Below are 72,089 nucleotides of genomic sequence, written 5' to 3'. Positions count from 1 at the left end.
ATACGCTGAAGCCCTTTCGAGACAACAGTAATGAAGTAGTGACATAAAAGCGACGGTTTTCCCTGTATGTATATACTAAAGAAATGTTTAAATTCAAAGATAATTTTCTCACCATTAATTCATTTCATTACACTAATCCTCTATTTACTCTCTCTTTCACTAGCGATGAGTTTTACATCCTTTGACTTCACCAACTGCTAAGAAGGGTTTTGCTTTTCCCGTGTGAATGTGTGTTTTTCTAGTTACTAGATATTTAATTAACATTTTACATGAATTATCTTATGTAAGTACACTTTTTAAGGACATCTGAATCTTGCCAACATAAGTTCGGCATACCAATTTCCCTTGTAAGTCTTCTTAAAATATTTCTGCAGCATAATTCAACAAGGTATTCGAGGCTCGCTACACCACTGTTGTCTACAATAAATGGAGTACATTTCGCCAGATCTAACGCCTACAACCTTGACTATAGTAAACCTAGATATAGAGAATTAAGCAAGGCGTAGTTCTAAAATACCTAAACGTAACTGGTTTGTAAGCCAGTTATTTGTTATATTGTACTTCGAGAACTCATAATGCTATTTGGCTGGTATTTATCGTGGATACAAACTTTTAAATAGGTATGCTTTCATTAACATATGGATGAACCTGATGAATATCAAGAAGAATAAATAAAATCAGGTTCTTCATTTACTCGGGAATGCGGCATTAAAGCTCTTTCCAAACCAAAATACTAGATACATGTGCTTAGGGAACTTACTAATATAATAATGTGATAGTAACTCACCAAAACTACTGAACCAATTTTATTTAAGTCTCACACATATAGGACCTCACCCTGACAAAGGACATAAGCTACTTTATATTCCGGTACAGACACAAGTATATAGTATACAACGTAGCTGAAACCGCGGAGTAGGACAAACTTAAAATAAACCCAACCTACCAGAAATACTAATAATTTTACTCCTTGATTTTTGAATCTTCTGTATGTAATACTGTCAGTGTATACGCAATACACTAGCCAAAGAGAGACGGCCCCCCAAAATCAAATGGCATCTGTTGGGGAAGGCTGAGTTGGCCCGGGAATTTAGAAAAGTAGTGGTTGATAAGATGATTGAAATGGGAGAAATGAATGAAAAGAATGTGAATGAATGCTGGAGTGGAATGGCGACGTGTATAAGGAAAGCGGCAAGAAGCATTCTAGGAGAATCAAAAGGGAATGGAGTGATAGAGAAGGAAACTTGGTGGTGGGTGGAAGAAGTGCAGAGTGTATTAAAGGAAAAGAAGATGAAATTCAAGGAATGGCAGCGGACGGAAGACAATGATGATAGTGAAAAAGCACGAAAAAAGGCTGAATATGATGAATGTAAGAAGAAAGCAAAGAAGATTGTGGCTGTTTCAAGGGCAAAAGCGCACGAGAGGATGTATGACTCCCTAGATAGCCCAGCTGGTCAAAATGACTTTTACCGATTGGTTAAATCTAGGGAGAAAATGACAAGAGATGTATGCCAGATAAGGTGTGTAAAGAATGGAGACGGAACGGTCCTTTCGAATGATGTGGAGATTAAAGGTAGGTGGAAGGAATATTTTGAAAGACTGATGAATGAAGAAAATGAGTGGAGCGGTGTGCTCCATCATAAAGCGGTGAACGAGGGCCTTGTAAGAAATGTATGTGAGGATGAGGTCAGATTAGCAGTGAATGGAATGAAAAATGGAAAAGCGATAGGGCCAGATGGAATACCAGTGGAAGTGTGGAAATTATTAAAGATGGATGGATGGAAATGGCTGGCTTTATTCTTCAATAAGTTGTTGCAAGAGGAAACTATACCAGACGAGTGGTGCAATAGTTTCCTGGTGCCCATTTTTAAGAACAAGGGTGATGTGTTGAATTGCAACAACTATAGAGGAATAAAGCTAATGTCACATAGTATGAAAGTGTGGGAGAAAGTTATTGAAAGGAGGCTGAGAGAAGAGAGTGATATCGCACGAAATCAATTCGGTTTTATGCCTGGTCGGAGTACAACGGACGCTATATTCTGTATTCGCCAATTGTGCGAAAAGTACAGGGGTGCACACAAAAACTTGCATATGGTGTTCGTTGACCTCGAGAAGGCATATGACCGGGTGCCTCGTGAGGTTTTGTGGTGGGCCCTTGAGGAGAAAGGTATACCAGGGAAGTATGTGCAGTTGATCCGAGCGATGTACGGCAGATGCCGTACAGAAGTCCGGTCCGCAGCGGGCACTACCACCAGCTTCAGTGTAGGTGTTGGCTTACATCAGGGGTCGGCCCTCAGCCCGTATCTCTTCCTGCTTGTAATGGACGCGCTTACGGCAGATATACGGGAGGAGGCACCCTGGTGTATGCTTTTCGCCGATGACATTGTTCTGGTGGGGGAGAGTGGGCCAGAGGTCCAGAGTAGACTGGAGGCATGGCGGCTGAGACTGGAGACAGTGGGTTTAAAGGTGAGCAGGAGTAAAACCGAATACCTTCATTGTGATTTTGGCGGTATTTCGGGACCCATGACCATAACCCTAGCCGGCATGCCCCTACCAGTTTGCTCCGACTTCCGGTACCTTGGTTCACTCGTCCAAAGTGACGGTGAGGTGGACAGGGACGTTACGCATCGGATCAATACTGGATGGATGAAGTGGCGACAGGTAACTAGCGCTATTTGTGACCCGCGGATGCCCCTCAAACTGAAGGGCAAAATTTACAAATCCGTCATTAGACCTGTCGTCCTGTATGGATCGGAGTGTTGGGCATTGAAAAAGACGGACGAGAAGAGAGTGCATGTAACAGAAATGAGAATGCTGAGATGGATGTGTGGTGTTACAAGAATGGATAAAGTGAGGAATGATTACATTAGAGGAAGTCTGAAAGTAGCGCCAGTTACAGAAAAGATGAGAAGTAGAAGATTGTCGTGGTATGGACATGTAATGAGGAGGGATGATACGCATGCAACAAAGTGTGTGCTAAGTATGAATGTAGATGGATGGAGAGGAAGAGGAAGACCTAAGAAAAGATGGATGGATTGCCTGAAAGATGATATGAATAGGAAGGGAGTGAGTGTCAGTATGACGAGTGACAGGGGAAAATGGAAGAAAATGACATATTGCGCCGACCCCAAGTAATATTTGGGAACAGGGCAGGAGAAAGAAGAAGATACGCAATACACTTAAAACTCCTCCTAATCTCTTACGCTATACATTATAGGCATAACGAGGATGGTTCATACACGTACGGATACGAAGCCGCCGACGGATCGTTCAAGATCGAGACCAAGTCGCCTGCTGGAGAGGTCAAGGGCAAATACGGATACAAAGATGATACTGGCAAGGTGAGCCATAGCATACCACTAGATGTTTGTCCGACAGGTAAAAAAGAGAGCATGTAGATTACAAAAATAAATGATTGTTAGAAGTCCCTGTCAAATGTAACAAAGCAATAGAATCAAATACCAAACGTCTGATTTTATGTAGGCACATTGACGGTTGTTAAAAACAGCAGGAAACGAAGCACCAGGTAGGTACTGTTGCCTTCAAAAAACCGTAGGAGGTATAATAAATAAATATGATGAATCAATGTATTATAACTCTATGTATTATTTTAACTCTGGTCGCAGTTATTCTCAAGGAAACACTGGAGTATTATAAGGACTTTTCAGAAAACATTATACATTCCGTCATCACTTTATGCTTATCTAATATATATGTAGTTAGGGCATTTACCGTTAATAGGAATTGCTGTTTTTGTTTTCTTGACTTCTCTTACTACAATATTTATCAATAATTTTCTTAGTAAACATAATATTGACCCCTAAAATTCATACACAATATTTCTAGGTCCGTGTGATAGAGTACGGAGCCAACAAGTATGGTTTCCAGCCAGCAGGTGAGGGCATCACGGTGGCGCCGCCCACGCTGGTGGACGAGACCAGACGGGACGAAGAACAGAGGCCTGGCAAGCAGTCACAGGTAGGACTGGGTTTTGGTCTTAACTTTAGATAAGAATAGTAGAAGCCTAGCTGTTTCCTGGTTTTGCCAGTGTCCAGAGGGAACTATATACTTCTTATTTATATCGGTTTAGTAGTTTTGTCGTGTAAAGTACTTCAGATAAATAAAATTCTGGGTTAAGCTTGCCATTGTATATAAACTGTCTGTATTCTTTTTATATATTTATTGTTAAGTGTGCAATAAAGAATAAATAAAATAAAATTTCCTTTGAATGTTGATGTGGAAATAAGGGTTTTTCTTCAATGCCAGTTAACTTAAAATATTTGGAACATTCCTTGTTTTATGTGCTAATATTTACGAGTAAAAAGTATTCTTTAGAACCTAAAAGTAGGCTGACACACGCTTCAAGCCTGATACCTTAGTCTTATCAGCTTAGAGGTAGTAATGTAAATAAGTCATTCTTGTAGTGTATTTTTCGACATAAAAGATATTTAAAGCTATGTACATACATTACTTATAACCAATTAATACTTACTTCCAGTCACGCCGCAACCAATACCAGCCAGCTCCCGCTCAATCCATAGACTACGACTACAACGACGAGCCCGCCCCACCTCCGCCACCCCGCCCCGCCCCTCGCCCCGCACCCCGTCCCGCCCCACAGCCCCAGTACAGACCCCAGCCGGCCCCACAGCCCCAGTATAGGCCCCAGCCTTCCCCGCAATACCGTGCGCCGGTACAGCATAGTCAACAGCAGTTTGGAGTGCCCGCTCCTACTCAAGCGCCGTACAGGCCTGCTCCTCAAAGTCAGGGGCCTACTCCTCCTAAGGTAAGGATCATGATAGTTAATTCCTTAGAATAGCGCTACTTACTAGAACTTTATTGAATTCAAGTCAAAGATGCTGTAATGAGATCAGCTGTAATATGATTGACACTAAAAAGAAAATGCTAATTGCTGACTGTCCGAAATTACCCCAATAACACATAGAGTTCAGCTTGTAGAATAATGTATAATGACTTTAGAAGATGTCTTTGATCATATCACCTTTTATTACAAAATAATAATAAAAAAACACTAAAATAATAAAAATTTGGAATCCACATTTAATATAACTTAATACCTAATGCAATGTGTTAGTGAATAAGTCGTTGGTGTGTCAATAAATAAATAAATTGAGGTTAGTTTCAAGAAAAATCAATAGATTCTTTATTAAGAAAATTTTCATACCTAAATTAAAGTATCAATAGAAGTGTATAATCAAGTATCATCAGAGGTGTATAATCATGTTTCATCTCCTCCAGCCCGCATTCTTCGCCGGTGCCGCCCCAGTGCCCGCAGAAGACAACTTCTTCAACCCCGAACCGCCCCAGAGGAGACAATACCAAAGCCCGAAGCAGGACTTCAGGCCCGTGCCCCAATTCCAGGACTACAACCAGGATAACTCTGGACCATCTTTCAATAGGCAGCAGGACTTCTCAGGCCCTAGTTTCTCTGCCCCTAGGCCAGCTCAAAAGCATGCTCAACCCTACTCCATGCTCGATGAACTCTTGAAGGAATACGCCCTACCGAAGAATGGAGCTCCAGCCCTACACGACATCGTTTTCGGATCCTACTAGGTTAAGAAATCTCAGTGCCCTCTTGTAAATATGTAGAATATTTTTTTATTAATTAAAAAAAAACGAACGTGTTTTGTTTTTTATCGAACTCGTTTTTGGTAAATAACAGTATTTATGTGTATGGTTGTTTTTTGATATCCTGAATCTTTAGTAATTCCTAACATCTATAAAAACTGCAATCGTAACCAATGACAGAGCATTCCCAATAAAATTTCAATTAACTTACAGAGTGATCTAAAAAGTATGACCCACGTATGGCCGTAACCATGATGACGCACGTCGGAATAGGAAATTTTGTATCGCACACAGTTTAGTTATTTCGGCCGATTTCAGCCACGGCGGCTGCCGGCTGTTCTCATTTTAGGAGATCAGCCAGCTGCGCAGGACATATTATAGTGCACGAGCATTTGCGCAGACACGGGTGCACTCCCTATTCCTTCACTCTCATAGCCCGGTGGGACGGCAATCCGACACGACCGATAAGAGATTAGGCGCAGGAACCGACAATTACGTTCTCTCCGCTGCACGGGCGAATCAATCACCAACTTCCAGACTACGGGCTGCTTTGTGAAAATTTAAGAAAACCCACAAAGCGATTTCGGCCCGACCCGGGAATCGTAACCGAGACCTCGAGCATAGCAGTCGCGCTTGCGACCACTAGACCAACGAGGTAGTCAAACAGCTAGTTTACTAATAGTACAAAACTGAAGAGTCGTTTGAGCCCCCTGAACTACAGGTCCGTTTGGTCCACTTGTATAAAGCAGATTGGGGATTTCAGTTTCTTCAGCTCAGTTTTCCTTCAATGTTTCAATGTACATAATAACCAAAGAAAAGCTTCAAATTCATAAAAATCTAAAAAACTCAATAAGCACAAATCCGTAAGTACACAAACCTTACCTAATTCCTATCGAATAATTACACAACACATTACATTATTAAATATTTCTTTGTTGTCATTTTTTAGCGAACCACATCTGGCACGTGGGATAATCTCCCAGCATTATATACGCATGGGAGTTCGTGTGTATGTGTGGCACGTTTCTCAGAACATTGCGCAACTTAAACACTTGTTATGCATTACTTTAGAATGGTTTGTTTCGTGTTAAGTAGTTTTGATTATTTGTAGTGTGGGTTTAGTGTGTTTTTAATTGTTGTAGGTGTAAATGTTAACTTTATAGAAATTACAAGTTAATTTAACTTTTTATGCCATAAAAACCTTGGTCTATGATTTTGCAGCTAAGTAAGGGGCAATCATTATCGGTATTTTAGAACTTATGTTTTTAGTGACAGTTAGGACTTCAGTAGGTATTATTAGTACTTTTTGGGATAATTTGTGAGCATATTACATATATGATCACTCTCTGTAATATAATGGTACAATAAAGTCTACATTAAAATCCAAGTACACCGCAAACTTTTAGTCGGCCGGTAATTTGATCGGGCTTGTATATTATTACGGAGATAGATGATAGTGCAATGCACACATAGGTAACAACAAACAGATAGGAGAGCTATATTAGACTGACCGAATAAAAATTGGAAATTAAACTACCATTCACTCAAACACACACATTTTTCACTATCACACAACCATTTGGGCCAACAACCGGCCAACAGCTTAGTCTGCAGTGTAAGTAATGCTCTCACTCAAATGACAAGTTTAAACACCATATCAAACTGGTGCTTATGCTCACACAATGATCATGTAAACTCATTAACTAGCTCACTATAACTCACAGTGAAGATAGTGCAAGGGTTCACTCTTACTAGTGATAGTATCGTAGTTAAGTCATACCGAGGAAATGCGTTACTTAATGCCTGTGCGTGTCAATCGTTTGTAGGTGCGATTATTATCTGTTTTACATGGTGGTGGAGATTTATTGGGTGTAAAAATAATGGTTTTCGGAGTCTCTTAAATAATGTTGGTAATTTTTTAGATGAAGTGTTTGTTTATTACTTTCATTTCTGAAATAATTGATAGGAGTGATTAATTTCTTAGCAAATATACCTATATTTTGAGTTTGAGATTAACATAAGCTTTACCTTATCTATATAATAGCGGGGACATGTTTTGTCCCAAGTTACTATTTGCTTTCTTATATTTTTACAGGATGGCGAGTTTTCTCCTGCCATCTAAACTTCGTGTTGACCTTCGTACGATATGAAACACAACCACAGTTAGATACTCTTAATAAAACAAATAAAATAAAAATTGCTCTTGAAATTCAAAACACAATACAAAATGGTTCTTTTGACCCCTGTTTCAAGCAGACACCCAAACCATACACTCGAAGCCATGAGAAAGACCAAACAAAAAGCTTTAATTACTTGCATTAATCTGAGACAAACCGCCTACTGTTGTACTCAAGGCTGTTCCCAAAATATTGCTGTTAGTGTACAAACAATGGATCTAGACACACGGCAGTGTGTCCGCCAAGTTCGAGCAAAAAAAAGCGACACACCGGCCGTGGGTTATATTACACGAACCATTTCGGGCCAAATTCGACCCCCCTATAACTCAAAATCTATTTTATTTACGCATATCAAATTTCTAGTATCTGTTGAGACCCCCTCACTTATCTAAAATACAAAATTTCATTAATATACCTATTGTAGGTCTTGAGATATTGACGTCAGAAAATCGCAATTTTTACTATACACTGATTCACTGATTCACTTATTCACTTATTCACTTATTCACTGACTCACTCATCAAAAACCTAGACCACTTCCAATGGTCGTATTGACTTGAAATTTGGCATGGAGGTAGGTCTTTATGTCAAGGTAAAGGGAAAAATCTGAAAATGGCCAAGTGTGAGTCAGTTTCAAAATAATGAAGGTGATTTATACCCGGTGTAAATTTATACCCCTAAGGAACTAAAACGAACTAAATTTATCTACATTTATATAATATATCTTCGAATGGTCGTACCGATCTGAAATTCGTTACAAAGGTTTGTATTTAGTCAAAGTAAAGTAAAAATCTGAAAACGGCCAAGAGTGAGTCACTTTCGAAAATAACGAATGTGTAACTTTGATCTACTATAAGTATGGAGCGAAAATGAATAAATAATAAGTATTAACTTATTTAAGTTGGTACCTACATGTATACCCATATATAGATTATTGATAAATGCGCCCGACACAAGACAAACCTCTGTGTTTGTCTGTCGCGGGAATCAAACCCGCGACGACATACCTACGGCGTGTATAGGCGTCACAATAGGCCACCAATTATAATGCTGGTAGTTAGAATACTTACTTAGGTAACAACTAAGTAAAGACGTTGTTGTTTTAACTATTTGTAAGTAGGTACATTTTATATGTGTACGGAGATTATTTATTGTATACGTACAAATTACTTAAAAATTATAGTTCGGCCATTCAGAGAATGCGTTCCTGACACGTCGCGATTGAACTGACGACGTAACTTTGCAATGGCGTTGCAGTTACGATAAAAATATTTTTGCCGGTTGTTTACCGTTTTAACAATTGAGGAGCATTAAAACAACATTATTATATCAATAATCAATGAATGTAGTTACGTCGTCAGTTCAATCGCGACGTGTCAGGAACGCATTCTCTGAATGGCCGAACTATAATTGTAAAATAGGATTATAATATCAACATCAAGATCATATTCGTGCTGCTCGATCGAATTCTAATAAGTATAGTGATACGAGTCCTTCCCCGCCTGGGTGCCTACACTCGTCCGCGCGCGCACTCATGCCATCCGTCCGCCGCGCTGCCCCCGCTCCTGCGTCGTAAGCGCGGGAGGCGGGGAGTCGACGAGCCCAAGCGTTCGGCAGCCGCGCGTCATACGCGCGAGCGCCCAGATGCTGTCCGGTTGTGTCTCAAAAACGTACCTATAAGTTTGCGATTTGCGAACCTAATTGCTTGATTTGAGTATCTATTGATGTATGCCTACAATTATACTATTACAATAGCTTGGTCTCGTTAATTTATAAGTTGTTCCAAGCAGAATTACCGTATTTTTTCTCAATAAAAACATTGCTTTCTGTATTTTCATTCATACAATTCTTTCATCACAAGTTAATAAATAAGTAAACAGATTCCTACATACACACACCTTACATTCCAATCTAGTGAGGAAGTAAGTATTAAAATGAATCGTACAGTAGAGTTAAAGATTAGCGAATCAGTAATTTTACACCAAATTATTCCTATGCCTCCCGATGGAAGTTGTCTGTTCCATTCAATTGCCTTTTCACTATATAATTGTACTGACCTGCAACGAGCAAGTACCTTGCGTGAGGAAATCGTCGACTATGTCTGTCGAAATTGGGAAGATTTGGCCGCATATACTTGCAAACATAACGGTGAGCCCTACAATTCTGTAGAGGAATATCGTCATAGCATGCTCCGTCCGACAACTTATGGGGCTGTTTCGGAACTGAAAGCTGCAGGGGATTTATATCCCATAAGGATCGAAGTATACCGTAACGGTGATCTACTTGGGGTATTTGGTGTAGAGGGCCGTCCAATAAAACGCTTTCTCTTCACGGGGGATCTATCTTCAGGACATTACGATGTCTGTAAGCCAGTTATGATTATTTCAACCTCTCCTGAAGTCCAGGATGAGATTACAGATCATTCTGAGAACGCAAACACATCGCGAAGAGGACGTCCACGAAAGCAGAAACAAGGCCGGCCCAAAACATCGGAAAAATCTCGTGCCAAGCAACTGCGTGAATCTAGCCAGCGTTACAGGAAAACACATCCTGAGGTTAACCGTATTGCCGTAAAACGTTATACAGACAAGAATCCTGAGGTTCACCAGAGCGCCGTGAAACGTTATACGGAGAAGAATCCCCAGGTAAATCAGAGGGCCGTAAAACGTTATAGGGACAGGAATCCTGAGGTTCAACAGAGCGCCGTGAAACGTTATACGGAGAAGAATCCCCAGGTAAATCAGAGGGCCGTAAAACGTTATAGGGACAGGAATCCTGAGGTTCAACAGAGCGCCGTGAAACGTTATACGGAGAAGAATCCCCAGGTTAATCAGAGGGCCGTAAAACGTTATAGGGACAGGAATCCTGAGGTTCACCAGAGCGCCATGAAACGTTATACGGAGAAGAATCCCCAGGTTAATCAGAGGGCCGTAAAACGTTATAGGGACAGGAATCCTGAGGTTCACCAGAGCGCCGTGAAACGTTATACGGAGAAGAATCCCCAGGTTAATCAGAGGGCCGTAAAACGTTATAGGGACAGGAATCCTGAGGTTCACCAGAGCGCCGTGAAACGTTATACGGACAAAAATCCCCAGGTTAACCGACTTGCCGTAAAGAAGTACGCAAAGAAAAATCCTGAGGTTATTAAAAAGACTGCCAACATTTATCAGGCCAAAAAAAAGTTTGCATTCACAGGTGAAAATGATATTGTAAATAAATTAACAGATAAAATAAAAGACAGGTTGGAAGCAGAAAAAATTGTTAAGTGGGTTCTTCAGCGCCGTAAGAATATGTTAGACAATTACTTTAGAGTTTTCGAGCGAATTCAAACCAAAATTGTCATAAGCATTGAAAAGTTTAAAAATCTACCCCCCGATGCAAAAACAACTGATAAATTTACCGTTCTTGCTGGGGAATCTAAACATCAAAGCACTCAAGAACCATACTATTATGAGAGTTCATATAAATTATTGAATTCAGATAAAACCATTGTACTGAACGAAAAGGGTCAGGCAATGGTCTTCGATTTACATGAAAATAGTAAAGGAAAACATAAATCTTGGTCTTGTGATCCTAAATTGTGTTTGTTGGATGAAGCAGTTCTGAAGAACCTGGAAGAGATTTTTCTGTATTTAATTTCAAAGTCAGCCCAAGACCAATATAGTTTGATATCTACTGAAAACCGCGAATATGTTTCAAAAATTAAAATACTCAACAATATTAAAGCCCATTTCCCTAAATTAAGAACTTTAACAAGAGACCTCTACCAGCTAGCATTTTACTGTAAAAATATGAACACAATAGACTACAACCTAAATGCTGTCAATGAAGAGAAATTAAAAGAATTAGGAATTCCTTTCGATATTAATAATGCTGCTTGTGAAGTGAACTCCGACGAAATAGAGTTAAAAGAAGATTTAATCTTAGAAAAATATAAAAATGCTTACAGTAACCTTAAGAAAAGATCTGCCGATGTTCCAATACACCACTGTATATGCTGCCACAGGTTGCTTTGTTTACGGGAAATGTCGGCTATTAATAGATTAAGGAACCCAATTCAAACTGAGGTATGGCAAATATTGCAGGTGTTTAATAAAGCTCATCTCATACAGCCTAGTCCTTTCATTTGTCATTTGTGTTTGAGCAAAGTTAGAGCCAATGAATTACCATCGATATCTATACTAAACAATTTATATTACAGTGACATACCAGAGCAACTGCGTACTCTCAATAATTTTGAAAAAATGTTAATTCAACGGGCTAAGGCTTTTCAGGTCATTACAAACTTAATACCAGTGGCAAATAAAAATATACCTAACAGACAAATGATTAAAAAAGTTAAAGGAAGGACATTTCATTTGCCACTGCCTTTAGAAACTACCCTTAATAAATTACCTAATCCCGAAGATCCTTTAAATGTAAATCAAGAACTTTATATACTCGTTAGAAGTTGTCCTACAAAAAACAAAATCATGTGGCAAGACTTAGTCTGTATCAATAATATATATAAAGCTTTGGAGTATCTGAAACTCAATAACATTCACTTTGCAAATATTATACTACCGCAAAAACCTGAGCATTTGTTAGTAAATCTTAACCAAGACCTGAATCACGCCATAGAAGTAACTGAAAATTACAAGTCGTCAGAAAACCAAAGTGCAATCCTCACTCAAGTGACCGAGGAGAAAGAAAGTATTTACGAGGAATATACTATATATCCTCTAAATGAGAAGAAACAGAATAAAACAGCTACAGCTCTTTACCAAATGCTCAAGGTAAATGCAGCTCCACTTGATAGTCGCAACAAGGATATAGATACTTTATGCTTTCCAGACATATATAATGAAGGGAAATTCGGCCAGTTTTACGCACGTGAAAAGAAAATTACAAGTGCAGAATTCATAAAATCTCGTCTGACTTCGAAAGATCCAAGATTTAGACTTAATCAGCAATACCTATTCTACTTATTGAATGATGCAAATCTGAGACAGTTGAACGCGGGTATATATTATAAATTGAATGTTACCAATCGGAATCAAAAAATTACAGCTCAGGATTACTTAGAACAGTTGCAGAAAGACGAACTTGAAGGAGATTTAATGGCAATTTTCAGTCGATTACGGAATACAGAGCAATACTGGAAAAAGCCCAGAAGTGACGTCGTATGTATGACTCGTCATTATGGACCTGCCACGTGGTTCCTAACAATCAGCCCCTCCGAATGGATGTGGACGGACCTCGCGGATTACATTAAGGAAATAAATGGGCCGGATGTGAAAAAAAAGTCTACAAGCGAGTTGGTAGCTATGGATCCTGTGGCATCATCGAGATTCATCGATATTAAGTTTAAATCAATGTTAGATTTTCTCACATCACCCGAAGCGCCTTTGGGTGAAATAGTACACTATTTCTGGCGAAGAGAATACCAAGCAAGGGGCTTACAGCACTTTCATCTTATGCTGTGGTTAAAAAATGCACCAATACTTCAAGAATCATCGGTTGAGGAAGTAGCTAGTTTCATCAGTAAATATGTTACGTGTGCTCTGCCCAACAAAAATGTTTCACCCACACTGCATGAACGAGTTATCAATTACCAAACGCATAAGCATAATTCTTACTGCTTGCGAAAGAAAAAAACCAAATCGGGCTTCATAACTGTATGTAGATTTGGATTCCCACGTCCAGTGACTGAATCGTTAACGATAAAGAATGTGACCGAATCGATTGCTGCAAGAAAAATGTTAAATTTTAACAATAGACTATACAATATACCACGTACGGAGCAGTCGCGATACATCAATGATTACAATCCATCAATTCTCCTTGCCTGGAATGGTAATATGGATTTACAGTACGTCGGTGAAAAAACGGCAGTTTTGAATTATTATATTACAAAATATACCACAAAAGGAGAAAAATCCCACGCCATAGACACTTTCGATAATATAAATTCATCGAAATCTCTCGTCAGCAGGCTTTATAATGTCGGGCTTCGTGCTCTCAACAACAGAGAATGCGGCGCTCTGGAAGCGAGCGATACACTGTTAGGCATATCTTTACATGGAACAGACCCGCAAACCACCATAAGATGGCTGGATGTAAATATAAATCGCAACCGCCGAGTAAAGTCAAAAAAAGAAATTGAGCAGTTAGAATTAGATTCTACTGAATTATTTTTCGAGTCATGGGTAGACAATTACTATCCGCAACGCCCTAATGACTTAGAAAATATGAATTTGTATGACTTTGCTCGATGGTACGATATAAAAACCGCCGCACCTACTTTAGCAACTGTCGCGCAAACTTACAAACTATTATCATCAAACAAATACATAAAAAAACGGCAGCGGCCTTATTTGATAAATCATTATAATTACGATGTGAATAAGTACCCAGAAAAATACTATTTCTCTATCTTACTTATGTTTTATCCGTGGAGAGATCTGGCTGTACTCAAAGCAGGTAAAGCCACTTACACAGAAGCTTTTGACTTCTTAAAAGATCAAATTAAAGATGGTACAAATTATGGACAGTTGCAAACAGAATTCTTGGATAATATAGAGAAAGCATTTGAATTGATTGCAGAGAAAGTAGCAGAGATTAAAGAAAATCGTCAGGAAGAAGATCAGGAAGATAACGGCATTGAAAACCCGCTGGACTTTGTGCCTGTTGAAGCTCAGAACGCCATGGCAGATTTTCGTGATGCAAAAGAGCCAGTGTCAGAAAACGACCTCAAAAATATGATAAAAGGTCTCAACATAGACCAGAAACGAATATTTGACAAAATTTGTAGTAGGTTGAAGGATGATAAAACAGTATTACGTTTATTTGTTAGTGGTACAGGGGGCACAGGAAAAAGTTATCTTATTAATACAGTGAAAAGTTGGGTCAGACTAAATTTAGATAAACTAGTGGCCGTGGCAGCACCTACAGGCATTGCGGCTTTTAATGTAAACGGCCTAACTATACACAGGCTTCTACAACTACCAGTAGAACATGGGAATTGTCCGAAATACACTGCCCTGTCGGACCAAGTCCTAAAAGTTTTAAGGAGTGATTTAAAAGAGGTGATACTGTTAATCATAGACGAGGTATCTATGATATCAAATATTACACTTACATACATTCATCTTCGTTTATCAGAAATTTATAATACATTAGATGAAGAAGATGGCTGGTTTGGCAGACTGAATATCATATTATTTGGCGATCTTCTTCAGCTCCCTCCAGTCCGGCAACTTTCTCCATTTGAAGACATTAAAACTAGTGATGTCCAAAAACTGTTGGGCTCCCTAAGCGCACCTAATTTGTGGAAAACACTATTTTCGTATGACGAACTGACAATCAACATGAGACAGAAAAGCGACAAAAATTTCAGTGAAATATTGGAGCGTATAAGATTGGGTGTAGTGACGAATCAAGATATAACCGTTATGTCTAATCGATTGCTGAAGTTAGAATCTGCAAACCAAAACGAGCGGTTGACTGAAATAATAAAATTATTTTCGGAAATGCCTGAAAACACTGTTTGTTTGTTCGCGACTAAAAACATGTGCAATCAATTTAACGATGCAATGTTAAGAAGTATACAACAACCAGAAATAAAATTAAATGCCATAGATGAAATAGACTGCCCGCGTTACCTGAGCAAGCGAGCTAGGGAAGTCTTGAAGAAAAATGAAGATGATTCTTCATTAACAGCCGGGCTAGAACATATCATCACTATCAAGATAGGGGCGCGTATAATGCTACGTAGGAATATTGACGTCAGCAAAGGCCTCGTCAACGGATCGATTGGAGTAATTGAAAAAATACTTTGGGACGTCGAGAGCGACAATAAGGCAAGAAAAATTCGAATCAAATTCAACCATAATTTAACTTACGAACTAGAGCGTGTGAAGACTAAGTTCCAGATATTGAGTAATGCATATGTACACAGGGAACAATTCCCTATTTGTCTAGCATACGCAATCACTATCCACAAATCTCAAGGCCTTAGTCTTGACAGTGCCTTGCTTGATATAGGATCATCAATATTCAGCAAAGGACAAGCCTATGTAGCCCTGTCCCGAGTGAAAACTATTAATGGGTTACATCTTATAAACCTAGATCCTAGCCAAATTAAGGCTCAAGAAAGTTCTATTATAGAATATAACCGGCTACGTACATTATACCGCCCTGACTTGTCAAGCTTATCAGTAAACAGAAAACGTGTAAAAAAAATTCAAGATATTGAATGGGCAATGCGCTCTAGCGTATCGGCCGTACAAGACAGCATACAAAATCACAAAACAAAAAAGCAAACAGTGCCACGCAAACGTAGAAAAAAGAATTAGTACGAGTCTAATTATTTTTTCTAATAATAAAGTAATTTTTCTAGTATAAAGTACATAGTGGAATGAACATAATATTATATGATAACATGTCATGTCAGTCAGTTGGTAAATCTAGTCCATTTAGTTAATCTAGATCATTTCTTTGTAAGAAGCATAGTGTATATTCAAAAATCTGAAAGATAGTATAAATGAGACATTTCCTTAACTAACTCAATCATAAGAAAAAAATAAAATAAACAACCTTACAAAAATAAATGAAATCCCATCCAAAACAAAAATGTGAAAGGCTGCCAAGTTCGATAATATGGGAATGCTTCGCCTATAAAAGCAGTGAGATCTGAATAAGTACCAAGTTCCATACACATACCTCAGTAAAAAATAGTTACAGGAATGCACACTTGATTTTCCGCAGTTTGGAAAGTAGATTCTAAATAAATATCATATTAAATACCTAAAATTCTAATACTTACAGGAACGCAAACCTGTTTTTCCAGCAGCTTCCTGATAAAATTTTTATATATTTTCTATACTTTTAATGATGTTACTTGGCAAGTTTTAATAGAAAATTATATACTTGATTCATTGCGTTTAGTAGGCTTATAACAAGGTGTGTGAAAACTTGCCAAGTCATCATTAAAAGTATAGAAAATATATAAAAATTTTATCAGGAAGCTGCTGGAAAAACAGGTTTGCGTTCCTGTAAGTATTAGAATTTTAGGTATTTAATATGATATTTATTTAGAATCTACTTTCCAAACTGCGGAAAATCAAGTGTGCATTCCTGTAACTATTTTTTACTGAGGTATGTGTATGGAACTTGGTACTTATTCAGATCTCACTGCTTTTATAGGCGAAGCATTCCCATATTATCGAACTTGGCAGCCTTTCACATTTTTGTTTTGGATGGGATAGCCTTCACGCCGCCAAGTCTTGGCTAAGGGATAGGTAGGATTGTCGCAATGTGGTCTAGAGTATGTAGATGTGTTAATAAGTTTATGACAAAATCGAAGTATTTGTTGAAATAATATTAAGATTTTTTGAATTAGAGTTTTATCCAAATATTGTTTAAATAAATTTTTCAGTATCGAAAATTTCTCTATGAACTTAAGAAACTTGATCTGAATATTTGCAATTTCAACCACTAAACATACATAATGTGACATGTTGATTCAATACAATGGGACAATAATATGACGAAAATGTCAAGGGTTTTAGTAAATTCTCCACTATTGTTGGAGCTCAAGTATGTAGGCGTATCTAATATAGAGCATTTATCAGATGTGGCCAGAGGAAGTTGCGATATTGTAACTTATATATATGTAAGTATATGTATTGCAAATGTATGATTATCTTGGACGATTTTCTTAATACTGTCATGGTTTGGGGTCATATCCCGTCATTTTAATGGCGGCTGTAATTTATTTATACAAAGTTGATGTTTTAATTAGCTGAATCTTTCTTTGTGTCGGGAAGAGATCGCTCTTAGCGATAGGACCACCCATTATGTCACTTACTTTAATTAGTTCTAAGATCATAAGTTCAAAAATTAGTGTAGGTACTTATAAAGTATATCGGTCTATGCAAAAGTTGGAAAATTTTCAGTACTTAATTACATTACCGTTAAATACGCATCTTAGGGCTCATACGCACTATGCGGGTAGCCGCATTGCGGCTAGCCGTCCGGCTGACCGCAAGCACAATTATGTACGTAATATTCATTTCTATGCGCACTGCGATGCGGCTACCCGCAGACCGCTCCGGTCGCTCGGAGGGCTGCGGCCCGAGTGACGGCCAGCCGGACGGTTGCTATACGCACTGTGCGGTTCAGTCTGCGGCTGCCCGCCATTGAGTGAGTACGTGGTACGCACGTGGTACGTCTGGTAAAATGGAATTCGATACCGAAAAATTTATCATCGAAATCCAGAGTCGGCCAGCAATTTGGAACACCAAATAACCAGAGTATTCTGATAGAATATTAAAACAAAGAGCATGGGAAGAGTTAGTGCATATTTATCACGGTACGGAATTGACAAAGGAGGAAAAACAAAAACTAGGTAATTATCAAAATAGGTATTTTATTTAAATGTAATTATCCTGCCATTCTACTCTCCCTTCATGCATAAAATATTCTGCAAATGATTCTCGATATCCGAAAGCAGTTCTATTGTTTCTTCGCACGTTATCTCGAGTAATAGTTTCAGTTAGTGGATTACTTAATGAGTCTCTAAAAGAATATCCGTCTCTGTCTCTTACAAAGTTGTGTAAAATGCAAGCAGACTTAATAATATCACTAACTAAATCGATGTGAACATTAATTGGTCTGTGAAAAATGCGCCACTTATTCGCAAGTATGCCAAAAGTACATTCAATGTAACGTCTAGCCACACAAAGTCTATAATTGAATGTTCTTTTTGTAATATTTAAATTATTTCTCGGATAAGGGCGCATCATGCACGTACTTAAAGCAAATGCCTCGTCTCCTACAAAAACGAAGGGGAAACAAGTTGCATTGTTTCCTGAAATAGGTGCTGGTTCAGGAATGTTCAAGCGGTTCTCTTGAATTTTTTTATAAAAGTTTGAGTTTTGAAATATTGCTGAGTCACCGAATCTTCCATATGCTCCAACATCAATCATCACAAATTTGTAGTTGCTGTCACAAATTGCTAGCAATACCAAAGAAAAATATCCTTTATAATTGAAGCACATTGATCCACTATTGTTAGGTGCTATAATTCTAATATGTTTTCCGTCACAAGCACCTATACAGTTCGGAAAATGTGCTCTAGTAGAGAAACCATTTGCAATTTGAAGCCACATATCTTTGGTTGGTTGTGGTAGGCATATATTTTTTAAGCAAAACCATATAGCTGCACATACTTCTCGAACTATTTCGGCGATAGTACTAATTCCAATCTTAAACATATAATGCAATTCTGCGAATGAACAGCCTGACGCCAAATATCTGAAACAATGTTTTTTTTTTTTTTAGGTTTGAGTATTCAAAAAAAATGGAGAAATATTCGCGACTGTTTTGTGAAGGCCCATAAAGCGAAAGAGACTAAGAGCGGATCAGCGGCAAAAAAAAAGACTTCATATGTTTTCTACGATAGTTTGTTATTTTTAAAAGATACTGTAACTGTCAATAGCACAACGGGGAATGTAACTACAGAAAATGAAGATGGTAACACAGCTATGCAAAATGAAGAAACACTTCCATCAAATACTTCATGGGCACCAAAGAGAAACAAGAAAAATAATAGTGATGATCTTATCGGTAGAGAGTTAGTCGGGGCCTTAAATAGAAATTTAGAAAGAAAGAGTGTTGAAGATGACGCGGATCGCCTCTTTTTCTTGTCTCTAGTAAAGGAATTTAAAAAAATTCCAGAACATATGCAATTGCAAAGTAAATTAGATATTTTAAAGGTAATTAAAGATGCGCAGATTTTCAATTATTCGAACATTGATTATCCAAGGCCTAATTCTTACCGGGGTTATCAAATGTCACATTATTCTGGTAATAGTCCCTATTCTCACCGTACAAACTTCTCGGAGGTTGGACGAGGTAATACCCATCATGGATATCAAACGGCACAGTTTTCAGGAAGTAATGTTTACACGCAGCCTGTGCAGTCTTCGGAGTTTGGACGAGACACGTCTCAAGAAATTGTGAGGAATCCGACGAATGCACAATCGCCAATTTCCGAAAAATCTCAGGAGAGTGATTATAGGAATCCGACGAATGCTCAATCGCCAATTTCCGAAAATTCTCAGGAGAGTGATTATCTGGAACTTTTTAATTCCATCACTGACGATGATGCTTGAAATGTGTACCTACATTATTTTAATAAAAATTGAATTATAAATATTTATTTTACTTACCGTAGCACTATTATTAACTTTACATCCGGTTTAATACTATTGCGAAATTGTGTCAATAATTCTTCAAACGTTTTTATGCTCATTCTAGTAAATCCGAAAAACTTATCTTCATATTTTTTTACTTCTTCGAAAAATATTGCAAAATGGTTGCTCTCATCTCGTGTTTGCAAATAAGGATGCACCCAGTACTTCTTTTTTTGTTTTTTCTTCTTTACGTAACGTGTGTGTGTGTGTATTACGTGCAACTTTTTCCACGTCCATCTTTGAAATGGATCGACATGATCGCAAATCGCAACGGTTCTTCAACCGCACGTTGCGGTTGCGAATGCGGCTGCCCGTGATCCGGCTGGCCGCATTCGCAACCGCATCCTGCGGTCAGCCGCACGGCTAGCCGTAATGCGGCTACCCGCATAGTGCGTATGAACCCTTAGAGGATCTTTTATAAGGTACTTTATGAAAGTTGATTATGGGGTTTGGTATAATAATAAAGTGAAAGCAAAACAACATTAGAATCAGTATTTCCCACACAAATACATTTTTGCCATAAATAGTAAGAGATGTTTTTTTGCAATATAACTGTATTGTTGACTGCAATTAAATGAGTCATAATGTATTTCAGAGGTTAAAGACTTGTAAATCAAACAGCAAAATTAAGTTTTAAATCGTTTCATTACCACAAAATTTACATAAAAATCGTACTATTTACATTACATGAGTATTTCTATGGAAAAATGTTATAATAAATATTTACCTCAGTGTCTCTGGCGCTTGTCATCCATGGCGCCCTCTTCACCCAGGATCTGGACATTCCTCACTTGTTTCCTGGGCGGAGCAGCCGTCGTCAGCTCGGTAGGGGGCGCCACCGTGGGCATGAAGTCAGGACTGATGGCCAGAATCAGCATCTTCAACAACAAAGCCTCTCTTATTTCAGGTGGGAGGAACTCCGGCATCTCTTCGATATGGTTAGAGGAGGAGCCTGCTGTATCGTACGGCCGAGGGTATAGCCTCCTGCGGGGGACATACCGCTGGCTCTCATACTGATTCTCGTAACCCTGGTTCTGATACTCCTGCCTGTACTGATCGTATCGGTAATCGTAGCGATCATCGTCCTGGTAGCGCTGGTATCGGTAATCGGTCTCCGGACGGTACAGAGACGGCCCAGGCATCATCTGGTCCATCAACACTTGCAACTTATTCTGCCGTAGTATCAGAATGTGAAGCAAGCGACGCAAATCTCTGGTACTCACGGGGGCGGCGATGGAGGTCATTTCGTCCACAGGGTCGTACCGCGGCTGGAAGAGGGCAGGGCGCTGGTACGGATTCACAAAGCGTCCTTGATAACCTTGGAGAGGCACACCTCGGTCGTCCACGGGAATCGGTATGATTCTCGTCACTGGTCTCACATCGTAAGGCTGGGATGTCACTTCGGCAGTCGGTTGAGGTCTCGGCTGGTGTTGTTGGTGCTGCGGCGCCTCCTTCACATACTGAGGCTCCAATACTTTGTTCTGAAATTCGTATTGGATAAAGGGTCGCGTATTCCCAATAGGCACAGGCGCTCCGGGGTTGTCTCTCAAATATTCTCGCGTTCGGAAATGCACAGCTGCTGGTGGGCGTCGGTAGATAGGTTGCTGGTACACTTGGTCATCAGGATCACGTTGAGGCTGAATGTGAACTACTGGCACTGCGTTTGTAGTTAGAACATGATCTTGATCAAAAACTCGGCCTGTACTAGCTTCAATAGTAGTTTCTTGCTCTTGGATAGGCACGTCTTGATATTGCTGCTGTATTTTCTGTCTAGCAGCCACTAATGAATGTATAGGCACTAATCTAGGTCGAGGAGTTGTAGTTGTGAACAAGGGCCGAACTGTTCCCATAGATAAGTGGCTTCCATAAACGTCTGTTGAATCATCCCCCACTGATTGCTGTAAGCTGACCATGCGAGGGTTGGAGCTGGTTCCACTTAACTCGCGACGGATAGTGTTAGCTTTGTTTGCATCACTCTCTTGATCTTTCTCAGTAACACGCTCATACACAGGCTTCACTGTCGCGGGAATTTTCGTAGTCGTTTGTCTTGTAATCAAGTCATCTCTCACAGTCGCCGACATCGGTTTTAAAATCTGTGTCCGGGTTTTCACATCGTCGACTTTCGGTTTGTACAAACTCAAGATGTTTGTTGTCGTTTCTTCAAGCTTCTGAGTTTCTGTTGTGGTTTCAGCAAGTGGGGCCCGAGAGGAACTGGCGTGAACTCGTCTCCGCGGTATGGGTTGTATCACTGTCCCTCGCGTGGTATATGATCCTCTCGTTGGATACACAACCGTAGGTAATGGTCGTCTAGTAGTTGATGACACTGTTTTATTCACCCGCACAATCATAGACGGCGTACTTGGAGTCGTACTGGTGGTAACTGGAACCGGCGTACTATCACTGGAAGAAGTATATGTCACACGTTTGATCTCGCCATCCTGGTCGATGTAACCAAAAGTTCCTTTAACGTTTCCAAGCACATCCTTGTTTTCTATCTTAAAAGTGCCGTCGTCAGCCTCGTAGCCTATAGTGTACGAACCATCTTCATTCAAGCGTCGTATTTGTTTCACAATTTGGACCTTTTTAGGGTCAGCTGTTTCACTAGCTTTGAGGATCTCTTTGGTGGTGTTGGTTGGTGAGTCTGTCGTGGCATCTTTGGTGGAGTTGGTCGCAGCTGCAGTGGTGATGCACGCGATGATGATGAGGACGATCATCTCGTCAGGCGGACTGTCGGCATGTCGACGGTACGGCGGCGCCGCGCCCGCGACTCCCCTATATAAAAATATCGCCCCACTCGCACCGCCACCGTGCGAATATTGCGCAAGCGTCACTATTGTTGTCATTTCATTATCTGAAACGGAAAATCTTTTTCTCTGCAGCTACACTTGTGCCGTAAGCTCCCAATTGTTTAATTGTCCAAATAGTTTAGTATATTACATGCATGTGGACAGATTCGCTTTTTAGGGAGATATAGATTTCGGTGGTGGCGTTATTTTAATTGTTCGATTGTTTCTGTGTATGGTATGGTTGGATGAAGGCGGTCTGTTTGTCTGGCAGCTCCCACGGTAGTCAAAGTCAAATTCGTAATAACCACCTGCGGTTTTTAGGTCATGCCAATGTTAATTACTGCCATAGTTGCTGGAGCGTGTGTATTTACATTGAAGAGCTTCTTATTTCAATTTTGCATGTTATCTTCATCTGAGAAAAACGTAAAACCTACTTCTAGTAAAAAAAGCAAATTTAAAACAGTACTTACCTACCTTTCATCTCAAATCCAGTTGGCATATAGCTAGTCGGGACTTTATTTTCATTGTTAATTCTATGTTCTACTTAAAAAAATATGGTTTATAAATTCCTTCACCATTGAACCGATTAATTACATTCACCTTGTTTGAAACATACAGGTGGTCTACAATTAGCATTCTCACGGGGTGTACTGTTGTATGTTCATTTGTATTGCTTTGTTATCATGAGTACCTTCAACTTTAAGGAGTACAGTGGTTGTTGGTTTTACAGCCATCTACTAGTTAGGTTCAAGTCCTGCAAATGTGAATGATAATACGTTTTACGAACTCGAGTTTTGTAATACCATAACATCTAAGCCACTGCTACAATTTGTTTCAAAATGAATTCAGTAATTTAAACAATGTTGCTGTCTTATAAAAAGTTTATATCACCATCAGCCCCTCTTGCTAAATCTGTTAATTTTCAAAATCTTCTCAGCAATATCTTTGTAATATTTTGAATTACGAAGTATTTTTGCGAGATCGCATTTGAAAACGATAGCCAATCAAGTAAGTAAAATTCGTGAAAGTGTACCAAACATACGTTATTATATAAAAAATACGTACTTAAAATCAAATAAAAATTAAAAGGCACACAAACAGATCATTATAAAAACATCAACAGTTAATTAGGCACATAATAAATCTTAGTACTTACATGAACAATGACAATTGTGACTTACATACGATTGTATTCCAACTTATTCCCACGAAGTCATTGCAAATGTATGGGATTGCAGTGAAGGGTCCAAAATATGGATTTGTTAATTTTGTCTCGAGTTTGGTGAAAACCGCAAGGACATCAGAATTATTCAGAATAAGCGTGGAATAAGTACATAATGACGGAGTATTAAATAGACCACAAGCATGGAAGATGGAACTACATACATAATGATGAATCAAAAAGCCTAATGAACTTCAAATGACTCCTGCTATCGTAGATGGAACAAAAAGAACTAACAATCCATACTTTTTTCTTCAACAGACTTCACTGCATAGGGCCGCAGTAACTTTTTTAGTTGAATATCACAACCAGGAAGAAAAGTTGTGAACTGTTTAATATTGTAGGAATGAAAAGGCTGAAAAGGATCAGGATTTTCAGAATCAGAATTTTCAGCCTTTCAGTTTTTGATGGAATCATTATCATCCTCCAGCCCCCAGGTGCAGTATATGTAGAGGTGGGACCCATACGGGTTTTGGGGATAATTTAGGGGTGATACTCAAAACCAACAACAAAAGCCAACCGAATCTTCTACCTGGAGCAATCTATAAAAAACATTATTAAATAGATTCCACCTAGTTTGTGCGGTGAGAACTCCTAAACCAACAGTCTCGCTTCGTAGGGTAGCATGACCAATAGCTAGAGAAAACGTTCTGCTAGTAAATAATAGTTGCTACTAGTTGACGCTAGAGGTCGCTGTTATCATAATGATTAATTTGATAAAAGTAACGCTATATAGTATGTAGCTTAGCATGGGCTCACGTTTGATGTCAGATTTAGATAGATTTTTCTGCATCCTCTTGTTGCTCTATTTTGTTGTCAATAGTGTTGTTAAAAGAATTATTAGTAATAATTCTTTTTAGACATCGGATTATATGCATTTGCATGTTTGCATATGCAAATGCATATTATGCTATTATTTTAGCGTTATTGCATATTTTGGTACTTTTTCATTGGTAGTGCATATTTCAGTATTTATACGTGATAGACGTGTTGTACTACGCCAAAGAGTATAATAATAATTAGTACGCTCTCCTCAGTGCGCTTTCGCCAAAGAGTATATCTCGGCAGAAATGGCGCCATATTTCAAGTTCTGTCCGGTAACGTCAGTTGACGTCGAAAGGTCATTTTCAGCCTATAAATTAATTTTAAGTGACAAACGTCACAAATTTGCGGCAGAAAACCTTGAAAAATATGTAATTGTATATTGTCACAAGAATTACAACTAATAGTACCTCTATGTATATTTAAATATATGTTCTGAAAATAAAAGTTAATTCTAATAGTGGTTTTTTAATTGTGCATATTTTGTGCATATTTCGCTCTTTTTTAGTGCATATTTGCATGCATATTTTGGCATTTTGATAGTGCATATAATCCGATGTCTAATTATTACATACTTATTGTTTTCTACATCTACTTCAGTTGTTTTCTTTTACATTTTAGTCGCACCTATTTTAAAATTTTTGTTTTAGTATAAACCAACGAGTATACTTACAATGTTTCCATTTGCTTAGTTCAAGTCTATCCCAAGTACTTTTTGTTAGATTTTGTGATGACAAAAAATGTATCTCCAGTATTCGTAGACGTACCTATATATTGACATGTTCGGGTCTTTAGCTCTATAAAACTAACACGATATAATAAACATGGAAAACTCATTCTAAGAAATATGAAAGCGGTAACTCATTTGACTATTATCGGATTTCTCCAATAAAAATGCGGAAGGCCTGCGCGGGCGCAGCCGACTAGTAAATTATGAGCTGGTTAATTATTGACTTGTTAGTCTTCTGGGGACGTGGGCATGTGGGCTGTTTGGTTATGTAAGGTACACTTGCGTCGGTAATTAGTGGAGCACCCTATTTTTGTAGAAGTGTAACGAGGCTGGTTTGAAGTTAGATGACTAGCGTTATTTATTGAGAAGAATAGGATAGTATAGGATGCACTATGTAATAAGAAAAACGTTTTTTCTCTGTCTGTTATTTTCAATTGTTTATCCAGTCTGAGAGGAAAAAATACATGTTCGAAAAAGGCAAAAACGATATTAAAAAATGATTTTTTAGTTCAATCCATCATTTTGGAATCACTTAATTAAATAACTTCAGTGATTTAGTTTTATTATTCTTGATATTGCTCTTATTTTATAACGTAAATATTCAAAGTCATCGCGTTAAATGTTTTCGATGCATCTCATTTTTAGAGGTCATGACTAAATAGCCTTAAACACAAAGAGTTGGCTGGAGTTCTCTGTTATGCAGTTATTATGAGAATAGCAAGCTGCCGGCTAATGCGTTTCGTAGTTTTTTACTTATTTACGAATCCTTCACCTTCAAGCCTCGCTCCAGTGAGCGGCGGTGTGTTGTAACAACTAAATAACAGTACCACAGCATGCAATAAATAAATACTACAAATGTTATAAAAAATATAATTTATTATTTAAACAAAAATGTTACAAATGATCATTTGTAAGTTTTTACAATAACGCGCGTCGGGGACTGTCACGCACGAAAGTCACACACGTTACAATATTATTTACTTTAAACTTATAACACTATCTACTAATTACATTAAGGTACTGATTAGACACAGCGTATTATGTACACGGAGACCACCACTGTCCGTCCATAAACACTAGATATAAACATACACACTTTCGCACTCGATTATACTATTCGACCAATCGGAGACTTGTACATTGCTTATGGCCTTTCCTGGAGGGTTGCTGACTGGTCGATAGCGATTAACTAGCTCAGCTACAGATGTGGCACTAGAACTGGATGCCGTGCCCTCTGAGGAAGGCGTCGATCTGTCCGGAGGACGCGGACTCTCCGCGCGGCGCCACGTAGTAGAACTGCGCGGGGCCCTCCTGCGCCTGCGACGAAACCTGCAGCCTCTGCGCCTGCGCCCGAGCCGCTGCACGATCTCTCTGAAGCTGACTCTGCTGCAGCTGTTGCTGCTGAGCGAACAATTGCTGCGAGTTCTGGAACTGGTTCTCAGCCTGCTGCCTCTGGTACACTTGCTGAGTGTTCTGCAGCTGGTGTCTGTATAGGGGGCCAGAGGAGGCAGTAGGCACTGATGGCAGCTGAGGAGAGGGCACGAACGGCCTGGGCTGCTGCTGTTGAGTAGCAACGTAGGGCTGCAGTCTCTGGTTCAAGTTCAGCTCTCCCTTAGTCTGAGGCAGGGTCTGGTACAGTTGAGTGTTGTACGAGCCACTCGAAGGATCGTAGACCAGCTCGGTGGAGTACAGAGGGTTGCCACTGGGAGCGGGCGCGGCGATGGAAGTGGCCTTTGTAGGGTTAGCTCCAGCAGATGTAGTGGACTGCAGTTGTTGGTTCTCACGGTGGAATTTAGCGAACTCAGCAGCAAAGTCAATCTGGCCTGGCCTGGCGGGGGCAGCGGTGGTTATGACAGCCGGAGCGGGAGATGGCGAGTAGTTAGGCTGAGGGCTGTACTGAATCTGGGGCTTAGCAGTCACTTGGACGAGCTGCGGCCTGAATGTAGTCGCTGGAGGCAGAGTCCTAGGAGAAGTGACTTGCAGAGGTCGGGGCGTGATAGCAATGGGCTGAGCCTGGTAGGCGGGCCTCCTGGCCGGCTGTGGACGCTGGACTACCCTCTGTCTAATATGCTGTAGCTGCTCCTCTTCGGCTTCGTCTTCATCAGCATCGCTGAAGTCGTTCTGGAAGAAGGTCGTAGGTGGTCGTGGGGTCGTGGGCCGAGGAGCCGCCACTGGTCGTCTGGGGTAGTTAGGTTCGGGGTCATCGCGTTCTGCGGAATCAGGGGCGGGGGCTTCGGGTTCCTCCTCATCAGGTTTGTTGGGGTCACAAGGGTTTCCGGAGACGTAGGTGAACTCTCTCTTGTTGCCGTCGGGGTCTACGTAGCCGTACTTGCCGCGGACCACGCAGTCGGTGCCTCTCGTTTCTTCCTTGAAGGAGCCGTCAGCAGCCTCGTAGCCGAAAGTGAAACTACCATCATCATTGACCTGGAAAATGGGAAATATCGTTAAGTTATGGATCTGTTATATTATTTCCTTCAAATATTTCCTAACACTTTAGTTTATATAGATGACATTTAGAGGTTTTTTCTCATACCTTATTGTAGTTCCTGATGGTCTGCACGGGCGGCTGCTTGGGCCCCTCCTGAAGCTGCGGCTGCTTGAGCCTGGCGGGCTGGCGCTGCAGGGCTCGTGGCTCGTACTCGTCGTCCAGTCGGTCGGATGCGCGGTATAGACCATCGTATGAATCCGCTGCTACTAGCACCACCTGGAAGTAGAGATTTTGGCGTCAGTTTTGGAAAAGCAATCTTGCGGATTTTTTGTTGACTTCGTAATCATCAGGAATTACACCTTATGCATCTACCGACATGCGTGTAACGTACGTGTAATTATTATTTTCTGAAGTGTTTGATCTTTGTCCAGCACTAAACCAGTATAAAATAGGTTGATCATTATAGACTACTCCAGAGTAAAGTCTTGAGAGAGATGTTTCTTACCTGATCTCCAGCGGCGCGTTCCTGAGCTTGGGGTTCATAATCGTAGTCGTCTTGTATCTGCTGCTGCAGCCTCGGCCGTGGACGAGCTCCCGCCGCCAGGGTCACGCTCAGAAGTACGCATAGCATCTGGAAGTAAAATGCAACTGTTAGGGTTGTGATTCATCAAAAAAGAGACTATGGCCCTTGAGTTTGTTTCGGCGTTTCTTCTCAGGGATCAGTCAGTTAGGAAATGCCGACCTCAGAGTTCTTAAAATGATGTGTAAAAGTGATGTAATGTCCAACTTGCAAAATAAACGATTTCATTTCATATGGAAATAGGCTTAATGTACGTATTTCTATCTGTATGTAATTACAAAAAAACATTTAGGGATGGAAAGTGGCTAAGAACAAGGAGACAGACGTAGGATACTTTTTATCCCCATTGGGATACGGAAGTAAATAGTTGACTAAGACTTGGATGATTTTAGTGTCAATGTGCAACATAGTGTTGAGGGGGTTGTCATCTCTTGGAGTTTGTTCAAATGCTGATAATTACGGTCTATACTATTATGGACATTGAATTTGGTAATGGAAGACATTGTGAGCTAGCGTTGACGCAAACTAAATGAATACAACTTCTAGTTTTATTAGACCTCGTTTAATTTGTGATAATAAATGAACATCATTTTAAAATCTGCATTATATTTAAAAATATTGCATAAGTTTAAATAAATTGAAAACAAAATAACACTTAGACGCATCTATTAAACAAAGTAGCTTCCTACATTTCGAAATAGATCAACGAAATTAAATCCAAGGCTTCGCGTACAATCCATCTTCTAAGTTTCGTCAGCCACTACATACAGAAAGTTAAAGTAATGTGTGTCTATTTTGTTGCAGGCTGTATTTAGTACGTAGCTGACATGTGACTAATAGGTTTCATGATGTGGTAAAAGTAATTAACATTGAGTTAATCTCGGGTTCATAAAGTTCATTTTACTATTTATAAATCAAATCATTTATTTCCAAAGATATAATCACACGTTTAAAAGACTTTGACAAGACACTTTTTTTATAATTTTTGTGTTTTGTAAATCAAGCCACTTATTTTACAATATTGCTCCAAAAATTAGACCTTTAGTTGAGTCAAATAGGTCAAAAATAAAATCCTGAATAGACCCTTAGGGTCAACTCACTACTTTCTATATCTAAAACAAAGTACTTTGAATACTTTAGTGAGTTTTATTTTATTAGGAAACTACCGATTACCAAACTAAATACAATTTAGCACCACTTATTTCCAAGTGTTAAAAACAATATTTCAACTAATTAACTTCAAATAAGCGATTTCCATTCAAGCAGATATCCGCGTCCATGAAAAATGTTAACACATACAGTTGCATATTTTGTAAATATAAACGCTAATATTGGCGGAACTAATTATAACGATATTGCTCAGCATTTATCGCAAATATTTTCAACTAAATACGTGAAGACATATTGTCTTGTATTTATATTGCCTCTCAGACGAATCGAACCTAGACCTTAAAATTCTACAATTTCTCTTACAAACCCGAAGTATTAACCCAGAAATATAAACCTTTTGAATCATGCTCATACACATTTCCAACAAAAACGCTTAACCTTAAACGGCAATAATCTCAAACATCATATTATTATAATAAGCATATTGACCTTAGCCCTTCGTAATGATAATGATAATGACCCACACGCGACTCATCGGACATTCAACTCTTATATAATGCGTCTGCGCAGGTTGTAGTTAACGAGTTTCTGCCCAGCTGTGGTGACAATGGGTTAAGGAAAAGTAAAGACTAGATGAAAAGGACATAGGTGTATTTTTATGTATGTATGTATGTAAAATTCCATCATTGATTCAAAATACTTTAGATGTCCAGATGTCCTGGATAAAGCGAAGTGGAAGAAGAAGATACGGAAAGCGGACCCCGTCACACGACGGGACAAACGCTAAGAAGAAGAAGAAGATTCGATACTACTTTAGTGGTAAAATAGTAGAACTCAGCAGAATTTCAAATCTGTAGGGGTGAGATTATGTATATAACGCATATTGGAAAATACTTGACATACACGAAGTCGATCGATATTTGTAAATAAAAACTTTTTAGAAAATGACCTCCGGTTCTGTAAATATAAATCAATCCGAACATCCAAATACAAATTTAATAAACTAAAATTAGGGACTGAACACTTCGCTCCGTAATTCAATACAATAACACGTAATTACAACAGCATGTAACAATTGTCGTAACAGTGGTTAATTACAAAACAGCCGGCGTGCCGACCCACTTGCAGTAGGGACACCACGTTGAGGTGAAAACTGATACATTTCCTCATAGAATTTACACTTGTTGATTTCTGACTGATACTTACATAGGTTCGCGAATATTAAACACTACCCGTTTGCAAGAGGTTTCCCGCATCCCGTCGGAACTACTGCCTGTACTGGAATAAATAGTATAGCCTATAGCACGCAGGAACATTGTAGCTATCTGTCAGTGAAAGAATTTTGGAAATCCGACCAGCGGTTCCAAAGATTACCCCCTGCATACAAACTTACAAATACCTTTTCATGATATTAGTACTACGTATAGACTTAAATGTAACAACTTTTATGGAATCAGATTTTCAATAATCAACAAAATGTAGGGTAGCTGTTTGTAACTATATCTAATATCAAGACGACCGACACCTTACGCCCGTGACCATGGATGCCGAAAAAGATCCGAAACGTCGGGATTAAATAATATTAATATAACCGCCATAAAATCCGTAAAAGTAGTTTTATTTAGAATTTACACGTGATTTGTTGAAGAGACTGAATAGATTTTGATCTGTTGGTGAGATTGAATGGCTGTATACATTTTTTGACACAATCATTAAAATGGCAAGTGAAATATTTAGAACTCAAACTTTTAAATAATATTCCGAAAATATGTGTCGACGTTTCACGTGACATAAGGGCTGGCTTGTTTTTCTTACTTTGCAGCCAATCTTCTGGGCACGTTTTCAGAGAACAGTGATGCGGAGGACTACTTTGACGCCTAACTCATGTTCTCTTAGAACTAGTAATGTAATTACATATATTTTAATTGAATTAAATAACATTATAATTACTTATAACAACTTAAATTAACGAAGTTCCAAAGTATTTCTCATATTTAAAGGCTCCAATCAGCATTCGCACCACAGCTCAATTAGACTAACTTTACTAGACAAACTAATGTTTCTCACAAATTAGCCAGATATTACTGAACGCCAAAAAAGGCCTAACTAAATTGGCTTGTCCTAATTTTTCTCGGAGACGTGCTCACCACAGCGTGAGTAATGAAATTGGTGCAACTTTTGGACTGGTTTTGATATTTTGAGGATGTGTACCTGATATTAACACAGGCTGTGTTGCTAACCTTATCTTATAGTTACAAAATACTCTAATCCGAAGTCTAATTCCTGGACTCAATAAACACATACCAACTCAAACTATCGGGTAACTGTCACTACCAATCCATAGTTAGTAGCCACGCAATAGACTCGCCCATTACATCATGGGTGAGCCCCATGGTGAAAGCTAAACTATGTATAACAGTAAAAGTAGGCAATTGTCCAACTCATGTCAGATTACGTTTTACGGCTATTTTTAGGGTTCCGTACTCAAAGGGTAAAACGGGACCCTATTGTTTTCGCTCCTCTGTCCGTCCGTCCGTCAGTCCGTCTGTCACCAGGCTGTATCTCATGAACCGTGAAAGTTAGAGAGTTGAAATTTTCACAGATGATGTATTTCCGTTGTTATACAACAAATACTGAAAACTAGAATAAAATAAATATTTCGGGGGGCTCCCATACAACAAACGTAATTTTTTGCTCATTTTTGCTCGATGTCCATAAATATACACAGAATATTAGTTTGGATGGTACGGAACCCTACATGTGCGAGTCCGACTCGTACTTGGCCGGTTTTTTCCTTCTAAACTATGAACAGATTACCGTGAAAGTGTCATTGTGTGACTGTGAATATTTTAATGTCTATTCTTGTGGGATGGTATCTTAATAGGCATATGGATGGGAAAATGTAAATTCTTCCTGTATTGTTTTTTTTTTAATGATATGCCAATTGTAGCGGTGTATAAAGAAAGAGATTTTGCGAATTGGCGAAGTTATGTGAAAATGGCTGAACCTGTTTCGCAAAAATGTTGTGTCAATGTATAAGTAGATTAAACCCTGGAAAAAGTTAAATAGTTTCGTTTCATTTCTGTCTAGGAAAAAAATAGTTGTAAAATAAATTAAAGTCATTTAAAAAATAAAAGTACATACCCATAATTTTCGTATACCTACTGTGCTCTATAAGGCACCAGAATATATGCAATTATCACATAGTTAGTATAAAATAATTTACTTAACAAGGCAATTAATATTAATGGCTGATAACAACTTCTGAGTTTATGCCGAACATTATAATTAATTAATGTTAAATCACTTAATTATGGATGTCGTTAAAATTAATTCTAAATCAGACGAGTTATATTGCAATCTATTTACTTCGATTTTATGGTGTAAATGTAAAGATGCCTGACCACTGAAATAAAACTGGTCGATTAGAAATGTTATAGTTCGGCCATTCAGAGAATGCGTTCCTGACACGTCGCGATTGAACTGACGACGTAACTACATTCATTGATTATTGATATAATAATGTTGTTTTAATGCTCCTCAATTGTTAAAACGGTAAACAACCAGCAAAAATATTTTTATCGTAACTGCAACGCCATTGCAAAGTTACGTCGTCAGTTCAATCGCGACGTGTCAGGAACGCATTCTCTGAATGGCCGAACTATAGGAAATGTGAGTGAATAACTAAGCTCTGTTATAACGAACGAAAACAAATTTCGAAATAGCACGCTTATAAAAAGCAGTATATTATGTCCTTTCTCAGAGCCTAGACTAACTGTGTACTCAACTTCATCAGAATCGGTTCATTAATGTTGACGTGAATGCCCGACATTAATTTTATGAAATTAAGTAAGGAAGTAAGAACTTACAATACTAAAGCCTTCCCAACTGAATCTAAAAGCTTCGCTAAATATAGTACCTAATCAGCATTGACTTGCTAATATCTTAGTAAATTCAACAAATATTTCATTAAATATCCACGCATTCCTAGAACAACTGGTAATGTGACAAATGATCAATAGTTAGATGTAAATGTGTCCTGAGTCATAGACCAGCTATCATAATGGAAACCGTTACGCCATAGTGTGTAGGGACCTCAAGTTGCAAGGATAACGAGTAAAACTTGTTGAACCTACGATTAATTGAATTATATATTATTTTACACCCGAAGCCTTGACGCATTTGTCCAAGGTTTGATTCTCCGGCCATGACGTTAGAAAATCTCAGAGGCAGAGGGCTTAACACAGAGTAATTTTTCTTTTGCAAAATATTAATATCAAGCTTGACCGGTTTAACTTATTTTGTGAGATATTTCAAGCAAATAATATTCTAATTGCCAAATGATTTTGCGAAAATTCCTATCAATATTAACTGAGGTAGCCTAATCTACCATCAATTTTAGAAAACCATTCAACCATATAAATTATTACAATGACCGCAATAATAATAATATCTACTATTACGCAAGGTATCGATAAAAATGTACACTAGTACAGTCACGGGCATTAATGGCTGAGTATTTTGCTTATTTATATAGGTAATGCAATACAATTAAATATTTTGATATACGAGCAAAAAGATGTATCCTTGATAACTGATTACAATCGAGCCTCGAAAGTTTCGCAATAAAACGCATTTTCTGCCTTTCTAAAGCCAAAAATTAATTTCACCTAGGCCTTTACACAATTAGTGAATTTCTAACATCCAGAGGATTCGCTAAAATTTATGTTTAATCATGTAAGCTTACAAATATCACTTCAAAATTGCAAAGCTACCAAAGTGGTTCAACCATCAATGTCCGCGACTATACTCACTATCACTAAAAGTTACGCCTCCCCGAGGGCACAATAAAAACATCGCCATGTTTAGAAAAGCGGACCACATTGAAATGTCGTATAGAACTCAGTTACTTCACGTCGCGAAAGTGTGTTACGCGGCTGTAATATTAAATAGAGCTGTATGTATGAATAGACAACAATTGTGTTAGCATAAAAAATTAAATTGTGTCTGTTAGGACGATGTGGCGATAATAGTCCTTTTTAATTCGCATGTTACTAAACGTTATTTAAGCCGTTGTATGTCGGAGCGCAAATATACGCGAGACCCAATTGATTTTCTATTGTTTTATAATTAGCGTCAGCGAGATGTTAAAGAAGAAGATTCGTATTATTTATTACCTATATGAAATGAAAACCATAAAAAGACAAGAAAGTGTACTTTTGAAAAACATACTTCCGAAAATCTTGAAGGAAAATAAAGTAGCGGAAAAAGCTACAATTTTAAGGAATCTTTGCCCACATTTTTTATTCAGTATACCTATGAAAGATTGTAATAATTATTTCGCCACTATCCCTGAATAAGAAGTAATTTCCCCGGAATCCAGTTGAAAACACAAGTAACATCTAATCTAGGTACACACTGACTCACATACTGATTCATCTTGTTCACAATACCTCTCACGAAACTTCAAATATCGAAGTAAGAAAGATCACACAGCATTACACCAACCAATATTTCCCACACTTGATAACTAGCTTAAACTAGTTTTTTCCCATCAAAGCTATATAAATCATGGTATAAGTTCCATCACATTAAGAGTACACACACTGAAAACTTTTAGTCGCCCGATAGTTTTTTTGGGCTTATAAATCAGTATGAAAATGAATGGTAATGATGATGATGTCCTCCTAGCCGATTATCGGCAACGGCGACTGTTCTCATGTAAGGAGATTAGCCAACTACGCAGGACATATTATAGTGCACGAGCATTTGCGCAGACACAGGTGCACTCACTATTCCTTAACTCTCATAGCCCGATGGGACGGTAATCCGACACGACCGGAGAGAGATCAGGCGCAGGACCGACATTTACGTGCTCTCCGATGCACGGGTGTATCAATCACCAGCTTCCAGGCTCCGGGCTGCTTTGTGAAAGTCTTCTAAAACCCACAAAGCGATTTCGGCCCGACTCGGGAATCGAACCCGAGACCTCGTGCTTAGCAGCCGCACTTGCGACAGCTAGACCAACGAGGCAGTTGAACGAGGAATGGTAATACACACGGACTAACGATCACGTATTGATCTGGTATCAGCCCAACTCAAAAATTTGTTTCGGTAATGATTTTCTGTAAAATACATAGGGACTTAACCAACAGTTAATTCATTATGGCTTTTTTTTAAAGAAAATCATGATTCCCAACAAATTTTCCGTTTTCAGTCAGACTTGTTAGGCCGATTGAAAAGCTGCTGTATTCAGCTAAACCAGATCTTTGTAATATACGTACTACCCTTCGTCTTCACACTGATTTAAGAGCACAAACAAACTATCGGCCGACCAAAAGTTTGCAGTCTGCGAATACATTAAGGGCATGTAATCGATACGACGCGCGTCGCCGTTAGAAAGGAACCAGTGTGTATTGTCCTTAAGTACGTGTCGCAATGTTGAACTTAGTTAATAATGGCTCGTTAGACGTTCACGATGGATGGTGGGCAGAGATTAAGCTGAATTTGTTGATCTTGTAGGTGCGTGTTTAAGTTACTGCAGTTCAAACACGTCCCGATAAAAATTCGCCTTAGCAGTTCTTTCTTAAGTTCTAGACTATCTGTATACCTTTCTTTTTACTCGGTGTCATAGTTTTTGTGTTTGAGACGGACAGATAAAGTTACTTTAAGTACTTTATGCTATTCTCATTTGTTTGGATAAACAAAAAATGGAACAAGTATATAATCATTAAAGCGCAAGAATAAAATCAATCAAAATAACCAAACAACTATGAAAGTGTGACTAACGAGTTGTTTATTTAAATTAAATAGCTCTTGACCTCCACAACAGGTTTAAAAATAAACAAAAGCTTTTTTATTTATTTACTAAATATAAACTCGTTTGAAATACATAATACTTTTTACTATATTGATAGTAGGAAATTGGTTCATTGATTATTGTAAATTCAAGTAATTTCAAGCTTGATCTAAACTTAAATTCATCAGAAATGAACTAAAATTTAAACACACTATTATTATAAACTAGGTACATTATTTAATTTTAATCGACAACCAACATATAAAACCCATGGCAATTTGACACATACAAACAATCTGTTCCCTTTAGTAATAAGTAGGTACCTACTAGACCACAATCCTATACGTAGGATTATCATAGATCAACCAGCACTTTTTCCCCTTCATACAACATCAAGATTAGACCACCGCCACACTTACCGCCTAACACTCTTCTTCCTCTTGCCCTGTTCCCAATTTTATTTGTGGTCGGCGCAATATGTCATTCTCTTCCATTTTCCCCTTTCACTCGTCATACTGACACTCAATCCCTTCCTATTCATGACATCTTTCAAGCAATCCATTCATCTTTTCTTATGTCTTCCTCTTCCTCTCCGTCTATTTACATTCATAAATTCATAATTTCAAAAATAGAAAGCTAAAAAAAAAACACGCAATCACGCCCTCATAAGGAACACCAAAAAGGTTTATCATCATCAAGATCTGCAGTCCGCTCTAATTTCGTCACATCGCTCCGTCCCCCGGCTGCACTCGGTCGTGGCTTACTTAACAAGTAATTATGTAGTACCGGTACGTAAGTCACGACGTCCGTGTCCCTAGTGAGTCATTGAGTCACTCATTCATCTTATCTCCCATCGACTGCTGATGCCCTGGTATTCTGTGCGCAGTGGGGAATCTAGATGCTACCATTGAATTAAGTGTGATAAAAAATAGATAGGTATTAAAGAATGTAATTGAATTTGAAATGTGTTTATTAATAGGTCAAATAAGTCATGACGGTCATTTCAAGGGCTTAGAAGCTCTTGCTAAGTTATTTGTTCTCAATGGCGAGTCAGCGGTTTAATGTAAACCTCTGTAGGATCAACGACTCGTAAAAATGTTTGTAACACAATAATATCCTGCTTCATATATGCGAAAGTAGCTCCGTCTATCTGTCGAGCCTTCATGCAGAAAGTACTAAATCGATTTCAATGAAAAATAGTACACATATTCGAGTAGACTCTGAGAAAGGATATTTTAGCCTAGTGCGGGAAGGAGTTTTCTCTGGTCACTAGTAGAACCGCAGAACCCAGCTAGCAACAAAATTAACAACTTAATAACCAACTAATTTAAGGCTATAAAAACTTTACAAAATAAGACTATGTTTAGCCCGCGTGGAATGTAGACCAACACTCATTAAGTACCAACCAGAGCGTGAAAGATATAAAACTGTTTATAATCTTATAATTACTTCCCAACTGTTCTGGAAGTGAACACAGCTGTGCAGAAATTATGTTGTCTTGTCAAGATAAATTATCTTGTCCGTTTATCGTATTGTTTTTCTCTTATTTTAGCATTTAGCTACACAATAATAGTTCGTATTGAAAACGGGTTATTCGTCAACTGGACACACGTATGTCCAGTTGGTGAGACTCAAAATTTGTACATTTATCACTTCGTCAACTGGACACGCCAAGATTTTGATTAGTGTCCAGTTCTTGAAACTTAAATTATATCACTTTTATGTTTTTGTCCCTTGAAACAAAGGCTATGTCAAAACATGCAGCTGAAAATCATTAAAAAATATTTCATATTCACTGGTATTTTATTAATAAGTGATAATCCTGTTAATAATCATATTTCCATATGAATATGACAAAACTCATTAAAACAGTATTTATAGATTCACTTCTTCCATGCCTATCTATCTAAGTATGGTTTCTGTGTGAAAATAATACCATTCTGAAATAGTCTTATTTAGTTTTAGATGCCACCCATTCCAATTGACAATTCTCATAATATCAGTTTCCATAACATGCTATATCATCCAAACACGACTTTTAATGACAATAACGAGAATATTATATATTACGTATTTTTCTACTGGCTCACATATAAATCATAAACAGTTGGGAGCTATGTAACAATTTCTCCGCGTATAATTTACAGTACAACAAGTTTAATGAGCAAATTTTAAGTAAAACTAGGACAAAATGAAACTCATACGGTATGTAATACTATGTAATGCGCTTATGTAAGTGAATATTAATGCTTAGTAACTTCACGGCTCATTTAACGGCCGAGTGCCGACAGTTATGCAGATTCGGTTAGTTTTTTTGCAACAATAGGCCGGTTTGGTAGTTTTGTGCCGTTATGAAAAGTAGGAAATGCTTTTTCATTGACTGTAATGTGAGGAATGTGAGTCAGCTACAAAATTTATCATGATGTAGTTTTCGAAAACTTGAATAGTCGTATCTAAAATTGCCAAATTTCACTAGTTTTCCTTCGTGGTTTCACCCGTAAACCGTGAAAACTACATTCCTTGCCCGGATGAAAACAGCTTATCTCATCCGGGGATAGTATAGCTTCGTAACAGTAAACAATTGTTCTAATCGTTTCAGAAGTTGCAGAAACTGTACACCTTAAGATTGAGCTCGATGTGAAATTGTAGCACACTTCAAATTATGGTAGTTTCATTAAACCATAAAAAAATACGTTTTTTTCAAGAAAATGTACAAGACTTTCATCAGTAACCCTATAGCCTATGTCAATTTCCTTTGTAGCAAACTTGCTCCCAATCTCAAACCTATCTTCATTCGACACACAACACATCAGAAGAAAACAGAGTTAAGACACCAACAAAACATCGATGACCCACAATATCCTAACACATTGCTACCACAGAGCTAGCAATTTGCAGTGTCGACAGACCTGCAAGAGTGCACCGTGAAAGGTACAAACGACATACAAATAGATGGTACATACAAATAGATGTAATCAAATGACAATTTCTGATACTTTCGACATTCTAGGCTGTTACATGTCCGTCATTAAAAATGAGGTGTAATTTTAACTTTTTTTTCTCTCTTATTTTCTTTGTGTTTGAGAGTTGTTATGTAAAATAATGGTCATGTTCTTGTAAGTTGAGAATAAATAAACTAGAAGGTACGTGTTGATGATAATTTTTCCTTGAGCACTGTTCTCTCATAGAATGAAGAACCTTTTTTTAGATTTTAATGGATAAATCGAGAAAGGAAAACCCGTCAGTTTTGCTGAAGTTATTAAATAAAGAAAAAAAATAACAAGGTGCAGAAAAGTAAACTTAGAAGTTATTTCTAGTATTAAAAAATAATAATTGAATGTAAGTACGCATTGTTAGTAGGTAAGTAACATTTTAAAATAAAACCTAACTCCACAGTCCACAGTTAAAATCTCAGTTAAACTAACTAAGAACAATGAAAGAGAATGGCTCGCGGTCAAGCAAACATTCATTCACAACAACCCTTCATTAAATCATAGACAATTGTCTAATTGCTATCGGAAATCGAAGCATTTAACATAGTTCTGACTTAAGTTCTGACAATTGTTAGACCGTAACACACGATCAAGCTATTACGAACACGATTAACTTGCAGCAGTCGGTTCAATGACAATAAGTGTGCACGATTGTAGAAATTACCCCGTTTAGGGTAAATGGGTAAAGGGTAAGCTGAAGGCTTTTTGGCTAAGAGCTTTACTGGTAATGGTTACTTAAGTTACATTAATAAGTACATGTAACGTTTATCGATTTGATACAAATTATATTTTTCCTATAGGTAGTGTATGTAGGTATATTTTGTACAAAACTGGAGTTTAAGGCCAAAGTTTACCGAGAACACAACCGTTCGTTTTTCTTACAACAACTGTTTATTTATTCTGAAACTTGAATGTGAAAATATATAGGTACTAAACAGTTTTAAATGTGGTCGGTGAACTTGCGCGTAAGTTTTTTCAAATTAACCAGGCGAACTCTGACGTAGAACAACAAGAACAGCTATAAAACCAGGAAAGGCGATCCAAGAAGCTCAGTGATCACAAGAAGTGGGCTTATCACGAAAAACTACCCCCATTTAACCACTATATTGACCAACGAATCTACAAAAATTCAATTTAATCCGTCTTTACCTTTAGTCCAACGAAGTAATAAAAAATCAATTTAATCCGTCTTTACCAGCTTAAAATTACCATACTTCAAGCTACATCCATAACAATCCAGTTCCACCGCACTTGTCGGACATGTCGTGCGCAGACGCGTAACTCATTGGTTATGTGCGACACGCGTAATGGCGCGGTCACCATTATACAGCAGTGTTAGCACTCTTGCGCATGTAATGTGGGATAATTTGTCTGTGATGTGTGTTTTTATTGGTAAGACAGTTGTTTATGGGTTTGTGTGTTGTTTGATACGGAACTGGGTGTTTGTTGAAGCCGGAAGATTTCTTTCTAATTTTCAAAACTTTGATGTCTGTACAAATGTGTTTCAGACGGGATGATAATTAGGTAGTCCTAGGTGGCAATCACCCATACTACTCTGAAGCAACCTTTATGGGTAGTAAAAACTAGTCAAGAAAGTCTGACAACCAGCCTTACCAAGGGATATCTGGTTGCCTTAATGACTGGGTTGAAGAGGTCAGAAGGGCTCCTGACATAGTAGTCAAAACTGTACATCTATCTTTTGGGTTTTCAGGATGAAATATTTGACACCTTCATCATACTACTCTCCACGTTTCAATCACTACACCAGTCTAACACTACCTACATACTATACATACTCTATCATGACAAGTCAATAAGCTAGATCACTCTCGCTTTCTCTGCGTCCGCGCACATCGGCCATTGCGCATGCGTCTCAAGTCTTAGAAAGCCAACGGTTTCACTGACCGCTAGAGGACGACATCTTGAACTTGCCTGGTTAATTATTTAACTATTTAACAGCTGTTTTATATGGTTACAGATAATGTTGGTGTTAAATTAAACATGGTTTGATTTAATTAAGAATTAGCATTTTAAATCTGTCCATCTGTAAGTTCTTATTGATGTGCATTAGCAATCTGATTTGTATCTTACGAGGTGATTATTTTCCTAGGACTTAATGTTGAGTTTTCTATTGCTTAATTTCTAATTATGTTAGAAAAGTGACTACCAAAGTAATGGCTAAAGTGGTGTTTATGCGCTTGACCACTGATTAAGTTCATGTATTTGAGAATCAATAATTTTATGTGTCCATTTCTGTATGTAATAAGTAAGCACTCGTTTATAGACTTTTTGTTGAGCTGTCAGAGTACGTTTCAACTATTTTATATGATATTAAAACGATCCTAATGGATTAAACTGCCAAATAAATCATATACCATTTAAATACAGCCGCAGGGATAATTTGCATCAACATTTTTCTTTCAAAATAAGTTCTTGCAACACAAAGCAACAATTGAAGAAATGATTATTAATGAATGAGTGTACATTGCTCAAGAACTACTCGATATCGTAACGAATAATATTTATTGTGATACGATAGAATCGATTCTCGATAATCGGAATAAGTATCGAGTTATGAAATCGTTACTGGTCTAATATTTGTTATTATGAGTACGTAGCTGAGTTTGTAATACTTTTAAAAATGTCTCAACTGAGTTAAAACTGGTCGAAATTATTGAAAGGAGTTCTCGAGTAAGTAAAAAAAAGATGACCACTGAAAGATAGTTTAGAGAACATAATAAAGAGGAAACATTTTTTGTTTGTTTGCCTAGGTTAGGTTCCGAAACTACTGAACCGATTTCAATCATTTTTCGATGTTCAAAAGCTACACTCTTCCCAAGTAATATAAGGTAAATCGCCTAGTTAACAATATACATATTGTGCTCTAATATGATTCGATTGGCAATAATAATCGGCATAACAATCGAAACTATTACAAAATTGGTTTATAATGATATCGAGTTTGCCGGCTGTCATGTTAAGTATAGTTAACATATTTAGTGGCTGTCACTAATGTAATTTGTATCTTTGTTCGTCTGTCATATTGTTTATCATTTATATCTTAATACAATTGGAAATAATAACTCAAAGAAGAGTTGCAAAATTGTAATAGGAACCGTAGATTAGAATCTATTTAGGCAAGACGTGAAATAAAATTATGTTCTTTTTTGTGTTATGATCATTGTTGTAGAAAAGATGGCGAATTGCTTTTGAGTAACATCTAATTTTGAGTTTCTCAAGGAAATAAAAAATTTCTAAGAAATCTAAATAAATATATAGGTAATAAATGCTAAATGATCGATGCAAGATTACTAGCTCCCGCCAGCGGTTTCTCCCGCATCCCGTGGGAACTTTTATACACACTGATAAAAAGGCTTATAGCATATGAGATGACTTTGACCTTGCATTTAAATCATTTAAATAAATAAAAAAAAATATTTATTTACAGTTATATAAAATTTGTTTGCCTTAAAATTAAGTTAGGTACTTTGTCGTAGATATCAAAAGATTTTAACTATTATCTAATGACTGCACAAAACACCATTAAACCCATCTTAAAATTTTAGGCAGATTACGAAAAACGGATACAAACATAATCTTGTAACATTAGCATACAATACTAAATAACATTTAGATCTGAATCTAAAAAAATACATGCGTTTTTACGATTTATTAGCTTCCTTGTATGATAGCAATAATTTATGGATGCCATTTGGCAATACTGAGAATTTAGTGTAAAAAACCGATAGTACTGTCCGGAACTGCTTGGAAAAATCTTTATGAAGTGGGTACGTATTTGTAGAGATATAAATCATTGAAATTACCGAATCGATTATCATGATAACCTTACATAATATTACAAACACGAAAGTCTTGATCTTACACCAAAACTATTGAATTGATTTAAATGGGTACAGATGGTCTTTTTCATCCTGGTGTGGGAAAGAGTACCCTCAGGATGAGAGTGGAACCGCGGGAAACAGCTTGTTCTTTTCATATAAAACATGCATAGACATGATTTCGCATTTTACAGTATTATTCACAAATCACAAGGACAATGACCGTCTCAAATCAAAAATGCAGGTCATAGAAACTATATAAAAAAGCATCGATATCAATTTCCGATTGTTTCCAATCGATTAACAACAAAACAATCGATAAACGAATAAATATTTATGACAAAAATCCTTGATCTGTATGTGTGAACCGTACATACAGAAGTACGGTCAGCAAAAACATTGAATAATAGCGTTACGAAAGAAAACGTGTGGCAATGTTTACGCACTAATGAAAATCGGTAACGTATGCTCTTTGAATCGATATATCGACTCGTTTTGTTTTTATTCGATTCTTTATCGATGTGTGGTAAACTGTATTTTTTTTTTATCACGTTGTATTGTTGGGTAAGTTTTTTTGGGCACTAAGATGTTGGTTAATCCTATAGCTGCATCTCACATTTTTTATTTCGTTGAAGATGGTGTCAATGCGCTTTTTCCAGAATTAATGTTGTGAATTAATGTGTCCTTTTTTTGTGGGAAATAATCAATTGACCCTTCCCGCTGTGGGTGCAGCTTACTAAGTTCGTAACACTAACTAAAACCTACCATGTTCCTTCTTGAGCCCTTTATGTATAGCCCTGGCAGGCTTGGCCCAATGGAAATAAGTGTGTCCTTAGTTACACAATAACTTGATAATAGATGCATTTAATTAATGTTTTCAACTCGAAATTGACATTTTCATTACAACGTTTCGTCCAGTCCAAACATGCTTATTATAAACCTGACAAGATTCAAACCATCCATCAAAACAACAGTCTCAAGGGTAGCCAATAGCAAAAATCATTGTGTTCTATCATTTTAAGGCTGGCAGCATCAATCAGACTGAACTTTTGATTGGCCGACGAGGTTACTCTATGATCACCTTGTGTCTATGTTCCCAGAATCATGAATGTATGTGGTTGCGAAATTAATGGTGTTATAGTGTACTCTGTAAGTCGAGATAAGTATTATAACTATATTAGTTTATAATGCACAAATTGTAGAAGAAAACTTTCAGCTTATTTCAATTTTTTTTCAGACAAACTATACACACCAAAAACAAACTTAAAGTACTCCTATATAAAAAAGCTTCTATTCTAATTATTTCAAAAACTTTAAAATGTTATATAAAACACGAATCAATTTGTCGATAAGTATTTACGAAATGTATCGATAAATTATCGACTTCCTACGCTCAAATTAATATTACATTCCCACAAAATTACTCCGGTTAATCTAAATCCATTATCGGAACCTCGACCTTTACAAAATCAATCACTAGAACAATATATCGATTGAGATAATCTCGCACATTCTATTTCCCGCCAAAACTTTCACTTGACAGCTGACCTTGACAGTTGTCCGCCATCTTGTAATTAACGTCACTTTTATATTAATTGCGCGCGAGTGTGAATGGCCTGCCCTTGCTAGGTAACCCGGAGTCTTAATGTCATGATTTTCCGTGATAGTTAGTTTGTTGATAATTATCCAATATCTATATTTTCATAATAAATTATATAGTAATTATTATTTCAGTTTGATTAAACTACATAATATGTATATGTTTGACGGAAATTAACTGTCATTATCATGTTTTTAGGCAACAGACAATTTATTCACCTATTATATTAAGGATTATTTATTAGATACTATCTGACAGCCGGAACAAGGCCTCATAACCTTAATACCTAAAGAGCCAATAGTTGCAATAAACTAAAGCTTAAACATACCTACTCCTACCTACTATATTTTGTAGTGCTAGAAGCGTTATATCCTTTACATCATCTTTATTATAATCCTTTCGTAAAATGACAAAGGAATAAGCACACAATTTTTTATATCAATCGGACAACAGATAAATCACATATAACAAAAACAAAGTATCTTTCCCGCATCCGGTCCCGGACCTTAGGTAAAGAAGCTTATATATCCTTTTCAGGGTACGTCCTATATCCAGACAAATCTCAATCAGTTCAACCTTTTTACCAAGCAAAAAAAAATCACTTTCCCATTCATAATACTGCATTAAAAACGAATCTACAAAGCCTACTCCACTCCACACTATGATCAGAGTGTAATGACCACATGAGAACAGGTTGGCGGTCCCACGAGGTCAAGACTTGGAGAAAGCTGCTATCATTAAACTGATTGATACACTACATCTGCGTTTATTGATCTTCTTCTTTGGGAGATTAATTGATTGAGCTGTGTTGGGGGTCAGTCTAGCGGTATTGTTTTTTATAGACCATTACTAATATTGTAAATGTGAAATGTGTCTGTGGCGCTTTCACGCTGTAACTATTAACCAAAGCGTTTGATTTAAATGAAATTAAAACACTGATACACAGGTAGTCTAGAACCCGAGCCAAGACGTAGGTTTGTTTTTAGCCGGGTGCAATAGGTGTCCCCTGGGACACGGGTGAAACTGCAGAGAACAACCACAAAACCAACCACAAATACCAGTTCGTGATAAATGCTTGTTTTGGTGAAAAACATTCTCTACATAATATATTGTTCTTAAATAATATTTAAGAGATAACTTTATGATATATGATAAAAAGTCGTGGTGGCCTAGTGGGTAAAGGACCAACCTCTCAAGTATGAGGGCGAGGGTTCGATCCCAGGTCAGGCAAGTACCAATGCAACTTTTCTAAGTTTGTATGTACTTTCTAAGTATATCTTAGACACCATTGGCTGTGTTTCGGATGGCACGTTAAACTGTAGGTCCCGGCTGTCATTGAACATCCTTGGCAGTCGTTACGGGTAGTCAGAAGCCAGTAAGTTCTGACATCAGTCTAACCAAGGGGTATCGGATTGCCCGGGTAACTGGGTTGAGGAGGTCAGATAGGCAGTCGCTTCTTGTAAAGCACTGGTACTCAGCTGAATCCGGTTAGACTGGAAGCCGACCCCAACATGATTGGGAAAAGGCTCGGAGGATGGATGAGATAACTTTATGATAAACATCACTTGGATTACACGCGTATCTTCAAAAGAAAATGTAATGATTTACATTAAACAGCGTTTCCTGCTTTTCTAGTGCTTTTCGCCCAAATTACGGTAATAACTATAAACTTTCTCCGTACGCACATTGTTTAAGTTTTTAATCTATAATCATAATCTCAGTTACATAAAAACGATTACAAGTAGTTTTAAAATAAAACTGCGTAAAATTGTAACGTAAACAAACGCAACGTAAGATGATAGATGATGAAATAAGCGAAAGTGAAAATGAATGAAAGTGACAGAGTATTCTTCCCTAGAAAACATAAATTCATAAAGAGTTTTATTTCCTGAAGGTGAATTATTGTTTTGATATGCTTAAATACTCCTCATCATCTGCCTAGCCTTTTCCCAACTACTACGTTGGGGTCGGCTTTCAGTCTAACCGGATTCCGCTGAGTAGGTACCAGTGTTTTACAAGGAGCAACTGCCTATCTGAACTCCTCAACAATCTTGGTATTGGATTGCTCGATAGCTGGTATCAAGCAATCCAATACCAAGATTTTTGGTCAGACGTTTTGGTTTCTGACTATTACGGGTAGTACGACTGCCAAAGATGTTCAAATGACAGCCGGGACCTATAGATTACAGACCTCGTAACTAGGCCAATAATATTACACCTGTTTAGCACAACAGCCGTGTAAAATCCTCATCTGATCACAAAACACTAAACAACACTACATCTCACTAAGTATTACAATCGTCGCGTGCGCAGCAGTCACGTCACACAGACGGACAGACATCCGTGTAGCAACGTGTAAGCTGTCACGATGTCGTTACGGAGTCGTCACGGACCGTGTAAATGATGTGACTAATGATATTGATGAGGTGATTATGTCAATATGGGTAAGAGTACCCAGAGTAAGAGCACATTGCAGACTAAACATGTCAGCCAACAGTTCTTGATACTAAAGTTTTTCAGTCATACTTTTATCGGTTGAATACATGTTATTATTTCTTTTTCCATTTCTTTACCACCCTAAACTTCAAAAACTGGCCAAGTGCGAGTCGGACTCGCGCACGAAGGGTTCCGTACCATTATTTATGAAACGGACAAAAAAATCACGTTTGTTTTATGGGAGCCCCCCAAAACATTAATTTTATTCTAGTTTTCAGTATTTGTTGTTAAAGCGGCAACAAAAATACATCATCTGTGAAAATTTCAGCTCTCTAACTATCACGGTTCATGAGATACAATCTGGTGACGGACGGACGAACGGACGGACAGAGGAGCGAAAACAATAGGGTCCCGATTTACCCTTTGGGTACGGAACCCTAAAAAAGCATCTTAATACTGTGGTAAGTTATCAAAGTACAATATTGTTGATCTTAGTTATTACGCAACTAACGACCACTGCTGATACCAAAACAAATGTCTTTAATTATAAATCTTTAAATATCGACCTTAATCTTTATTGACTTTAACTAAATGGACGCGACATTTAGATCAAATATCTATGTATGTTGAAATATTAGCCAAATGTCAACTGTGGTGAGGCCGTGATATTTTTAGTTTGTAGACCGTCAATTAAAGTCGATAAAATCCAGATTCAAAGAAATGTATCAATAATACTTGTAACAATTACGCCAGGAATCCTGTTAAATCTGACCTTCGAAACTTTCTTTAATCTCCATATTCTATTTTACCTATGTCAAAGATTAAATAAACTATGAACACATATAATACAGTTCATTTATTAATTATTCAAAGTATTCGGAAGTTAGGAAATACCTATTTTTTTAAACGGACCAGTCACATTAATAAATCTATCAAACCAGTCCACAACTCTAGATAAAACCGATTCATTATACCTAACTAAATGAAGCTTACTAATAGATCACAAATCATGCTCTGGGTAACAAATTAATAATCAATTTCAACACCCCCCTTAGCCTTAGCCCCTATCTCTAGCTTCTAAAACGAGCCCAAACCGCTTTGCACAAATTCACCTAACTTTTTTACAAACACCCACTCCCTTCCTATAGATTCCCAGATAACATAATTTACATTTTACAAACTCATGTTCCATTTTTCCTTACACATACATTATCCTAAACAAATAGCAGGTTGAACAACTGCGCGGGCGCAAGAATGGCATTAGAAAGGATAGCGCGAAGGTCGGGCCGTGTCCGCTAGCGGAGCGCTGTGTAGTACCTATGTAGGTAGTTCTTCTGTCCTTATGGGGTTCAGATAATGTTATTATGTCTATGGAAATGTTTAACTATAGCTAGTAATTTAGACTCGAATCAATCAATCAAATGAAATTGAATCAATCAGCAATATTATCGGTCATAAGGTGCGGACGGCCCGTAGATGAGTGACTATCTTATCGTGACGAGTTTCAGGAAATTGGTTTGTCCTGGCTATGATATGGACATCTTGGGCAGACAATACGAGTAGTCAGAAGATTACAAGTCTTAACAAAGTTCATCGTGTTACCTGAGAAGGTTTAGTAGGTCAGATAGGAAGTCGCTCCATATATAAAACACTAGTACTCAGCTACATCATACTAAACTGGCAGCTGACCCCAACATAGATGTGAAAAGATTAGGAATAAGATAACATTGTTACCAAGTGGATCATGATTTTATCATTCATCATCTGCCTACCAGTGCTTTACAAGCCAACCAATTATTCGTTAGTATAATGTTATGATTACTTTCTCAATATTTTAATGCTACACTTACTTCTACGTAGAATGTCTGGCAACTGTAAAGGTAAATGCAGTTGCATTCTCCCGTTGCAATTGTGTGCATTAGAATGTGCGTAGCGCCAGCAATGCTAGGAACTAAATCTAGTATTTACCGTACATAGTTACTGCTTGTTTTCCGCAAAGGTAAAGTTATTTTCCATCTGGAGTACTTACCTGAAAAGATAAAACCAACAGATTAGTATTTTATTTTTGTAGATAAATTATAGAAGGTTATATATTTTTGTTTGGATTCATTTTCAGCAAGTTGTGCATGTTTTAGAGACATCTTATTTTTTTGAACTTATTACAAAAAAAAAACTTTAATAAAAACAAATAAATATTTAACCAATTTCTGTACTCTAACAATAAATTCAAGAACTCTGACCCCATCAACATAAAATATTGTCATCAAAAGTTCAACGCACAGACTCGAACCCGCGATCGTTTGATAAGAGAATCCTTCGCTCTTAATAGCCGAGTTTCCGCTCATTGACATTACATATTACTCCACAAGCAGTTAAAAGATAGGTTCAATATTAACCGTAAGGTTAGTGAGAATGTAAATCACTGTGGAATCTGTTAAACTGGTTTTGAAAGCAATAAAATGCACGTTTTTAAGTCAACTATTTGCTTGTAGGGCTATATTGGGATAATTTTAAGGTTAAGTACTGATACATCCGTTATTGTGAAATACGTACATGTTTTAGACTCTAGTTTACCTTAGGAATTTGATACTGCCAATGTTAGTTTGGTTAAGTTGATGTTGGTTACTCTTTCATGCAAAAACTACTGACTGGATTTTGGTGAAACTTTGCTCTAATATAGATCAGACAAACATAATATAGTCAAAATAGAGCCAGGCTCTAGTCTAAAACACGTTGAGATTTTTTCTCAAGAAGTATGTATGCCCAAAATTACATTTGATTACTTGTATATTCTATTGGCTTCACATTTAGTGATGAAATCCTCGCAATTAATAGCAATTACACCAAGAGCAAAGTTTATGGTAATATAGGCAAACTAGTTGCGACCTTTCATAGCACTTGTTTTATGGGCACTATTTAGAACAGGTTCATACTATTTACATACAAACTAACTTATTTACGTACTTTTTATGTGAACAAGGTATTTAACTGATGCCGACATTAGCGCAATCATTTGACCTGAGGTTTTAAACTTTACGAAGCTTATATAAGAAGCTTACATTGTTGTTGAAGAGTTTGTTTGCGGAAATCTCAGGAACTACTGGACTGATCTATACTAATATTATAAATATGAAAAGTTTATATTTTTGTCTGTTTGTAACTCGAAAACTACTGGAACGATTAACAATTCTTTCAGTGTTGGAAAACTACACTCTTCTGGGAACTGCGGGAAAACGACTAGTTGAAATAGATTTCAATGTTAGATTGCCAATTTATCCTCTCACACTTGTATGACTGTCGCAAGGAAAGAAAATAATAAAAAATAGCCCATTTATCGAGGAAGATTATAGGCTACTTTTTATCTTGGTAAGTCAAGCAGCTTCCACAAAATTCAGAGAAAATCGCTGTCTGAAAATAGTCTATTTAAACCTCACATTTTTATATCAAACCTTCAGTGATTCAGTGATAAATAAAACATATAGGTTCTCGTATATATTGTCTGAACTGTTTACGATTACAAGCTAAGAATGCGGAATGCCTTGGTACTCTTTACTGAGTCGGAATGTCGTCTGACATCAAGTTATGAATGTAAGTCAGTTCCCGAGGTTGTAGACTATGACTAAAGGATCTTGTCTGCGGAAGAACGGTACAGACAGAAGTTGTCACTTTTTTTTTCCTTTATGTGAAAATGTGTGTTGAGTCATTCTTTGTTGTGGTAGGATATGTTAATTTGCTTGTTTGTTTTGTAGTTTTGTAAATTGCATGACATAGTGACTGATGAAATGGCAATTTAAACCTAGAAATATAAATAAAATATTTCATAACATATTTCAGAGTATTATCGTAGATTATTTTCCTGTTAGTTTACTAAAAGTCTCAAAAAATCTTCTAATAATGGAAATAAAATACCCATAAAATATGTGTGAATAAAAAAAAACAAAAAAATCATAAATAAAAATATTACAAAAAGAGTTACTAAATATTCCAAACGTAGTTGACAATTATTTTGAGAAATTCATACTTACACCATTGTTGTAATGAAGTACTAAACTTAATTAAAGAATTAAGTTGGTTTAAGTGTGAAATTGCGAATTTTTAAGTTCCTATTGTTTTAAGTTACGTTGGGTAAGTTCTATGTGTAGCTTAAGTATTGTCTTACGAAACTGACCTCGCGTATCAATGTTCAGAGAAAATGGTGAGAATACACACTTTTATGAAGTTCTAAAGATTTTAATGTGTGTGATTTTGTGAATGAAGTAAAATGTTTTATTTGAGGAAAGTTTTTTAAACTGCTTTCATTATTTTTGTTAGAAATCGATATTATATTCTCTGTAAATGTAATGAAAACATTCGGTCAAAGGTGATTCGGTCAATTAACGACTATCATTTGAACATCTTAGGCAGTCGTTACGATTATTCAGAAGCCTAAAAATCTGACAAGAGTCTGACCCCTTGGTATTGGGTTGCCTGAGTAACTATGTTTAGGAGGTCAGATAGGCAGTCGTTACTTCTAAAACCCTGGTACTCAGCTGCTTTCGGAAAGGGTCAGGCAGATGCACTCATGTACAACTGAGTAGTAGATAATTTTACACTACCTAACTCATACTCACAACGGATCTACTCTCAAAAACCAAAACAAATATCTATCAAACACGAGATCAGACAGACTAATAACAGTATTCAAGTTACCTCTGCAACATTGCGCACAGCGCGTATGTCGTCATAATTACACTCTGACCTTCAACTGTTTCTTATTGTTTTCGGCTTCAGAAGCTGCTGATTATAGACTTGTTACGAGTATTACTGTTGTGATTTGAAACAGTGAACTTGGAATATAAGATTAGGATCGGTTGACCCGTGGTGATTATGAAATAGTGTGAATTAGAATTAGTAGTAGAGAAGAGCGGAAAAATCGTAAAATGCGTATCTCTTCAGGGCAATAAAGTGTTTAAACATATATCACTTTCATATGGAGTTAGGAGATTTTTGTAACGAAATAATTAGAAAGACACAAAAATACAGTTCATACATAATTTTTTTCTAGTTCGTAGGTGCCTAAACCTATGTTATCAATTTAAACCTTATATTGTAATTAGACAAAAATTAATACACTACTTTTGGAAAATAGCAAATTTACTTACTAGACACATTTCTAATACTTTCACCAGCCTGATTAATTACTAACAGCCTAATTAGCACTCAACCATTTTTAGCAAAACGCAACACTTTGCATAACTTGAGTAAATTTGACATTTCCTTCATAACAATTCACAATAGAAAACTTCGAGTGTTCTAGGAACATATGCTAATCAAATTATGTTTACTTTTCAACGAAGATAGTATGGAAAAATGGACCTTATGACGTCGTGATAAGGTCTAGTTGATAGGTGTGTAGTTTTATGAATGAAAAGTGAATGTATGAGTGTGTGCCATGGAGAACAAATGACTAGCGGAGATGTCATGACGCAAAATCTCCTAAGAAAGTAGCGCACCAAAATGCGAGTGTTCGGGGGACGAGGAACGTTACTAGCTCCACCCTTACACCTCTTACGGTCAGTTTCTTCATCAAAAGCTAAAGTTAAAGTAATGTCTAAAGTAAAATTAACGGTCAAATTCGTTTTTTCAAGGCTAAAGTGACAGCAAAACTAATAGAAAAATTGAATTTGACCGTTACTTTTACTTTAGACATTACTTTGACTTTTACTTTGGCTTTAACTTTTGATGAAGAAACTGGCTGTTATAGACCTTTCGTTATAAATAAAGTAAGACCAATCATTAACATATTGGTTTTCATTTGACAAGGAGCCCAAACATCTCGTTAGTTCTAGTAACTGATCACGCATACTTTACGTTGCTTGAGCTACAAGAAGGCGCTTGACCTAACTTCCTTATGGCATCTCCGTTCTTTCCTTCCTCCGTGGCGTTAGCTTTTGAATGATGATGTAAACAAGGCAACATGTGCTATATTGTTGAGCAAGTGTTACTAGGTTTGCGTGTTTATGCTCACATATGAAATGTGATCAATCTTTGTACTGCTTCTTACACCTATTGTAACTATAGGTTTTTGCGAATCTATGGTTCAGATCTCTCGAAGACCTATATTTTCATTTTCTATGTGTGAAAGTAGACAGAATAGAATATAATATTTATATTATGTAGGTTGCTTGATTGATAACACATTAATCAATTGCTGATTCCTCTTGTGTGTTCGTTTGTTAATAATAATAATTTATTTTCTCTTTCTGCCTCAAAATAACACGACTTTATTGAATTTGAAAAGAATTTTGACCCTTTTTTGACCCTCTTGAGCACGTAACAAACATAATTTTACAGAATCTAGCTTAACAGTCTACATACAATCCCAGTCTATCTTCAACTTCGCAATAGGTCAGACAAACAATCCTCGATACCTCATACTCAATAATTTCTCGCTCTCAGAAGTAATTGGTTTTCACAATTAACTCCCTTGTATGTATAATTTTCTTTGGCCCTAAAAAGCATAGATCTTAATTGAGGTAATACGATTTACTACCTATTGCATTTGAGTGTAATACTTCTACTGTGTTTTACTATTAACAGCATACTATTTCTTGGTTATGTGTATTTCGGAAAATGTACTGAACCACTTACTTATGAAAAAATTAAAAGTAAATACATTATTTTTGCATGACAGGTAACTAATTTCTACTTTAAAATTTGAATTTTTATTATTCTTAACAAATCAATTTTGACACATAGAAAACAGTTTACTGTCCAACTGTTATTTTTTATACAAAAAATTAATTAAATAAATACAAAACGGTAAATGAAATAACTCATACATTATTATGTCACTGTAAACAGTCGATAAACTGTCACTCCAATTATACTTTTTTCTGCACACAATGATATATCGTGGAACATCACGATTATGCGTAAAACAACTGATTAATTGATCACGTTCCATTTCCTTTGGTAACTGACTGATACGCTTGGTTAAACATACAAACAGTCAAGCACATAACAACAAACATTTATGTATGTATGAACGGAACTTTTCATTGTCAACCATTTGCATTTTCATTGATAAATTAACATGTCAGTCTTATTTTCCTTGTTTTTTTCAAGTATGCTATATGTAAATTGAAGGTTTCCATTGCATCTCAAGTCCAGAGTTCCAAAGTCAACGGTTTATTTAAACGAATCTAAACAAATATTATAAAGAGGAATAGTAGTTAGTTTGCACTATCTTATTTATTGCACATAGATTTTTTCAATTAAAAAAATTTTGTTAATGTACAATGACGAGCTTAACTCAGATATGGGTGACATGAGCTTTATTTTACAGCTATACTCCTTCATGTAATAATTCATGTCCTGCCAGCATTTCAAATCCAACAAACTTTTTTAGTAGCATCAAAGATATATTTGTACACAATACTATGACCAGAGTCCTAAGTACAAAAACCAAGCACACACTTTCAGTTTCAACAAAGCCCGCAATGGCCGGCGTTATGTAACGCAGTCCGGCGCTTGCGCATGAACCGGTCCTAAGGGCATTATGTGGAGCACTGCTATGTAACTGTGGACGAAGAAAGTCTATTATTGTGGAAATATTGTCCTTGAGAATAAGCCTTTTTTTTGTTGGTACCGAAGGTAAGCTTTACAGATCCTTTGCCTTGAGTGTGTGAAAGGTAACCGAAAGATCGAAAATCCACACAAATGCTTAGTAACTTAATCCATCCTAAAATTAATGAATTTTAATACCAAGTCACAATTACTCATTCTATTCAAAAAGCTCCTAGCATTACACCTTCCCTACTTCATTGGGGAAGCTCGTGTTTTACATTTCAGATACCCTTAATAATACTAATTGTATCATCATTCATTCTGTCCCAATAATTAATTATAAACTTGCATGTTACTCTCAACTCGTCAAGAATATTTACATTAGCACCATAAAACAAAGTTCAAAACCAAAACATATTACCAAACTCCGCCTTAAGGCATGACCTTGCTTAAAACCAGCTTAAATATTACTTAACCTTAACTTGAAGTAACATTACAAAACTGTCCCAGTGAAAGTAAGTATGTTTGAAGCTCAAATTCTTAACCTACTCTACATAGAGCACTCTCGCCGCTCTACATAGAGCCCTTAGTGTAGACACCGGTTTGTGCAATGTATTATGTAAGTTATATTATTTTGTGTAAGTAATCAAAGGAAAGTTTTACTTGCAAACTTTAGAATATCAAACATTAGACATGGACTCCGAGAGTTAGAAGGAGTCTCAGACAATTTTAAAATATTGTTTTAAGTTTCAATTAATAGGGACCCCGACTTTACGTGCTCTCCCAGGCACAGGGGAAAAATGCCGCCAACTTTCAGCCTCCGTTGAAAGTTTCTAAAACCGGCAAAGCGATTCCAGCCCAACCCAGGAATTGAACCCGAGACCTCCTGCACAGCTGTCGCACAACACAACAACTAGACCAAAGAGGCACTCACTTTATGTTAAATGCTCCTAAGAGAAAAGAATAGGTACATAAATTAAAAAAAAAACGTTTTACCTGTTATGAACAAATAGGCCATTGATAAAGTAGTTCACTATTTGTCAGTTGTTTTTACTAGGAAAGCTGAAACTCGAATCACGCAACACAGATAATAATAGGTCTGTATAACTTACATACTTTGTGACAAATTAGCCAAAATAAATCAACTGCTAGGAAATGTCAAAGTAACAATTTGACACTTTCGGGTTAAAATTAGTAATTTCCTAACTATTTAAATTTATTATAACTATTTTCTAACTTATTACCAAAATATTTTAACTTTGACGTGTCCGTGTGTTATTTGACTTAATTAGTGTCACATTGATAAGTATGACAAGCTAATATTAAAATGTTTTGGTTCCTAATAATGATCCAGAAGCAAAAGCAGTATTGGGTTTGATTCCCAGATTTGGAGGGATTTGTGTTTGTTTGCTTGAACGTAACCTCAGGAACTACGAGTCGGATTTGAAATATGTTTTAGTATTAGATAGACCATTTATCAAAGAAGAATATAAACATAGGCTACTTTTTATCCGGACTTACTAAATAGATAGTTTATTTTTTCATTTCTACATAGAAGATTTATTTCCAGTAATTGCATCACTGACTGGAGAAAGTATTTGATACTTGAAGCAGTATACAGTGATCTAGGAAACGTTTATCGATCACCCACACTTAGATAACCAATAGCGACGTTAAGTATAACTATTATTTACTTTTTTCTTGATATTTCCCGGTGTTTAAATAAGAAAACTGCTTCTAGCAAACGAAATGATAATTTATCTTTAAAAAAATATCATATTAGCCATATACCCGGGGTTTCCACCGCGTCCCGTGGAAATTACTACGAATACCGGGATAAAATATAGCCTATGTTGCTCGATAAGAGTGAAGTTTTCCAACAGTGAAAATATTTTTCACATTAATTCAGTAGTTTCCGGAGCCTTTAGGGTCATCATCTCTCGAGCCTTTTTCAAAATGAAAAATATACGTTTATAACAAGTTACCGCGTTTTGATGCATACCAGTCATACTCGTATGAATGTTGTGAGCGCTGGTACAAAAGACATCAACGCAGAGTACACAAAACTTAGTTTAGTGAGTTCTAAGTTAAAAGACACTGTTCGCGGTCATTCTATTGATAGATGACCTTGATCATATTTCACGCATCAGAAGATAGGTATATCGGTCCCTAGGTTACTGATTAATATGAGTAAGTAATAGTACAATATGAACCGTATTATTATGATAGTGAGTTAAACTTATATGACGATGAAAATACTGGCGTAACTCAGTACTTCACTTACATGGGTTAGGGGGAAACTCGCCCCTGGGCCGCAGCCCAGATTACACGGTATAATAACAGTCGGGAAAACTGGTCCGAAATAGGTACATAAAAATGTAGGCACTTTTTATTTCCTTGTAATTAAAACGTTCAAAACAAAGGGTATTATTTGATATAGGTAGTTCGTTTATATTGTATATATATCCGACACGTGATCTCAAAATTACGTATACACTACCAATATTTCATTAGCAGTTCAAAAACAATATACCTAGATCGTGTTTCCTTAAACCTATTTATTACCAGAAATAAGCACAACTTATTTAACATTAAGGAAAAGCCTCTGATCACTAACATTGCAGTCTGATGGACATACACAGATGGCTCACGCTGATACTGACACAATGGCTGGTCTGAAGGCACCGGCATGTGACCTCGACCTCCTTGCTGCTGAGTTTGACTGACTGCTGACTCGTGTCCACTGGTAACTGTTCAGTTGAAATTGTGATAAATGTCTGAATAAGTTATATGTAGTAGGTATTCTATTGAGAAAAAGATAGGGCCATGTAAGATTGTAAACAAAGTTGATGAGAGAACTATAGGGTTACGTGATATTATTGTAACCAAAATTGGTTCAATTGTGTTTAGTAGTAAGATGGAGAGGAAAAGTGAAATTTTATAAACATGAAGAAATCCACACTGAAAAATGGTAAAGAAAATGAAAAATGCTTTCGTCAAATACCTTTGCCACTACGAACTAAGCGATTTAAAGCTCACGCTTATACAGTATTATTTTGACAATAAGGTAAAGACATCATAGTTAAAATATTTTTCTAATTATTAAAAAGAAATCAAATATACTCAAATTATATAACTAGACCGTTCATAGTATAACAATAATTGACTGCACAACAAGGCAGTTATTATAATTTATCTACAACATAAAACGTCTACACCTGACATTAACTTACACAATTAAACAATAATAAATCAACTCGATTAATATATGATTTATATGTTCGACCAACGATCGATTGTAATAATTGATTGAATCGATATATCGTGATCGGTTATATAATCGATAAGTAGGCTTATAGTATTAGCATTGCGTATTTACACGTGAACTGAATATAGTGTGAAGCCTGTGGCATAATAGTAACATTAAGGCACTGAGGTACGTCACCTACCGTTATTCTTTTATTTTAGAACTTAGTTTAGGAACCAGCATATTTTTAACTACCTTCCTTATTTATCAAGACCAATAAGGCAGTCATAAATTCTATAAAACTGATAATACAAATCTAGTAAACTGCTAGCTATTTTCCGCGATAACAGAGACGGCTGCGGAAACAGCCTGTAGATAGACACGCCCACTTCGACTGAGTCAAGTAGTTTAAATGTTTTAGCTTATTTCCGCATATTTCAGGCTTATTCCGCATATTTATTTATTTTATCCACTGTGACAAAAGTTATCAATGAATACTTATAGTTCACGTTACTTTTCATCTTTATAATTATGTCTCACCTCAAAGTAATAGGTTTAAAAATACATATTTAAATCGATTGCCGTTCATTCCCGAAAAAAAAATACATTCATAACAAAAACTAAGTACATCTACTATTTTATAGCCATTTCGCACACAACTAATATCAATTGCATAAACTTTCAAAATCGGCCTTGTGTTATCCGAAAATTATTGTAAACCTCAGTTGATATAAAACGTCGTCCATTGTGATACATGCACAATTGCATGCTATTATCTGACTATCAACCTTGCTTCGTAAAAACGTGGCTTTTAAGTGTGCACACTGGCAACTTTTAGTCGACCGACAGTTTGTTTGGGCTCAGAAATCAGTATGAAGATGAATAGCGGTACGCAGTTTTCAGTCGGTCTGATACCGACTTAATACCTGATCTTTGTAATGGGCGTACTACCATTTTACTCCATACTTATTTATGAGCCCAAACCATTTACAAGACTATTTATTGGCCGACTAAAAGTTTGCAGTTTGCAGATACACTTATTGTATAAGAATATTGCTTTTTGACTGGCTTGGGAAGTTAGAGGTGTGATTTAGGAAAGTTCTAGAAACTATGATAGTTCTAATGGCGAGATTCCTAAGAATTCGTGCACAAAGGTTGTTTCGAAGACATTTTAGAAATAGTTCGCACGTAATTTTGGACTGTTTGCTAGAGCAAGTAGACATCTTTCATGAGTCATAATATTGTCGCACACTAGAAGAATCTCGCGTTTAGCACTAAAATCATTCGTTTTCCTACATGAATTCTTCATACATTCTTTAGTACAAATTAACGGTTGTCTTTTTTGGTTTAAATAGCTCTTTGATAGACCATAACCCGTTTAAATACTTATAAAGCATAGTTCAATCCTATTGTTTTGTGTATTTTCCTATCGACGTTAACAAAGACACAGCCCAAATTGATCTTGAACTATTTTTTATCTCATCTTTCTCTCAGCTAAAAAAAACTACCATTAACTACCAACCGGTACTCCAAACATGACAAGCAATACATATTTATAAGTCAGAAGGTCAGGTACCAGGGTACCAGCGTTTCGCAAGAGATAGTTCTGAACAAGCGCCACTGAATGAGTGAGCAAGTGCCCTATGCGTTCGGTCACGATAAACTTAAGCTGTTGAAAGCTTGTATCATATTTTAATGAATATATTAATTTATCAGTCGCTCCTTGTAAAGTACTGGTACTCAGATCCATCTAATTAGACTGGATACAGACTCCAACATAGTTGGGAAAAGGCTAGGCAGATGATTAATTTATCAGAGGCTTCAAATTCTATCAAACGCAGGATATGTCACTAAAAATATTCTTTTTTTTAAGTAGAAAATTGAGGTTCTTTTCTATCTATGCGATTGTCTGTTCGTAATAGACTCAAGAACTTCTCTTTTTTTTTCAGGCAGCGTTAAAATTAGATGGAAGGATTCACTTTAAAATAAAGCTAATTATTCCAGTATGTTTTACTATTTTTCTTAAACAGCGAGACACTCGTCTTATGTAATTAAATAACTCTACAAATAAATAACAAATGATATATTTATAAATAGCCACATACTAAATAACTTTTACTTAATTAATAAACCAATAAAATTGAAACCTGTAACCTTTTGACGAGACAGCAGTTAACCTCAAAAACTGCGGTTAAACATAACATTAACTGCATTACACGTATAAACTTTTCTATAGAAAGTTGATTTTATATGTTTTATTGTATATGTCCTGTTTGCTGTTTCTTGATTTCTCTATAAACTTCACGATTGCCTCATAAATTGTCTTAATTTATCATTGGCTATGTAGCATAAATACAAACAAAATGAATTCTTAAGAAAATACGACAGTTAGCCGATTTTCTTGCGAGACTGCCTATGAGATTTTTTTACACATAAGTCTGTTTATTTTCAGCCATATTTCTAAACAATGAAAACTAAGATATTAAAAAATACTTACAGTAAAAATTATGTTTACTTACTGGCTGGGTAATAAATTGCTGTTATATTTCTCACAAACTCTATATGTACCGTATAAAATATTGTTTAAAAACCAATAATATAATAATTTATCATGATTTCCTCAAAACTAACAGTTAAAACGGCCAGTTAAACACTAATTAACAAAACGTGGAAGCAATTCGTGTTTTTTGTCACGCGGGGTCACAGGAGGTCATGCGAGGTCACGGCGGAACTCTACAGCTGACCTTTATGACCTTTGTTCAGCATGATGCAAATTAAAAGGTTAGAAGTTAGTGTTGTTTGTTTATTTATACCAAATAGATAATTTCATGTAGAGGTGCTAATGTCGGTGTTAGTACAAATAAATATGGGTGATACCAATAGGTACCAATGCTTAATTAATATATGTAGGTATATTTGGTTTATTTGTTTTAAATATATTTAATCTACAGCCATGAAATTTGAAATAAGTGGGTCATAAAAAATACAATATTTACTTAATTAGTGCTATAAAAATAAATCTTACTAATTTAAATACCTACGATATTATTCATTATATTAGACTAAAAAGTTTAAGGTCTAGTTTTTATAGTGGTCCAGTTTCAATTAACAACATTTGCAAATTTAATGTGCATCAAATATCTAGAACATCTGCCACGAATTGCATAATTGTTAAGACAACATTTCAAGTGCAATTTATTAGTGCAGTAATAAATTAGTGCATTTATCAAATTAAGCTCAAATAGCCTTATAAATATATTTATTTAAATGTCAGCCACTTTAATTTATTGTTACAAAAAATGTTTTAATAAAGAACTAGCAGTCTTCTCGCGGCATCACCTGCGTCCCGTGGGAACTACTGCTTTTACCGGAATAAAATATAACCTGTGTTACTTGGCAAGAGTGAAAGAATTTTTCAAATCGATTTGGTAGTTTCGGAGCCTTCAGGGTACAAACAGACAAACAAAAAAGTTTGGTCTTTATAATATTGGTATAGATAAAAAAAATGGCCTTTTAAAAATAATTTACATAAAATCCAGATCATAAAGAGATGTGCCAATATATTGCCAAATGTACCTGCATATACTTGTCATAAGTACATAGTGCATGAGACGAACCAGGTCGTGGGAAATACACTAGCTAGCCTTGTGGATGTCGTCTTACGAAAACTTATACTCAACCTGTTTTTAGTTAAGATTTCAGCTTTTATATAGCTTTTAATGTTGAACTTTTAGGCTTTATTTTTTATTTAAATTGGTGTTTGTACGCTTTTATTTATTGTGATTAATTAATAAGATATTTCATAATTTTGTTTGTGTGATTGACTACTTACTAATGTCAAGATCAAATAAGACAACTTTAATTTACACTCTGTCCCCCTTACTTATAAAATCTCTAATCACCTTCTTAGCAACATTTTAACTAATCACTACTTAAAGTCTTAAGTAGTGATTAAATGTTAGTTAAGACATGCTTAAGCAACGTTTATAAGTAAGAATGTTTTTAAACAGCCCTTAAGTATTACTTATATTTAATTCACGTTTATAAGTAAGGCTGATACACAGCCTTACTTATAAACGTGTATTTATTGTTTATTACAAGTAAAGTTTCTTCTTTAAGATGTGTATTTCTCATGTCTGTGTAAAACTTATTGTAAATACTTAATTTTAAAGGCATACAAAATTAACGAAAATAACTATTACTCAGCCTACAACCCTGATTGGTGGGAAGACTCAAAAGATCGAGAGGTGTGGGGGAAAAATGGGGAGGCCTTTGCCCAGCAGTGGGACAATGCAGGCTAAGAAAAAAAAAACAATTACTGTTTAAAGAAAAGTGAAAACATCTCGTCATCTCCTTACCCAACAACGAAGCTACATAATGATTTAAATAATGTAACACAGCACCATCTTATTAAAATGTTGTAAGTAAATATGATAAATTGACATACATCTGAGAGTGAATGTACTAATCTACAACCAATCTATAAATTACACCTTTTAGACATGAAGTGCCAAATTGCCCCATATTGAGAATAAAATTTTAATTGGAGACATATTAATATGGTCTTAGTATCTTATTAGATCAGTAATATACTTGTAATTATGTTTTACTTGACATAATTTTGATTAAATAGAAAGATTGTGCTGTTTGTAATCATCGTGAGTAAATGCTGGTCAAATAAACTTCGATTAAGTAGCTTAAGATTGGTGTTAACGTACACTTTGGACTTTATACTAATATCATAAAGAGGAAACATCTTGTTACTTGTTTCTTTGTTTCTACCTAAAGGCTCCGAAATTACAAAAAAAAATTGTTCATTGTTGGAAAGCTACATTCTTCCCGCGTAACATAGGTTATATGGTATCCAAGTTCGGGAAGGAGTTTCTCAGGCCGTTGGTGAAACCGAGGTATAACAACTAGTATATGACATGATCTTGATAGTGTCCATTCACAGTTACATTTAGGCAACAGCTTTTACAAAATATTTCATCGATTTTTACATAATACCTTTTTAGAGTCCATAACATAATTGTAGGCATTACATTGTGAGCTTTCACAACGAGATAACTCGCTCGATTATATTACAATTATTCGATTAAGATTATTATGTGAGTGCGCAATCGATAATCGGCTTAATCGATTGGGCTTTTTATTCGTATTTTTGTGTGCCAGTTTTAATATGTTCTCGTTTATTAAGTTTTATTGTGAACTTGATTTATAATAGAGGATAAGTTGTTGAAAGGTTTTAGAAAGATATTGAAGACGCGATAAATTGGTTCAATATATGGGTGAATTTCCCGGGACCAAAAATTGCGTGGCATCGATGAAATCGGTACTAAAAATCATTGTTATAATATTCTAATATTTTTTTCTAAGTAGGTGAAATAGTAATCTATGTGTAGCACTAAATATTTTGTTAATAGGATTAATTGGTTATCCAAAAAAAAAAAATAAACCTCAAAATCTTTCATTGCCGTGTTTGTCCACACGTCACCTTGATGTGTACTAGACCTTATTGATAAAAATGTATTAGTTATTTATATTAAAACCTACTTTTATTTGATTCGTGAATAGTTAAAGTATTATTACGGACTACATTTGTTGAAATATTTAAACAATACAACAAATGGTAAATAAAAAATAGTTTGTCCCAGAACCACCATTCATCGCCATGTCCTAAACATATTTAAGAATATTCCTTTTTCTAACGGTTTGCGTCCCTCCCGCTGTGCGCTAAATGTTGCATATTAGTGGACATCAAGTGTTCGACGTGGAATGACGTGTGCACGTGCCTGCGTTTTCGCGCCATAAATGCAAGTATGCAATTTTTTTATCACTGGACATTTTTTCTATCATCGCCGTGGATAGGTCTTACTTCTGTTTGAATAAGTTTGTCCTCTTAATTGATCATTCGGTACAATGCCATCTATCTTATGTTTATTTGTGACGTGTTAATTACTGTGAATTATTAACAGATTTTTAGTTTTTTGATGTTTTTGCCTTGATATTCATTGCCGTGCTCTCATTTCCGTGGTTTCCGTGGTCAAAATTTGCTATGGAAATGAAAAAAAATACACAGCAATGAAAAAATTTTCATTGCCATGCCTTGTAAAACAATTTCGTTTCATTGCCGTGGCCGCATGTTTCATTACCGTGACTTATGTTTTCATCGCCACGGCATCATTAAGAAAAAAAAACAATTTGTACTATATAGTCAACTACAAAAAGATATTTCCACGTTCACCTCACTAAATGCTAAACTTACACACACCACTTCAGGTTCAGGTTCACTTAGGTTGTTTTACTAGAGGAGTATTTAAGAAAAGAAAGAGAAAGATATGTCAAAACGATGGCTGCAGGAATAGTTTTCATTGCCATGGACGCATGTTTCATTGCCGTGCATGCATGTTTCACCGCCGTGGCATGAAAATTTTAGTCTTGTATATCTCGTTAGTTTTTTAAGCTATCTACTAGATATTAAGGAAGAATACATATCTTATCAAAAACTTTAGTAAACACTATTTTTTCTTGTTCTAAAGTTGAAGTATAAAAAATCCACGGAAATGAAGATTTTATTGGACCTGTTGAAATTCACCCATATAGTACGTAAACGTTTTTTATTTTATTAATATTATACAGGTATGCATGTGAAAGTTGAAAAATGTGTTAAGTTGAAAAGTGTAAAAATGTATTTTTGCAAATCGTTTTCTATTCTATTAATATTATAACATGCGATAGTTTGTAAGGATGTAAGTATATAATATATGTAGTGAGTTATTACGCATGTTTGTTAATCTTTCACACAAAAACCACTTAGTATATTTTGATGTAACTTAGTAGTAATACACCTAGTCCAATAGTTTAGCTGTTGATTTCAATACATAGTATATGTAACAAGTACTACGTAACACATTTATTTCGTTTCACATTTTGCTCACGTGCTAATGTTTGCTTCGCTTGGGTAACATTTTCTACGTGTAATTTTCTTTTTCGTTTCGTCCATTTTCTATTTACAATAATATTATTAACGGTTCCTACTTGAGGCCTTCTTCTATTGTTATGTTACAAAAAATGTTTTGAAAGATTTGTTTCAAGAATAATATTGATTTTTTTACGCGTATCTGTATTGTTTAACTTTGTTTTAATAAACCGTGTAAGATGCGTGAAAATGTGTGTTAACTTTTTTATTTGGTACACGAAATGTATTCATAATCTGCAATCGTCGTTCCAGCTGAAATACGTCTATTGCTATTCAGAGGCCTCCCCCAAGGTTGGTGCTTATTTCGCAATGAACTTCTTAAATATTTACAATACATATTTACAATAAAAATCAAAAACTATCCTAGTAAAACAAACAACTAAAAAGCGTCAAAAAATTCGTCCCCATCGCTGTCAACTGGGAGCGTGCCCAGGAGGCTGGCAGCATTACCTCGTTGGATCGCCATGCTGATTCTTTGTCCGAGGTAATAGCCAGCCTTCTGGTCACGAGAAGCGTCAACCAGCCGACTAGAGAGATCTTTAAATAGAATGTGGGCATTCGGACCCCACGACCCGAGGGTTTCAACCCCAAACGGTTCGAAAATATAGTTTCCGACAAGGCCACTATATTTCCGCCCGTTGAGGTTCTCCGCAGCCGCAGCGGCAGCAGCAGCACAGCACGCAGAACTTGGAAGGTGTGATGGCGCAAGAGTATCGACACAGGTTGCGTCCCATACTAAAGGCCTACCCATCTTCCAAGGGAATAACGACATGCTGTCTGGTCTCTTACCGTCGTCGCGTGCCAAGCCGTTTGGTTCTAATACAGCTGGTACCCCGACGGCAACAAGAGCTCGACGTATAATGTCATTGATAAAATTAAATTAAATTCCTTAAATTCCTTACTAGTTCAAAACAAACCCAATAGAAATCAAATTCTAGTAGTTCCACTCAAATTAAGAAGGACCTCTTACTGGGTTTTTGCATTTATTTATTTTGCACACTCTTTTCAACAGATGAAAATCCCGCTGAGAGAACCTCAGACACTTAGGTACTGACTTAAACCCACCATATTTCTTCTTAAGCCCTTTTATGTACCAGGGCCGCGGTAACTCTTTCGAACAATCCCGCAGCTCCGTACTAAATTATCTACCTAGGTTATGCTTTTTCAAACCAAGTTATGCTCCTGTTAAATATTAACGAACTCATGGTACATGTATTGATGTTTGTCAGCACAATGATCTTATCTAGTTCATTGTGTTTTTGTCAAAGTTTCCCTCTCGGCTAGTTCTCACGTACATTAAGTCTTCTAACTCTGTCTGGTTAATATATTCTGTGCCCATACGTTTTTAGGTACCGTTAATAGCTAAGATTTGTTTTCTAATACGTCTGTTCTCTTTGTTATGTAAATGGCATCTTGATTCATGTCAATAACCCTTATAGGTTAAACAAGTTCAAGTTTATAATTATCATCAACAAATGGTATGTTTAAGTCTTTCACGCTAAAAGAGGCAAAACATGTTGGATGGAAGTTGGCTGTAATACAGCCAAGATATCAAAATAACATATAAGTCAATTTTTATCTATGTATGTGCGCGAAGCAGTGTCCTCGGGACGCGATTTCTACAGTTCAAAATCATGCAGGGCTGTTAGATAATGGAACAACTAATATAAAATTGATCAACAACTTTAAAATATTTACAATCATCATTTTTTTACCAACTTTGAAGGCAGCTGTACTTCAAGACTTCAAGCTATATATATATAGCTTATATACCCATATAGAGCTGGGTGGGTTATTTGATTGATCAAAATCAATCAAATAACCCAGCCCAGCTAATATGCTACTTAAAGTTGCAAGAATCAATCAGAAAGTTAGTTAACACAGTTTTTGCTAACTAACCGAAGCTTAGTTAGTTTTTGTAGTAAATCCTGATATTTACTCATTATTGCTATATTTATACTAATTTTGCAAATGCTCGTGCACTATAATATGTCCTGCGTAGTTGGCTAATCTCCTTACATGAGAACAGCCGCCGTAGCCGATAATCGGCTAGGAGGACATCATCATCATTGCTATATTGCTACATTTAGTTCTGAGTGAAGAAGTTAACATAATTGATTTGCTCCATAACCCCGCGTAATTGAAAGTGCGTGTTATAATGAAATGAGGTCTTATTACATCGTTTGATGATCATTATTTGGTCACATGATGTATTGAAAGTTTTCTTAGATAAATGATGCTCTCAAATGCATCAAAACTGGCTATTACTTCGCTAGGTAAGTACTAATTAATTTCAGTTAACATATGTAAAACAAATCTTAAAATGAAATCATAAAAGTATCATGCATCAAAAAAGCTTAATGCTTAAGAAAGCTCAATCCTTCTCTGTGTAAGAGGAGACCTGTGCCCAGCAATGGGACAGTAAAAATGCTGATGATTATTATGATGCATGAAAAACTAAAAGAACATTTAACTGATCCAAACCAAAAAGTTAATAATTTACACACAAGCTTACCTACAATCACTGACAAGCGGACCAAAAGTATATCACACACGAAATTCTAGTATCTACCTACAAAATCAAACACCACAGATAATCTAAACAACATTAAAATTACAATCAATGATAATATCAGCCATAAACCCATTGTGTAGTTACCTCCTTATGATAATCACATCATAGATAAGAACCTCAAATAATCAGGTGCACCACATTCGACAGCACCGACCCAGATCCCACGAGAACTTACCAAATATTGTTGTTATAAATGGCGTTTAAAATCGTGTTAAATAAGGGTTTTTGGACTATATTAATGACTAGCTGTTGCCCGCAACTTCGTCTGCGTGGGCAATATAGAATCGTCAAAATACTACTTATCCCGTAGGTGCATTCTTTCACGTGACAGTATAATTAGGATTAGCACTTAGCAGTCGCATAGATTCATTGATCAAGGTTGTGTTGTGGATGTGACCATTTATCTAAACAAAAGAAGTAAAGTTTGTGACGTTGTTCAGCTAATTTGGAAAATTATTACGTATGGTGCGTAAGTAATATTAATGATGTGTGACATGACGAGATTCCACCGAAATGGTTCATGCATATTTGTTCGCAACCTAAAACACTTGTACCTAACGTCTTTGTTATCACGCTATCCTGTTATTATGCAATTTGTTACTGTTTGCTAGATCGAGTAGACCAGAAGAAACATTTCGGATCGGTGGAATTTTTCCTATATTTTTTCTAAGTGGCAATCTGAGTCTGCAAAGTCTATAATAGACTGCTAGGAAACAAAGACAAGAAGTGAGATGGCTTATTCTTTGGACAAAGAATTAGCATTGCCATTCAACGTGGCAATGCAGCCAGTCTTCTGGGCACGTTTCCGGAGGACAGTGATGCGGAGGAATACTTCGATGTTCTTTTATATATGTTTTATGTTTATATATATTTTGAATATAGTATTTTATTTTTAGTGTTGTATAAAAATAAGTAGTTTAAGTTTAAGTTCGTATACATAGTGTGTACATTGTATAAAATTAATTTTCACTTAAGAAGTGAGAGAAATGGAAAGACACAGATATCCCTTTTAATTGTCTTATGCAAATTTAACACCATAGACAGCAATAAGATCTACATTTCGCAAGGATAGATCTCATCGGTACTTCCGCGTCCTATCTGAGAACGGGGCCGATTGCGCGCGCGCACAAACAGATCTATAGTAAGCTAGATCGATCGAGATTATTCCGAAGATGGTGATTTGTAAATGAGCTTTACTGATTTTCTGTAATAAATCTGATCTAGGTTCAATGAATTTCTTTGCATTAGATAGAGTGATACATGAGGTAGGCATACAGGAATGCGTAAGTAGTACATTGCTCTATGTGTGTGCATTATTTGTAGGTCTCGTGTTATCTACTAAATAGGTATATGTATAACACATTTTTTTTTAATGTTAATAAGATTTTTTAAACCACGTTACGGTAATTTATTCTTTCAATCTAAAGGATACCTCGATATTTTTTTAATAAATATAACCAGTTACCTATAATAACATTATTGTAACCAAGAATGGGACACCAAAATCTAGACATGATTACTTCCGAGTCCTGCCTGAGAACTAGGACGGTTGCGCGAGCGCATACCTGCCTCCCCTCCCTCTCACCCCTCATCCCCGCGCCTGACCTACAAGCCTACGAGTAAGACACGCGATTTTCAAATCACTGTTATTGTTTCAGTTGTATTGTGGAACGATTAGTAATTTAATATTAAGAGAAAGGAAAAAAGGACATTGAAAGTTAGACAAGAAATTAATAATACGGGATCCAAGGGAATTACTTTCCAGACCCGGATAAAAAATAGCCTGTTATTCTCAAGCTCTATCTGTGTACCAAACATTTAAATCGGTTCAGCAGTTGTGGCATATAAACGGTCATACGCACAGGTTATTCGTAAAACTTGATTTTCTGAAAGTGGTACATATATCATTAATTTGCAATTTTCTCCACCATTTTGAATTCATGCCGCTTTTTAAATGTTAGATTCCATTTTAGGCATTTAACTACTTTGGTCCCTATTTGTGCAATTTTCCTACGTAACATACTTGAACTTCATGTTCACAAAGGTACCAAGTTTTCCTAAAACTTATTCTTCCTAAACCCTATATACCCTTTATGTAGGTTATCATCCAGTCTGCATGAATCACACTAACAGCGGGTACCTGATACCGATAGCCATTAATATGATAATGTCGTGTTCTGTTGCAATGGCCGCCTAATATGACGCATTGCCCACGCGCAGCCCTAATCTAGATATGAGAAATATTGTTTAATGGATTTGGAAATGAAATTAGGTATAAAGAAGGAACGGTTATACTTTAAATATGCTATTTTATAAAATTGGTAAAAGATTTTAATGAAGTTTTGATAGTGACTTGAGGAAAGCTTAGGGAGGCTGGTCTATCGTATCGTATACAAATATTTATTAATGCTATGGATTTGTTTAATTAAATTAAAGATTAGGTAGGTACTTCGGGATTTTTAATGACACTTATTTTTAGGCAGGCTGTCAAATATATTGTTTTTTAAATATTGTCTAAAATTATGAGTTGTTATATGAAATAGACTATTTCAGTTTGAGAAACATACTAAGTATATTAAGATCATCAATAAATGATGCGGAAAAATTATACTTAACAGAAAAAAAAAACACTTAAAAAAATAGAAATTTTCCTACCACAACAAAAAACATTTTCACCTAATGATTTTCTCCACATATTAAAATTTAGCATAAAAACTAAATAAAAAGTTTATCGTCGAAGCAATAAATATCGCGTATCTACACACGTATCAACTGTTGGGGCGCCGACCAAGCTCACTTCCCGCAGTCGGTTTCACTTTCCGTACCATCCGAACACTTTCGTTCTTTTCCAACGATCGGCTTAACATTTGTTGAGTAATAGTTTTTAACTACGTGAGTATTTTAATGGAGTATTTTTTAACTGTGTTCTAAAATATAGATTTGAAACTTTTAGCAGGTATATTTTGGTGACCATACCGACTTTTTTAGAGAAAGTTTTTAGGCGTTTTTTTTAATAAATTAGGCTTAAGAAACTGTGTCAAAAATATCTAGAAATATGTTACACTTTTGACAGAGGTCAATCTTGTTTTCATCGAACTTTTTATTGTATTTTTTTGCATACGGAAATAGAGGCTTTTTCTAGAATATATTTAAGAGTTATTAGTCTACTTAATTATTTCAAAATTATGTTAATTTTATGCATGTTGATATCTAACGGAATTCAATAAATTATTTTATTTTAGTATTCGGAAATAAATTAGAATTTCAATTTTGATAGATATCGGGCCTATTCAATATGCCTGCTTTTTTTTCATTTTCACTGTTAACCCTACAAATGCGAAAGTGTTCTTAGAATATCGTTAGAACTATAAAATAAAGAGAATAAGGTTATCGACCCGGACAACCAGTTGTCCTTTCCCAGTGCTGACTAGACCTAGGCATTAATCTTATTGCCTAACATTTCTAGAATATATCACATTTGTTAACTTTCATTTTATTTCGAGTCCTTGAATGCAAAATAAGTTCAGAGTTGAAGTGAATAAGTTCACTTTATAGTTACAGTTAAAACTTTAATTAATGGCTCTGAGAGATCACTGAATATTTTAGATAATATTCGGAAGCCACATTATTATATTTTAAATGATTAAAAAAAATCTACTTTAGTCTACATCCCAAAATTAACAATTAATAAGCTTTTGAAAATGACACAAACAGACGTAAAAAAATCGATTTCAAATTACTAACTTAATACAAAACTGTTGTATTTAAATAAAAAACCCAATCAAATCGATAAGCTTTTTTTAACTAACAAATAGAGCCGCAAATAATCTCGAACTAAATTAAACATGCACAACTAACATACACGAGCAACTCTTACAATCCACAAAATATCAAACTGCAACATCAATTATATTACTATTCACATGCAAAACAATAGACGCAGAAATGTGGCTTAGAACCACCTTACGATATACGTTCTCGTATTCATCACATTACAATATCCACTGCATCACTCGAGCAATCCGTAATCCAGGGTGCGTTCTAAAACCACATATCTGCACTTAATTTTGACACTTACGTAAAATTTGGCCGCCATTTTGGGGTTAAACTGTCACTTTTGTCACTCGCGAAGCGGGCGCATGCGAAGGGTACGCGCGCCGAATGGCGGCCGAGCGAAGGCGCCCACTATATAACCTCCCCCCCAAGCTATTATTATATTAATTACATTGAATGTTTTCACTGCGGTGTCGAACGGATTAATCTGGATCATTTGCTTCCTACAACGATATCCCGAAATACGGAATCTAAAGTCTAATTCAACGTTTTGTACGTAGAAAGTTTCCGACGCACATTAGTTAAGTTGATTTATGACAAACAATTAATTTGGTTA

The 72,089-nt window shown here is 36.4% G+C and overlaps 4 protein-coding genes across 4 annotated transcripts in view; 2 read left to right on the top strand and 2 right to left on the bottom strand.

The window, feature by feature from the left end:
- The window catches only part of LOC124629619 (DNA translocase FtsK-like), a 7,258-nt gene extending 1,573 nt beyond the window's left edge, over window positions 1-5,685 (top strand). Inside the window, exons 3-6 of the mRNA XM_047163107.1 lie at window positions 3,218-3,341; window positions 3,847-3,978; window positions 4,499-4,786; window positions 5,260-5,685. Coding sequence (XP_047019063.1) covers window positions 3,218-3,341; window positions 3,847-3,978; window positions 4,499-4,786; window positions 5,260-5,574 — 859 coding nt within the window. The 3' untranslated portion in view covers window positions 5,575-5,685. The remainder of the gene's footprint in view (window positions 1-3,217; window positions 3,342-3,846; window positions 3,979-4,498; window positions 4,787-5,259) is intronic.
- A 12,373-nt stretch (window positions 5,686-18,058) lies between these two features.
- LOC124629997 lies at window positions 18,059-19,965 on the top strand. Its single transcript, XM_047163699.1, has 2 exons — window positions 18,059-18,156; window positions 19,092-19,965. Exon 2 carries the CDS (start codon window positions 19,295-19,297, stop codon window positions 19,922-19,924), a length of 630 nt encoding a protein of 209 aa, XP_047019655.1. The 5' UTR covers window positions 18,059-18,156; window positions 19,092-19,294; the 3' UTR covers window positions 19,925-19,965.
- A 768-nt stretch (window positions 19,966-20,733) lies between these two features.
- Window positions 20,734-22,719, bottom strand: LOC124630111. Its single transcript, XM_047163842.1, has one exon. It carries the CDS (start codon window positions 22,717-22,719, stop codon window positions 20,734-20,736), a length of 1,986 nt encoding a protein of 661 aa, XP_047019798.1.
- A 3,704-nt stretch (window positions 22,720-26,423) lies between these two features.
- Window positions 26,424-71,862, bottom strand: LOC124630064 (probable basic-leucine zipper transcription factor R). Its single transcript, XM_047163782.1, has 4 exons — window positions 71,778-71,862; window positions 28,499-28,624; window positions 28,099-28,269; window positions 26,424-27,989 (listed from the first exon to the last, which is right to left on the bottom strand). Exons 1-4 carry the CDS (start codon window positions 71,793-71,795, stop codon window positions 26,778-26,780), a joined length of 1,527 nt encoding a protein of 508 aa, XP_047019738.1. The 5' UTR covers window positions 71,796-71,862; the 3' UTR covers window positions 26,424-26,777.
- Window positions 71,863-72,089: the final 227 nt, after the last annotated feature.

The sequence above is a fragment of the Helicoverpa zea genome, chromosome 4 (genome assembly GCF_022581195.2).
Source record: "Helicoverpa zea isolate HzStark_Cry1AcR chromosome 4, ilHelZeax1.1, whole genome shotgun sequence".
In the NCBI taxonomy this organism is placed as follows: domain Eukaryota; kingdom Metazoa; phylum Arthropoda; class Insecta; order Lepidoptera; family Noctuidae; genus Helicoverpa; species Helicoverpa zea.
The sequence above is the reverse complement of the archived record's forward strand: the minus strand, read 5'-3'. Positions and strand labels throughout refer to the sequence as shown.

Coding starts and splice junctions, on each gene's coding strand:
- LOC124629997 (XM_047163699.1), top strand. CDS start 19,295: ATGCAAAATGAAGAAACACTTCCATCAAATACTTCATGGGCACCAAAG.
- LOC124630111 (XM_047163842.1), bottom strand. CDS start 22,719: ATGATCGTCCTCATCATCATCGCGTGCATCACCACTGCAGCTGCGACC.
- LOC124630064 (XM_047163782.1), bottom strand. Junction 28,270..28,498: donor AACGCGCCGCTGGAGATCAG/GTAAGAAACATC, acceptor CTCTACTTCCAG/GTGGTGCTAGTAGCAGCGGA. Junction 27,990..28,098: donor CCATCAGGAACTACAATAAG/GTATGAGAAAAA, acceptor CCCATTTTCCAG/GTCAATGATGATGGTAGTTT.